Source organism: Haematobia irritans, chromosome 2 (genome assembly GCF_050003625.1).
Source record: "Haematobia irritans isolate KBUSLIRL chromosome 2, ASM5000362v1, whole genome shotgun sequence".
NCBI classification, from domain to species: domain Eukaryota; kingdom Metazoa; phylum Arthropoda; class Insecta; order Diptera; family Muscidae; genus Haematobia; species Haematobia irritans.
Window position 1 is genome coordinate 33,794,990 of NC_134398.1, and position 72,089 is coordinate 33,867,078.

Sequence of the window (72,089 nt, forward strand, 5' to 3'; positions counted from 1 at the left end):
TATTGCAGGGTGAATAACTTAAATTGCTTATGAAATTAAATATAATAATTGAATGTACCTTTTTTATAACAAAATCTTAAAAAATTTAAATTTCCACTGATTATAGCAAAAATAGTATAAATTTTAAATATTTACTTATTTAATGTTTATTTTAATCATACAGTAAATGTATGATAAAAAAAAAGAAAAGTAGCATTGACTGCTAAGGCCATCGGCTATTAAATTTTAAACAATTTCTTATTAAATAAAAAAAAATTAAGAAATTTGTCTTTCCATAATATCATAATAAATTATTAGTACTGATAGGCTAATATATTAGCCATAACATTAGGATTTTTTATTCAAAATTTTGCTCAGTTTTTTAGTCCTTGAAAATTTTTCTATTTAATAAGAAATTTAAAAATAATTATTTCATTTATAGTTTTTAATTACAAAAATTTTCACTGGTTGTAGTATTTTAACAATAAATTATTATTGTTAAATGTTACAAATAATTTTAATACATTTTATTTTAACTTTGGTACGAGCATAATCAGTGAGTGTGTTAATCAGTAAAATTCTTAAATGAATTGAAAGAGTTAAATATTCTTTGAATGTATTTTATTTTTGTTTTTCATTTTTTTTTTAATCTTGAAATTTTCAAATTCCCTTGATTGTCCTATCTACACAAAAAAAAGTCATTTAATATTTTATATAATATTTTCAATATTTTTTTTATTTTTGGTATTACTACTTTTCATTATATTAAATTAAATAATATTTACAAAGTCTTATATTAAATGGAAAATAAAAAAAATCGAATACTATTCAAGTCTCAGTGACTTTAAAACTATAGAAGACTTCTTCGCTTTGTTGTTTTGGTTTTGTATTTGTAGATATAAAAAAAAAAATACAAATATTTGAATTTTGTTTATTTATTTACTCCAATATGTATTCCAAATTTTTTATATATGTATTGTTTTTATTTTTAACTTATTATATTTAATTTTCAAAATTTACGTATACTTCAATTTCGTACTTTAGTAAGTGATTGAGAATTTTAAAGGATTGCATGAGAAATAACCATGGGACAAGCTAACATATTAAAAGAGCGTAATGGAATCTGCACCTAAGCTGGATCCAATAGGTGATGAATATAACAAAAAAACCTTTTGTTCTTAAAAAAATATATATTTTCTAAGTTGTTTTTTATACGTTATCTACTGTCTGAAGAACCTTTTTCTCCATCGAAAAATCAACAAATATGGAATTCTTTTTTTTCGACCGCATGTCCGGCCCGAAGGAATTCTATATTATCTATGAAAATTTTAACATACTAATGTCACACGAACAAACTCATATCACATTTAAAATTGAGGTAAATAGGATAATTTTTTGCCTCTGTAAATCTCAAAAAGTGAGGTGAAGAGGTTATAGATTAATAAAAAACCGATGTGTATGTCAGCCGGTTATATACGCATTGAGAAATCACAGGGGCCCGGATCTCCGAAATGATTTCACATTCATATAGAAAAAAATTTTCCATTGTCATCATTAAATGATTACCTTTCGCTATTCCAATATATTAGCTTTGATCATAGCATTTCTTTCAGTTTATGTCTCTTTACGGTTGGGAGTGAAGATTTAAAATTTATTTTTGTTTTTTTAATTAATTTTGGTATACATAATATTTCAAATGTTGGCACCTTCATTTTCTTAATTTATTTCAAATGATTTTTTTTTATATATTCATATACACGTTTTTCCATATCAATTTCCATATATCTATAGAAATTGTCTAATTATTCCACTTTTTATGTTACTTAGATTTCAGAGATAAATCCTTTTATATTTAAATATGCTCGAAAGTTAACAGGTGGTTTGATTCCCTTATAACTAAATAGTGCCACAGTTGGTAGAATTCTTCAAAAAATGGTAGATTTTTTACTGTTCGGTAGATTGGTAGAATTCTTGATGTTTTGGTAGATTTTGCAAAACATTCCTGCTCAACAAGAGGCACTTCACAAAATTCCTCTGAAAGAAATATTTTGACAAAATTTTCTATAGAAAGAACAATTTTGACAAAATTTTCTACAGAAATAAAATTTGGACAAAATTTTCTATAGAAATAAAATTTTGACAAAATTGTCTATATAAATAAATAGAAATGAAATTTTGACAAAATTTTCTGTAGAAATTAAATTTTGACAAAATTATCTACAGAAATAAAATTTTAACAAAATTTTCTACAGAAAAAAAAATTGACAAAATTTTCTATAGAAAGAAAAATTTTGATAAAATTTTCTATTGAAATAAAATGTTGACAAAATTTTCTATAGAAATAAAATTAAAAAAAAATGTCTATATAAATAAATAGAAATGAAATTTTGACAAAATTTTCTATAGAAATGAAATTTTGACAAAATTTTCTACAGTAATAAAATTTTGACAAAATCTTCTACAGAAATAAAATTTTGACAAAACTTTCTATAGAAAGAAAAATTTTGACAAAATTTTCTACAGAAAGAAAATTTTTCACAAATTTTTCTCTAGAAATAAAATCTTGACAAAACTTTCTATAGAAAGAAATATTTTAATAAAATTTTCTATTGAAATAAAATTTTGACAAAATTTTCTATAGAAATAAAGTATTAATAAAACTTTCTATATAAATAAAATTTTGACAAAATTTTCTATAGAAAGAAAAATTTCAACAACATTTTCTATAGAAATAAAATTCGAAAAATTTTTCCCTAGCATTACAATTTTGACAGAATTTTCTTTAGAAATGAAATGTTGACAAAATTTTTTTCTAGAAATAAAATTCTAACAAATTTTTTTTTCTGGAAATAAAATTTTGACAAAATTGTTTTCTAGAAATAAAATTTTGACGAAATTTTTTCTGGAAATAAAATATTGACAAAAAAAGAAATAAAATTTCGACAAAATTTTCTATAGAAACAAAATTTTTACAAAATTTTCTATAGAAATAAAATTTAACAAAATTTTCTATAGAAATAAAATTTTGGCAAAATTTTCTATAGAAATAAAATTTTGACAAAATATTCTATAGAAATAAAATTTTGACAAAATATTCTATAGAAATAAAATTTTGAAAAATTTTCTGTAGAAAAAAAATGTTTACAAAATTTTCTATAGAAATAAAATTTCGACAAAATTTTCTATAGAAATAAAATTTCGACAAATTTTCTATAGAAATAAAATTTTGACAAAATTTCTTTAGAAACAAAATTTTGACAAAATTTTCTATAGAAATAAAATTTAACAAAATTTTCTATAGAAATAAAATTTTGGCAAAGTTTTCTATAGAAATAAAATTTTGAACAAATATTCTATAGAAATAAAATTTTGAAAAATTTTCTGTAGAAAAAAAATGTTTACAAAATTTTCTATAGAAATAAAATTCAACAAATTTTTCCCTGGAAATAAAATGTTGACAAAATTTTCTATAGAAATAAAATTTTGCTAAAAGTTCCTATAAAAAGAAAAAAGAATGACAAAATTTTCTATAGAAATAAAATTTTGGCAAAATTTTCTATAGGAAGAAAAATTTGACAATCAATAAAATTTTGATATTTTCTATTGAAAGCAAAACTTAGACAAAATTTTCTATAGAAATATAGTTTTGACAAAATTTTCTATAGAAATAAAATTTTGACAAAATTCTCTCTAGAAATAAAATTTTCACAAAATTTTCTATAGAAATAAAGTTTCGACAAATATTTGATTGAAAGAAAAATGTTGGCAAAATTTTCTCTAGAAATAAAATTTTGACAAAAATTTTCTATAGAAAGAAAAATGTTGACAAAAATTTTCTAAAGAAATAAAATTTTGACAAAATTCGCTCTAGAAATAAAATTTTCATAAAATTTTCTATAAAATAAAATGTTGAAAATTTTTTTTCTATAGAAATAAAATGTTGACAAAATTTTCTCTAGAAAGAAAACTTTGACAAAATTTTTTATAAAAAGAAAAATTTTTACAAAATTTTCTATAGAAAGAAAAATGTGGACAAAATTTTTTCTAGAAATAAAATTTTTACAAAAGTTTCTACGGAAATAAAATTTTGACAAATATTCTTTAGAAAGAAAAATTTTGACAAAATTTTCTCTAGAAATAAAATTTTGACAAAAATTTTTATAGAAAGAAAATTTTGACAAAATTCACTCTAGAAATAAAATTTTGACAAAAATTTTTATAGAAATAAACTTTTCACAAAATTTTCTATAGAAATAAAATGTTTGCAAAGTCTTTTACAGAAATAAAATTTTGACAAATATTCTATAGAAAAAATTTTCTCTAGAAATAAAATTTGACAAAATTTCTCTAGAAATAAAATTTTGACAAAAGTTTCTATAGAAATAAAATTTTGACAAAATTTTCTATTGAAATAAAATGTTGACAAAATTTTTTACAGAAATAAAATTTTGACAAAATTTTCTATTGAAATAAAATGTTGACAAAAATTTTTACAGATATAAAATTTTGACAAAATTTTCTATAGAAACACAATTTGTATAGAATTTTCCATAGAAATAAAATTCGAGAAATTTTTCCCTAGAAATAAAATGTTGACTAAATTTTCTAAAATAAAATTTAATAAAAATTTCTATAGAAATAAAATTTTGGCAAAATTTTCTATAGAAATAAAAATTTGACAAACTATTCTATAGAAATAAAATGTTGACAAAAGTTTCTATCGACATAAAATTTTGACAAAATTTTATATGGAAATAGAACTTTGACAAAATTTTCTATTGAAATAAAATGTTGACAAAAATTTTTACAGAAATAAAATTTTGACAAAATTTTCTATAGAAACAAAATTTGTATAAAATTTTCCATAGAAATAAAATTCGAGAAATTTTTCCCTAGAAATAAAATGTTGACTAAATTTTCTAAAGAAATAAAATTCAATAAAAATTTCTATAGAAATAAAATTTTGGCAAAAATTTCTATAGAAATAAAATTTTGACAAAGTATTCTATAGAAATAAAATTTTGAAAAAATTTCTGTAGAAATAAAATTTTTACAAAATTTTCTATAGAAATGAAATTGGACAAATTTTTCCCTAGAAATAAAATTTTGACAAAATTTTCTATAGAAATAAAATTTTGACCAAATTTTCTATATAAACAATTTTGTTAAAAATTTCCTATAGAAAGAAAAACTTTGACAAAAATTTTCTAAAGAAATAAAATTTTGACAAATTTCGCTCTAGAAATAAAATTTTCACAAAATTTTCTATAAAATAAAATGTTGACAAAATTTTTTCTAGAAAGAAAAATTTTGACAAAATTTTCTATAGAAAGAAAAATGTGGAGAAAATTTTGTCTAGAAATAAAATTTTTACAAAAGTTTTAAAAAATTTTGACAAATATTCTATAGAAAGAAAAACTTTGACACAATTTTCTCAAGAAATAAAATTTTGACAAAATTGTAAAGAAAGAAATAAACTTTTCACAAAATTTTCTAAAGAAATAAAATGTTGACAAAATTTCGTCCAAAAATAAAATTTTGACAAATATTCTATAGAAAAAAATAAAATGTTGACAAAATTTTCTACAGAAATAAAATTTGACAAAATTTTTGATAGAAATAAAATTTTGACAAAATTTTCTCAAGAAATAAAATTTTGACAAAATTCTCTCTAGAAATAAAATTTTCTCAAAATTTTTTTATAGAAATAAAGTTTTGACAAATATTCGATAGAAAGAAATAAACTTTTCACTAAATTTTCTAAAGAAATAAAATGTTGACAAAATTTCGTCCAGAAATAAAATTTTGACAAATATTCTATAGACAAAAAATAAAATGTTGACAAAATTTTCGATAGGAATAAAATTTTGACAAAATTTTCTATAGAAATAAAATTTGACAAAATTTTTGATAGAAATAAAATTTTGACAAAATTTTTGATAGAAATAAAATTTTGACAAACTTGTCTATAGAAATAAAATTTTGACAAAATTGTCTATAGAAATAAAATTTTGACAAAATTTTCTATAGAAATAATATTTTAACAATATTTTCTATAGAAATAAAATGTTGACAAAATTTGGAACGAAATACTGCTACATGTTTGCAAAATTTTGGTCTATTTATAGCAAATCACAAAATTATCGAATTACTCGAACAATAGTAACAAACATTTTGTTTCTAATTATTTCTCTACCTTTTAAGAATAAATAAATCGTTTTAACAAGAAAGAATTTTCGATTTATTGTTCGCTTTTTAATATTATCTAAATGTGCTTAGTCACTGTTCCTTTTTAATTTGGCCATAACTGTATAATTTTTAAGAAATCGATTTTTTATTGCACCAAATGACATTTTTGTACACAAAATTAAATTGGCAATCAATAAATCTATCATTGGAATTTATATGCGGGAAAAATGAATATTTAAAAGTCGAGATTCTATTTTTATTATAAGTCTCTATATTTTGGTATGTTCGCATGGTGCTTAATTTCGATATAAACTCTTAGTTTGAATATAAGTAATTAAAAATTTAAATTTATTTATTTATTTATATATATATTTTTTTTAAGGGAAAAAACTTCTAATTTCCACAATTAAAAAAAAAAACCTTGGCAACAATGCTTAATAGCACCGCAGTCTTTAACTAATTACTTTCGATAACATTGTGAGAACGTTCTTTCTCTTTTGCTGATACCATGGTTTATTGTTTATCTAGTGATAATTAATATATCACTCAACCAACGATGTTACACATGTCGCTCATAAATTATCACACCAATGGCGAGAAAAAAAAATCAACATGAAAAAATCCTACACATACTCCTCAACAACACACTATTCCAAATACATGATGAGTTGTGCAAAAAGCCAATAAGAAAAAAAACAACAACAAAAAAAGAATTTTATTCCTTGCAGACACCAAAGAAAAGCGACAACAAAACATTAGCAATAAAACATTACCCATAGTCCTCCCAGAAACCCCTTCCCCCACCAAGAAAAAAACCAACCACTCCAAACTCTGTTATTCCTTTCAAAATTACTTGGCCACCATACCTATTGCTGCTAATATTCAATTGCCGTCGCTTAAACAAATCGTCCAGAAAATACTGGTTTTACTATATAAAAAAAAATATATAAAAATGCACTTGTTGTTCTTGTTAGTGTGTGTGTTTGGGTGGTGGTGGTGGTTGTTGTTGTTATTGTGGCCATGAGCATTATTTAACCCACACCCCTTTTTTGTGGCTGAGGAGACCAACAGTTTATTTGATTTGCACATGTCGCTCTTACTGTTGTTTTATTCCATTTGTTGATGTATGTAGTTGTTGGCTTTGCTCAATTTTCCTGTTACTCTTGTTGTTGTTGGTGTTGTGTATAACGGGTTGAAACTACTGGCTTTGATGTTGCCCTGTATTTGCTATATGTATTTGTTTCATCTCATTTTATGATTTGGCATTTCATCACTCTCTATCTCTCTTCGGGTAAGCAAAACAACAAACACACACACACACACACACCTCATATAAAGGGTGATTTGTTAAGAGCTTGATAACTTTTTTTTTTAAAAAAACGCATAAAATTTGCAAAATCTCATCGGTTCTTTATTTGAAACGTTAGATTGGTCCATGACATTTACTTTTTGAAGATAATTTCATTTAAATGTTGACCGCGGCTGCGTCTTAGGTGGTCCATTCGGAAAGTCCAATTTTGGGCAACTTTTTCGAGCATTTCGGCCGGAATAGCCCGAATTTCTTCGGAAATGTTGTCTTCCAAAGCTGGAATAGTTGCTGGCTTATTTCTGTAGACTTTAGACTTGACGTAGCCCCACAAAAAATAGTCTAAAGGCGTCAAATCGCATGATCTTGGTGGCCAACTTACCGGTCCATTTCTTGAGATGAATTGTTCTCCGAAGTTTTCCCTCAAAATGGCCATAGAATCGCGAGCTGTGTGGCATGTAGCGCCATCTTGTTGAAACCACATGTCAACCAAGTTCAGTTCTTCCATTTTTGGCAACAAAAAGTTTGTTAGCATCGAACGATAGCGATCGCCATTCACCGTAACGTTGCGTCCAACAGCATCTTTGAAAAAATACGGTCCAATGATTCCACCAGCGTACAAACCACACCAAACAGTGCATTTTTCGGGATGCATGGGCAGTTCTTGAACGGCTTCTGGTTGCTCTTCACTCCAAATGCGGCAATTTTGCTTATTTACGTAGCCATTCAACCAGAAATGAGCCTCATCGCTGAACAAAATTTGTCGATAAAAAAGCGGATTTTCTGCCAACTTTTCTAGGGCCCATTCACTGAAAATTCGACGTTGTGGCAGATCGTTCGTCTATTCATGATGAAATGTCAAAGCATACTGAGCATCTTTCTCTTTGACACCATGTCTGAAATCCCACGTGATCTGTCAAATACTAATGCATGAAAATCCTAACCTCAAAAGAATCACCCTTTATAAAGCCAAACAACCATACCATAACCAAATCAAGAACAAGTATTCTAGTTTCAATTGTTTTTTTTTTTCCTCTCATAGCCCCACTATAGAATAGCCTTTGTATTGTCCTATACAAGTGTCTCTTTCTTATGCATGCATTCTAAAGGCAGATGATGCTTCTCTGTTAATTTTCCATATTATTTTTCTGGGGGGTCGTCCATCGTTTCTGATATACAGACAATAACAACGTATGGCGTATCGTGGCGGATGATAGACAGCAGTTCATCAAAAAAAAAAAAAAAAACACCAACAAACAATAGAAGCAACAGCAAACACAAACACACCTCTGTAAATGCTCGTTTTTTTTCAACATGGTGGAGCCACCATAGAGTAAGTGAGTAATTGTTGATGAGTATACAAAAGAGAGCGCATGTTTGAGAGATAGGTTGTAGTAAAAAGCCTTGAGATATGGGATAACCAGTGGCTGCGGGAGTATTGATGTGCGCATACTATTTGTTTTTGGTTTTTTTGCTCTTTGAGGATGAGTAAAATTGAGAACTGGTTGCACTTTGTGGGGACTTTGAACATTAACATTTTGATGAATGGCTGTCATGGTTGGTTGTATCTATATAGTTTTGTAGCAGTAAGGGAAAAAGTGATGGTGATGGCTTTGTATTGGTGTTGGATAAACCAGTGTTGTTAAGTGCTGTTGAATAAAAAGCTTTTGCACAAAGGAACACTATGGTATTGAAATATTGTGTTGACGATGGAATACGATTGCAAAGAGATTAGGTCTTAAGAGTTTCAACGAAAGGAGAATTTCGTGGGAGCTTTTTTTACTACAAATTTAGAAAATCTCCTCTTTAAAACAAAATAAGGGGAAATATTTCTCCTTGTTGAAGAGATTTTTGTAGCAAACGAAAGAGGACTTATAATATATATTTTAAGAGAATAAGCTCTTTATATATTAAAGAACTCTTTTAGAATAAAACAGCCGTTAATTCTCTTATTCTCATAAATATTCTCATAATTATTCTCATAATTTATGTATAGCGAACAGATGGAACTTGTCTGAAACTTGTTGGCATAAAACATATTCGATGGCAATTTTGCTGTTATACAGTCCGCTTATTTGAACGAACAACAAAGAAATATTCCAAACCTTTAAGGATATTTTCGAAATGGCCGTTAAGAAGAGGTCAATATTAAACAAAAATTATTTTTCGATGCTGTCCAAATGCATTGGCAGGCAAGAAGACTATGATGGATCTACCTTCAGATCAGACAACTGACTTAGGGTTACCAGCTAAAATCATGTTGTCTAAGAGTAACGTGGGGATATAGGTTGTAAAAAAGTCCAGTGGTACTGGAAGATATAATTTGTCAACGAAGATGGTAAATCGAATGGGGTAGAAAATCAAATTTCTGACCTATAGCTTTAATATTTGCCAGGCCAACTTCAATGCAGAGAAACGAGGAACGCTATAAAATACCTAAGAATACGACTGGACACAAAGCTGAAGTTCGGGACACAAATAGACTATGCTGCTAAGGAAGCAACGCAGATAATGCAACAACTCAGCAGACTAATGACGAACTTAGGCGGCTTATTACCAAAAAAAAAGCGAAAGCTCCTGATTGTAGCCTGTTAAAGTGTTCTATTTTACGGAAGGGAAGTATGGACAAGCGCGCTGAGACATGCAAATAAGGCACGAACCCTTGGGGCCGTACAGCACACGGCCGCTTTACATGTAACCTCCGCATACCGCACTGTATCTGCTGCGGCGGTACTGATCACAGCCGGCATGACCCCAATAGACCTTCAAGCTGAAGACAGGACGAACATTTTTGATCTAAAGATGGAGAATAGACTTCACACAAACACATTACAGGAGATAAAACGAGAGTGGCAAGATCTGCGATGGAACTGCGGTCTATATACGGCAGATGAACAGCAAAATTTATTGCCGATATAGAGAAGTGGGCGAACTGACGTCACGAAGACAAGAACTATTACATAACACAGATGCTATCTGGACACGAATACTGTATGTGAATAAAATGGGCAAATGTTGTAGCGCACCGATGATGCGCATCACACGTTTTTCAAGTGCATGCGAGGGGCACCGTAAGATTGGAATTAGAAGGACAAGTAGGCGAAATAGATGAGCGGAACCTGACAGAACGAATTACGGCAGACAAACTACATTGGAACATCATCGCGAAGTCACATAGAGGATAAAGAAGATCGAACTTGACAGAATGACCACGGAAAGAAATGGATACATAGAAAAGCTAGCACGCTGACACGGTAGACGAAAAGATCAAGCACCTACATGGGGGTCCACCTAGAAGTCATGTGGAAACGATACCGAGATTCGTGTTTTTTTAGCCGGTATTATCGATATATATCGATCGATCATTGGAACATCATTGCGAAGTCACATAGAGGATAAAGAAGATCGAACTTGACAGAATGACCAGGGAAAGAGATGGATACATAGAAAAGCTAGCGCGCAGACACGGTAGACGAAAAGATCAAGCACCTACATGGGCGTCCACCTAGAAGTCATGTGGAAACGATACCGAGATGGAGCAACATTCCAGGAGCGATAAGATTCGTGTTTTTTAGCCGGTATTATCGATATATATATCGATCGAGTCCGACATACGACGGGAGCCGTTCTTGTCGGATGCGTACATTTTTACCCATCATCTCACCACAAAAAATAGAGAAACAAGAAAAAGTGTAAGCAAGAAATGGATGTTACATTAAGAGAATTCCCATCCAGTCCACGGTAGTGACCTGCTTCGATTGGATGTCTATAGGAAATCCCCGCTGCTTGTCTTTGGCAGGGTATGCCATTAGATGTTCCGTGATGTGGAGCGAGTGAGGACATTTCGGATACTCACCCTACATTACTTGATTCGGGGGACAGAAATAGTTTTTCAGGTAACAGGCAAACTTTCAGTCGTCTTCCACAAAGTACAACATTGAACCTTAACCGCTTCTGTGAGAGCCATGTTCGTCATGGCCTGGGGCCAGTGTTACACATTCTGGCCGGTAATTGCTTACGGCTCCGATGAAACTTAGAGTTTGACAGGATAAAGCCCCGCGATCGATATGCATTTTTTTAACCAGCGACAAATATTCACCAGACTACGACTAAAATATAGCTGTGACATCATTCGCCGAAGATCATGGTCAGATGAAAACTAGAGTTTCAGAGGATGAAGCCGTATTGTTCCCCGGACCACAACCAAACTATAGCAGTCGCATGACAATAATGTAACATAGAATTTGAGGAAATATGACGACAACCCTTGGTCATTTGCCATCGGACCAAAATTGGTCCAAAAAATTATTAATTTTTAAATTTGGTCCAATGGTCGGGCCACATGGAATTTGGTTGATTTTGGTCCATTTTTGTCCAATCTGTAAATTTTCAAAATTTTCTATGGACATAAAATTTTAACAAAATTTTCTATAAAAATAAATTTATGACAAAATTTTCTACAGAAACAAAAATTTTGACAAAATTTTCTTAGAATTAAATTTTGACAAAATTTTCTTAGAATTAAATTTTGACAAAATTTTTTATAGAACTAAAATTTTGACAAAATTTTCTATAGAACTAAAATTTTTACAAAATCTTCTATAGAAATAAAATTTTGACAAAATTTTCTATAGAAATAAAATTTTTACGACATTTTCTATAGAAATAAAATTTTTACGACATTTTCTATAGAACTAAATTATTGACAAAATTTTCATAGAAATAAAATTTTTACAAAATTTTCTATGGACATAAAATTTTAACAAAATTTTCTATAAAAATAAATTTATGACAAACTTTTCTACAGAAACAAAAATTTTGACAAAATTTTCTTAGAATTAAATTTTGACAAAATTTTCTTAGAATTAAATTTTGACAAAATTTTTTATAGAAAAAATTTTGACAAAATTTTCTATAGAACTAAAATTTTGACAAAATTTTCTATAGAACTAAAATTTTTACAAAATTTTCTATAGAAATAAAATTTTTACGACATTTTCTATAGAACTAAATTATTGACAAAATTTTCATAGAAATAAAATTTTTACAAAATTTTCTATAGACATAAAATTTTGACGATATTTGCTATAGAAATAAAATTTTGACAAAATTTTCTATAGAAATAAAATTTTGATAAAATTTTCTTTAGGACTAAAATTTTGACGACATTTTCTATAGAAATAAAATTTTGAAAAAATTTTCTATAGAAATAAAATTTTGAAAACATTTGCTATGGAAATATAATTTTGACAAAATTTTCTATAGAAATAAATTTTTTACAAAATTGTCGGTAGAAATAAAATGTTGACGACATTTTCTTTAGGAATAAAATTTTGACAAAATTTTCGATAGAAATAAATTTTTTACAAAATTTTCTATAGAAATAAAATTTCGACGATAGTTGCTATAGAAATAAAATTTTGACAAAATTTTCTATGGAAATAAAATTTTGACAAAATTTTCTATAGAAATAAAATTTTGACAAAATTTTCTTAGAAATAAAATTTTGACAAAATTTTCTTTAGAAATAAAATTTTGACAAAATTTTCTATGGAAATAAAATTTTGACAAAATTTTCTTAGAAATAAAATTTTGACAAAATTTTCTGTAGAAATAAAGTTTTGACAAAATATTCTTTAGGAATAAAATTTTGACAAAATGTTCATTTTGACAAAATTTTCTATGGAAATAAAATTTTGACAAAATTTTCTATAGAAATAAAATTTTGACAAAATTTTCTTAGAAATAAAATTTTGACAAAATTTTCTTTAGAAATAAAATTTTGACAAAATTTTCTATGGAAATAAAATTTTGACAAAATTTTCTATAGAAATAAAATTTTGACAAAATTTTCTTAGAAATAAAATTTTGACAAAATTTTCTGTAGAAATAAAGTTTTGACAAAATATTCTTTAGGAATAAAATTTTGACAAAATGTTCATTTTGACTAAATTTTCTATGGAAATAAAATTTTGACAAAATTTTCTATAGAAATAAAATTTCGACGATAGTTGCTATAGAAATAAAATTTTGACAAAATTTTCTATGGAAATAAAATTTTTACAAAATTTTCTTAGAAATAAAATTTTGACAAAATTTTCTTTAGAAATAAAATTTTGACAAAATTTTCTATAAAAATAAAATTTTGACAAAATTTTCTATAGAAATAAAATTTTGACAAAATTTTCTATAGAAATAAAGTTTTGACAAAATTTTTATAGCAATAAAATGTTGAAAAAAAAATGTCTATAGAAATAAATTTTTTACAAAATTTTCTGTAGAAATAAAATTATGACAAAACTTTCTTTATGAATAAAATTTTGACAAAATTTTCTGTAGAAATAAAGTTTTGACAAAATATTCTTCAGGAATAAAATTTTGACAAAATTTTCTATGGAAATAAAATTTTGACAAAATTTTTTATAGAAATAAAATTTTGACAAAATTTTTATAGAAATAAAGTTTTGACAAAATTTTTATAGAAATAAAATGATGAAAAAAAGTCTATAGAAATACATTTTTTACAAAATTTTCTGTAGAAATAAAATTATGACAAAACTTTCTTTAGGATTAAAATTTTGACAATATTTTCTTTAGAAATAAAATTTTGACAAAATTTTCTTTAGAAATAAAATTTTGACAAAATTTTCTATAGAAATAAAATGTTGACAAAATTTTCAATAGAAATAAAATTTTGACAACATTTTCTATAGAACTAAAATTTTGACAAAATTTGCTATAGAAATAAAACTTTGACGACTTTTTCTATTGAAGTAAAGTTGTGACAATAGAAAATGAAAATGTTTTCTGTAGAAATAAAAGTTTGATGATCTATAGGTTCTATAGGAAATAGAAATAAAATGTTGACAACATTTTCTATTGAAATAAAATCTTGACGACATTTTCTATAGAAATAAAATTTTGACGACATTTTCTATAGACATAAAATTTTTTCTATAGAAATTAAATTTTGACGAAATTGTCTATAGAAATAAAATTTTTTAAAAAAAATTTCTATAGAAATGAAATTTTGACAAAATTGTCTATAGAAATAAAGTTTTGACAAAATTTTTTATAGAAATAAAATGTTGAAAAAAAAAATTCTATAGAAAACATATGTTGAAAAATTTTTTCTATAGAAAAAAATTTGACAACATTTTCTATAGAAATAAAATTTTGACTACTTTTTCTATAGAAGTAAAGTTGTGACAATATAAAATGAAAATGCTGACAAAATTTTCTATAGAAATAAAATTTTGACGACATTTTCTATAGAAAAAAAATTTTGACAAAATTTTCTATAGAAATAAAATTTTGACAAAATTTTCTATAGAAATAAAATGTTGACAAAATTTTCTATAGAAAAAAATATTGACAAAATTTTCTATAGAAATAAAATTTTGACAAAATTTTCTATAGAAATAAAATTTTTTAAAAAATTTTCTATAGAAATAAAATTTTGACAAAATTTTCAATAGAAATAAAAATTTTGAGAAGAATTAAATATTTGAATATTGAAGTAAAATTTTGGAAAATTTTTAACTTTTAAATGATATTAATTTAATTTGGAAAAATGGTCCGCTGGTACGAAATTTGGAAAAATATTGATTCAAAATAAAAATTCATTGTGGCAACGCTGTTTGCCATCAAGAACATAGACAAATAAGAAGAAGACGCAGTCGTGTCATTGCAAAACTGAAGCACCAGAGGACTCTGCCAACAAAATATTATGAAGTTTGCGTCGACGTGTCTCTCAAACGTACTGCCGTTTGCGTCGGAAAATACCATGTGTTTTTCATAAATTTCTGAATTAAAAACCACAAAAACTATAAAAAATTAAAATAAAACATATGTGTATGTTAAAGGGAATATTTTTTATGGTTTCATGTGAATATTGCTGTTTTAATTTATTCCTGGGCAGAGCTGCCTTGGAAAAATTGACAAATAAAACATTTTTTTCTCATAGCCCTCTACACCTTGACATTTGTTTTCTCTTTATAAGAGCACAAGGCTTAATCTTGTTATTCTCAATTATCTTTGTCAAGAAATTGTCGGTGCCCTTGCCCACAGTCGGCGCTCACTACAGTCGGGAATTTTAGGCTCCCCTTAACAAAATAAACTATTAACAGGGCACTGGCGATTATCTGCACGTTTATTGTGTCCATAGCAACATTGGATTGTCATTTTACTTAACCACGTCTAATCTAAAGATATTTCAAAACAGTTTCAGCTGTACTAGATTTCTCTCCGTTGCGAATTGGCCACTAAAAATTTATCTAAAACAGTAACTAAAATTGTCTTAATTAAAAAAAAAAACATAATTTCCATATTTTCATCCACTCGAATTTTCTACGATAAAATATCTATCAAAAATCCAGAATACTCTCAAAACTCATGAAATGATAATCATTGATCTCTTCTCACTCTCTGTAGCATGTTCAGATGGTCGTTGTCAATAAACCAATTCATATACGAGGCTATCTGACTCAATGGTGTTTGTTTTTTCGTGGGCTTTCTTATTATGTCTGCTTTCATTTTTGTTGTTGTTGTTATTGTTTAAGCGAATGTGAATCGATGTTACGAGTAAGTGAGGAGGAGCTTGCTTCAAATTTTTTTGCTTTCGCGTTTTGTTGTTGTTGTTTTGTTTTTGCTAGTGGGTCTGGTTCAGGTACCTGTTTGTTGTTTATTGTGTTGTGTGGTTTGTTTTGGCTGTTCATACACAACATACCGGTGTTTGAGTATCAATGTGTGTGTGTGTGTGTGTGTGTCTACTGTTTGAATAAACAGTGTTGAAGTTTTTAGTGGGAGTAGTAGAACAATGGGGGCTATTTCATTTGAGTTTGTGTGTTGCTATGGTGGAATGGAATGGTGGGGGTGCGTAATGTTCCACGCGATTTTTCAAAGGTTAGTGAACAAAACATACTTAAGTGTATCAAATAATTGTAAAATGTTTATAATAATTTAATTTGTTATATTTTTGGCACAAAAAAAAAACAACAAAATACTATAACGCTTTGTGAGAATATACGTTGTACTTTTATTTGATGCCCTTAAATTTAGAACCATGATTGGTTTCGTATCTTTTCATACGATGTGGAGGTATGTAAGTGAACAAAAAATTCGGTTAATTAAAAAATATCTGAAATCTGAACTAGAAAACAGTAACAGGGCGAATATTACAAAAAAAAAACATTCACGCTAGGGTGGACTGAAGTAAACTACGTATGATATTTGGACAACATTGACTGCAGCTGTGCAATGTTTATTGTGATTTGCTGGATACGTAATTCACAATAACAGTGTTATTGCATATTGAGGAAGTAATCATTTCTGAAAGTTTAACTGTCAATAGCGGAGCGAATAGTTCACTGAAGTGGAATATAGTGACAGTCCGCTTTTTACGGCTCACTTCACCACTGTGGTATCACAATGGACTGAATAGTCTAAGTGAGCCTGATACATCGGGCTGCCACATAACCTAACCTAACCTAACCTAAGGCTCACTTAGACTATTCCGTCCATTGTGTTGTTACAATAGTGATCGACTTTTCTTATAACACTGAGTGCATGTGTAGCATAATGACAAGGGGGGACTCCCTTTTTATAGCACATTGCGATGAAACCACGTGGAAAAGCTTTGAAACACTTAGAAATCAATAATCACCAGCATTACTGAGAGGGGATAATCCACCTTTAAGAAATGTTTAGGTGTCCGGTCGCAACTGGTATTGAACCGACGATCCTTATGCAAAGCGGGAATGCTACCCACACAGAAACAATTTTTTTCTGATTCAATGACGAAATTAATTGATCCAATATTTTTTTTAATTCAAATGTCTTCAATCACAGAAATGATAGTATCAATTAAAAAATTAATTGAAAGTCAATTAAAAATTAAGTGAACCAATTTAAAAATTAATTGATACTATTAATTTGGTGATTGATTTTTGTTTCAATTAAAAAAATTTTTTGAATCAATTAAATTTTTAATTGAATATTTTTTAATACTCAATTAAGATTTTAATTGGAAAAAATTTCGTGAATTTTTTTTCTGTGTATTGAGCCATGGTGGCTCAATAGGTAGCACACCCACTTCTTGAGAATTTTAGAAATCGTTAAATTCGATGATTTTTTGTAACTTTCCTATAATTGAAAAAAAGAAAACGAAAAGTGAAGGTCGAAATTCACGCCGCAGCGATAGAAAACTTGTTAGTGAGCTAAACATATCGCAAGGACGTACGGAACACATATTGAAAAATGAGCTTATTCACAAAACAAATTAGATCGAAAAGAGCCAAGGAATTGCTTCGCTTGCAGTTACCAAAGTTGGTTTTCCCGGATGAGATTCCAGTTTATGAACAAACAAAATTGTAGGGCTTACTTGCCGAAGAGATCAGCTGCATATATACTCCTTCGATTGACCAACAGATGATACTAATGGTGTTGTCCGCCGTAACTCCTCGCTCACAATAAATGCCGAATATATCCTAAGGACAGAAGCCCTACGCAGGGCTTTCGACCATAACGCAGACCAAGATGCCACCGTAGTGCAATGGTTACCATGCCCGCTTTGCATACTCAAGGTCGTGGGTTCGATTCCTGCTTCGACCAAACACCAAAATTTTTCCAGCGGTGCATTATCCCACCTCAGTAATGCTGGTGACATTTCTGAGGGTTTCAAAGCTTCTCTAAGTGGTTTCACTGCAATGTGGAACGCCGTTCGGACTCGGCTATAAAAAGGAGGTCCCTCCTTTCGACCATAGCACAGACCAAGGGTGCCATCGTAGTGCAATGGTTAGCATGCCCGCTTTGCATACACAAGGTCGTGGGTTCGATTCCTGCTTCGACCGAACACCAACAAATTATCTGCGGTGGATTATCCCACCTCAGTAATGCCTGTGACATTTCTGAGGGTTTTAAAACTTCTCTAAGTGGTTTCACTGCAATGTGGAACGCCGTTCGGACTCGGCTATAAAAAGGAGGTGCCTTGTCATTGAGCTTAAGATGGAATCGGGCAGCACTCAATGATAAGAGAGAAGTTCACCACTGTGGTATCACAATGGACTGAATAGTCTAAGTGAGTCTGATGCATCGGGCTGCCAACTAACCTAACCTAACCTAAGGACATTCAAACAGTACTCAGCACCATCTTACACTCAACACGCGTTAACCAAGAATGGCTTAAAAATGACGTTACCAGCTTCATTTCTCCATTACAATGCCCACCAAATTCTACCATTGGACTTTTGAGCTTGGGTAGTTTGGGGAAGTAAGGTTGGCGCTAAAAAATGCCTAAGTGTAGATAATCTCAAAACGCCGCAGAGCCACACTTGTGTAGCGTTTGATACAACGGCCATGGGGTCAAAATAAATGCCGAATATCATCGGGAGAATGTCCTAAGAACATAAGCCCAGGGCAGGGTATTCCATCATAACGCAGACCCAAGACATTCAAACAGTACTCTACGCCATCGCACTCAGTATGCGTTAACCAAAAATGGCCTAAAAAGGAGTTTACTCGCTTCATTCCTACATTACAATGTCCACCAAATTCTCCGGATCTCATACCATTGGACATTTTGGAGAATAATGTTGGCGCTGAAAAATGCCTAAGTGTCGATAATCTCAAAACGACGCTCCGCCGGAAATGAGCCACAATACCGCAGAGCCACACTCGTGCAGCGATTGATGGCTTTGTTAGCTGTGTGACGGCCGTAATTCGCCACAAAGGTATCCCATTCGTCCACATAACTAAACAGGATCTAAAATTTTATGTTATTTAAGAAAAATAAATAAATATATAGAACATTCCATATTAGCCACCCTGTACATAGACTTAAAATCTTTGTCATGTAGAATGAACTTGGCAAAGTATATCAATGAATTAGATATTGTAATTTCTTGTACAGCACAATTCATCTGCATTGCAGTGCTCTGTCTGTCGCTGATACGTGTACACTAAACTGCTTAGCCATTTCAACGAGATATGTTATTTAGATACGACGGTCATTCTCGAGTTACCCATATAATGGTTTGCCTTCAGCTTATTTATATGAATATTCATTTCTGTCAAGAATTATGGCAATACCATATTTCAGTACATCTGTCAACTATGAGGTCAATGGTTCTGAAACAAAATACTCTCAAGTTATCATAGTTAGGATCCATCTTTTTCGGCATTTCGGCTGCCTGACCTCATTTATATCATTCTAATTTATATATGTCAATTTGAAGAGGAGGTATAGGCCCAACGAAAAGGGCCAGATAGATCAGGGACATGGCTCGATTATTGGATTATGCGAGGTTTGATTGCAACAAGAATTTTAGGGCCCGTTTTATTCTTGATGTACGTTTTAATAGGTTACCTAATTCCGCCACATAATTCCATAAAAAAATTAAAGTAGTAAGGCTCTGGAACATTCCAACTCATGGAGATACTCGTATATGAAATAATCGGAGAAAATGTCAAAAGGTGATCTAATAATTCGGACTATGTACCGATTTGTTATATGCATCCTCTTCTCTCTTCAATTTCCATACGAAAGTTATCTGACTTCCATACGGAAAACTTCTGCAATCAGCTCACTGAGAGAAGACACTACTTAGATCTGATTATTAAGAAACTAAAGTACTCAAACTCTATTTAAACGTTTCAGGAGTTTTAACGCAAAACCGATATCTCCTTGTAAATTTAGGTCATATTCCATGGAAACCCCTTAACCAACACATTGAACTTTCGAACAACTTCATATTTAGAATATCTCTGAGTTTCACTCTCGTTTCGTTTAAAACATTACACTTATTTGCTACTTAACACTATTCACCTATTGTGATATTCGTATGCTCACCAATTTAGGCATTCTTACTTGATAACTGCTTAGCCAACTCTGTGTATTTCAAAAATTTCGATTGAGCACTCTCATCGCAGGGATTGATTGCTGGTGTTGTTGTCGTAGCTATTGACATATTGGACGGTGGTGTGGCATCATTTCGTTGCTGTAGAACTGGACTCTTTGCCGATGATATGCTACGGGGTGATGTTGTCCGAGATTTGGGTGAAGTGGCTGCAGCACCAGGCGATTTAAGACTTATAACATCCGGTTCATCTTTGATGAAATGCACCTTAGAGAGATGATGGCGATAGGCGCCCTTTGAGCTAAATGGTGTATCACAGAAGGAACATTTAATCACGGAATCAGCTGTCATCATGGCATCATTGCAAGCCCAGCTGAAGGCTAACATGCCAGAGCTGCCATTACCACTTGCTGAAGACGATTGTGCTGTGCCTCCATTGCTGCCGGGGAGACCAGCAACTGTTGCATTGGTACCATTCGATGATGATGAGTTTGGTGAGATTGAATGTGCTAGCATATTTACAGAGGAGCTACGTGTATTTGCTGCAGGCTTTTCATTGGTATCACAAAGCTTTTGCAATGCAGCCAAAGGATTGGCATTGACTTTCTTCGATGGTGTTGCCGATGTTGGTGTGGATGCAGTGCTGCTGGAGTTGTTATTGTTATTCATCTCTGGGTTTGTAGTCGCCACATTGGAATGCATATTGCCAAGATTATTAAACATCGATGATAGAGCACTGAGACTACTACTTTCGGGTAGACCAACGGGAGGCTTTCGTTCGCCCACTGAAGCTACTGATTTGGGGGTTATAGATCTTTCACTGATTTCACTTGGACTATGGGAACCTGGTGTGGCTCTCATTCTGATTTCCGAATCTTTTGCTTTGGCATAATCTTCTGGTTCTTCTGATGTCATGGAAAATTCTTTTTTAACAGAAATTTTTCTAGGCATCTCTGGTATGGGCATGTTTTCGCCCTCACCAGTTCCCGTAGTCTCTCCGGTCTCCAACGGTTCTGACTTAATTCTTAAAGGATATGATGATTCTTTGGTATTATGGGCATATTTATCGGGGGTTAAGCGCGGAGTAGGTTGCCTTGTTTGATCGAAATTACGCTCTGGCGTAAATGACTCAAGACGGCTACTGCATCGTTCTGATATGGAACTGGATTCACTGGCACTACGATCTCGACTTGAGGGTGTATAACCGGAATAGGAACGTAAGAATTGCATTGTTTGGGGATCCATAAGGGGTTTAGTGTAGTCCACATTATCGTCTATGCCCAAGCGCTTGAGAATGCTGGAACCCAAGGGAGTAGCACCATCACCATATGCTGAGGCATGACGTGGTCTGGCATCGAAACTCTTCTCGATTAGTTGTTCCAAAGCATTGAGCACTGATGTTCCACTTGAGGACTTATCTGAGTCCGAAGGTAAGGGACATATGATATCTGTCCTTCCAGTTGCCGATAAAGGGGATGCATTATCTTCCATTGTTTTGCGACTTTCACTACGACTTTGAGGAGTTTTAGGACTCGCAGAAAATTCCGCTGGAATGACGGGAGGTTGAAGATATGGTGATTTCATTTGTTCCTCATTGCCGGGGGTGGGGGTGTTGGCAGTAGCCATATCCATTTGCATGGATCGTGCAATGCACTGCCGGATATGTTCAACGAATATGTCCAAGCCGAATTTCTCTCCACAAGTCTCACACTGTAGCTTTGTGGTGGCCTTAAATTCTCTTAGCGGGGTCAAGGCCTGATCCATATTCGAAGCCTTGAAGTCCTGTTGAGCTCTCTCTAATTCCAACAGCTTGCGTACCGGCAACGATTTCTTTCGTTTCTCTTTGCCCTGCCTACTACGGCTGCGTATCATGGTGGGAGCAGTTTCAACCGGAGAAGGTGGTGGCGCATTGGCTCTCATTATATGCTCTGTGTAATGATTGTTCTTTAGCATGTGAGCACTCAACTCCTTCAGTGTGGGGAAGGCCTGTTCGCATACCTTGCATGTCAATACCGCTGCCACCGTGGGATTTGCATTTGGAGTCATAGGCTGTGGTGAAGGTGCCGCATTGCTACCGGGATTCGTGTTGACTGAGTTGGTACTTGGACATCCTCTATTGCTGCTGCTGCCACAGCTACTGTTATCACGTGATCCCTTATCATCGGTGGACTTCCAAGAGATGATTTGTTCCTGGGATATTATATTGGTGTAATGCTGTGTCTCTTGCATGTGACTTGTCATCTCGGCCAGGGAACGGAAACTTTGTCCGCACCACATACACTTCAATATCTGTCGCGTTTGTTCGGCTCCTTTTCCCAGCCATACATCTTGGCCACGCACCAGTTTGCGTGGAAGTGGCATCGTTTCCTTGATTAGCATGTTTAGATCTGATTTGCTGCCACTCGATGCTGGACTATGGGCTGAATTTTGTTGCGTGGTCGAATGACGAGCATGATGGGAAGATGGTGGCATTTGATTGCCGCCTGGATGTGCGGCTGCATTGGCAGCTGCTGCAGCCACAGTAGGAGGCACATTGACACCACAATGCTGAGTTTCCTTCATGTGCGTTGTCAAAGAGGCCAATGTCGCAAAACTTTGCTTACACCACACACACTTGAAGACATCTTTGACAGCATCTGCTCCCTTGTTAAGCCAATGCGATTGCCAGGCACTGTGTCGTCCATTCGAGGGGGTACACCCCGAACTACTATTGGAACTAACAGAGTTGGCCGAGTGTCTGGTGGGTGTCTCTGCATCGGCAGATCCGGCTCCCAGTCTTGTCATTTCAGTCATTTTCTCTAGAGCTTTGGTTGCTTCATTTGGTGATATTTTCGTTTTTGCATTCCAGTCCAAGGAGAGCGGTGTCTTTGGTGACATGCTAGCTGCTGCCACAGCAGCCAAGTAGGGATTAATTGGTGGCACCCAGGTGCTGGAAGCCGGCAATGATTTGTAATCATTGGATCGTGCTAATTTTCTGTTTGGCCTCATGACAGGTTCCTCTTCTTCGTTCTCATCGCATTGACGTTTACGTCCATTATTCAGCGATAAATCTAATGGACTATTCACGTCATCCGTTTCATTATCGTTGGTATTATCGGCATCGTTATCATTTCTTGCACCACCACCATCAGCACTACCACCACCACTACCGCCAACAGCATCATCGTCATCCCCATCACAAGGCCCAACGGCAACAGTCTCATCATCGCTGGCATTTCCATAATCATTGGAATTCCGTCGGCTACGTTTTGTGCTGAAATCCAAGGCTGATGTATCAACCACATCACCTGTTGGAGCTGCTTCGGGTGGTGTTGGCGTGGAAGCTTGATGTGAGTTGGGTGATTGTGAGGATTGCTGTTGTTGATGCTGTGTTGCCTGCTGAACGAGTGAGGCTGCTGCAGCCAAAGGATTTGTCAGTAACAAGTGGTTTTGTTGTGCTGCTGCCGCAGCAGCTGCATTAAAATATGCTGCCATTGCCGCAGACTGTGGTGGCAATAGAGCTGCCGCTGCAGCGGGTGGCAATGTGGCTGGTAGTGGTAAACCCACTGGTGGAGTTGTCGGTGTTGGTGTTTGACCCGATGTATGAGTCTCATTGACAGAGTAATGCGATTCATTTGAGGGGCAACGTGCATCATTATTACCAGATATGGATGTGTTGGATTCTCGTGATTGACAGCGAGGACTGGCGAGTTCACTGAAATGAAAGAATAACAAATTTTGAATTTTATTAAAGATGCAGATGATATTCATAAAAAACTGTGAACTGTGTGATTGAAAATTTGACCTCTCCTTAGATTTTTTTTTTGTCGGTAGTGCATATGTTTGTAACAATCAGAAGAAGTTGAATTGGACCCAAGATATTTGGTAATTAATGACTCGAAATAATAATGTCCGTCCATCCATACTTTTCTGATGTAAAAGTCAGGATCCCAGGTTTGTGTTCAATTCTATTCTACTCTATCAGATTCTACATTATTACTTTGATTTGCATATTTCTGTCTTTTTCTATTTCACCAAGATGTACGGATCTTGGTAAAATTTTCAATATTCATGCCCTACTAATAAACTTAAAGAACACCTTAAAGTTACAAGGAACTTTCATGTTTATGACCCATCCCACCAGAAAATAATAGTCGGTAGAAAAGAAGTGTTGGATCTTGGTCGTCAAAATTCTCTGAATTTCTCCTTCTTTGTTTCACTAGTTTACTGACACTGGTCGCATTCTGTTCCGTTCGCAGTTTTCTTATCGTGTTTTGAACCACGTTGCTGTTACGTGCACATATATCCAGTGCCCAGGCATCTAAATAAGACCAGTCGGATGCAATCGAGCTTGCTTTCTGTAATATTCTGGCTGAACTTTTCCTCTTCTTACGGAAAGCTATGGTACCCATTTCATACGTTCAGAATGACCATCGATCGTTCTCTTGCATTTTACCATTGGTCGTGATCGTTCCGTAGCTTGTGCGTTTAGTTTAATAGCTCTTCGTATATGTTCATGATGAACTATTTCACAAATTCCTTCATCAGTCGAAATTAAGCTGTCTAACTATTGTACGCGCCCGATAATTGGAACAGTATTTCGACATTTAGGTCTACCACAAACGTGCTCTCAAGTGTACTCCCATACCTGATTCATTTAGATGAGGTACAGGAGTTCTTTTAGGTCACAACTGCTTCTGCAACTCGGAAAGAGATGCGTAAATATATTAATATAGTAAAAGAAAGCAAATTTGCCTACACTTGGTATCGTTTTTCACTCCTATTCATCTCAAATATGCGAATAGGAATGACCATCGATGTGCCACAAGAGTGGTTCGATGGTCCTTTGGTCTTTATGTCGTTCTGAATTTCCCATAGTATTGGTGTCGTCCTTCCGACTATCTCGTCTTCGAGCTATAAAGGCCTTGAGCCATACAGACATAAGGTCTAAGGTAGTCAGCCGCTGTCGTGGAGAGCTTACGGCTCTCACAGAGACGCATAATGTAATTCTGTGCTAGATATCTGGGCACGGTGGAATAATGGGACATGGAGTAGCAGATGAAATGGCTAAGGAGGACGCTCGTGGAACGAATAATTTCTTTGCGGGCGTTTTTCCTTCGCTGCCTTCATATCTTTACAGGATTCATGTTTGTTGGGGAGGTTGAGTCGCTTCGGAAGGTTGGAAGCAAACCAAATTGATATGGGACGAAAAGAACCATAGGAATTTTAAAATTCTTATGGACAACAATAGACAGGACTTGAGACCGTGAATTGGAATTATAGCTTGCTTAATGAACAAACTTGGAAAACATATGGTAAGAATAGGCCTGACCAGACACCATAAGCTAATGACAACATTAGCTTATGGTGTCTGGTGCCATAAGTCAAGGAGGGAGGTCTCGTACCACTGCCGGTGTCAGTGTCCAGCATTAATCCTTTAAAATAAACAAGATATTGGGCTCCTTGTTTTCTTTCAAGCTCTTACCGATCTGCGGATGTGTATCCTAAAGGTAGGATTACATACCATTCGTTCAATGCGTCCGATGATTGAAGAGTTGAAATTTCTCTTTGAAATCAAAAGCTCGAAAAGTCTGCCGCAAACAGAAAAAAATCAACCCTTCCATTGACGCATGCTGTGTAATTCTACCTTAAGGAACATACTTGCCATCATCAGAGCTTCTGGTTGGATGTTTTCAGCGATTTTAAGGAAGTTGGATAAATGTAAGTTCTTTAAGTTCGACTTTAAAGGCGATCACTTCAGGAAAATGAAATTGAGAAAATTAGCCTTAGAAATCACAATGGACCTATAGTGGTCTAAGTAAACACCAATTCGAACCAAGAATTGTTGCCATACTTGAGAATTTCATTGAAATCGGTTCAGATTTAGACATAGCTCCCATATATATGTATCGCCCGATTTTGACAAATTTGGCCATAAAACCCTTATTTATCATCCGATCTTACTCAAAGTTGGCTTAGTCTAATCTTCTATAGTACTGACTATATGTGCATAAAATCATGGAAAACGGTTCAGATTTAAATATAGCTCCCATATATATGCATTGCCAGATTTTGCAAAATGTGGTCATAATAGCCTTATTTATTAACCGATCTTACTCAAATTTGGCACAACTAAACATTCTGTGGTATCAAAAAAAAACCTGAAATTTTTATGGCTCTCATATATATGTATCGCCCGATTTTCCACATTTGGCTATAAACCCCTTATTTATTAATGGATCTCTCTCAAAGTTGGCAGAATGTAATCTTCAAGAATACTTAATATTCCTGCAAGGAACCATCGAAATCTCTATATATGTATACGTATCACCCGATTTTGAACATTTTGGCCGTAATAGCCTTATTTATTATCCAATATTACTCAAATTTAGCACAAGGTAATATTGTGCAATGTAAACCAAACCTGCAATATATTATCCAAATCGGTTCAGATTTAGAAAAAGCTCCCAATTTTGGCCATAAAACAGATCTTACTCAAATTTAAAATTTAGAGACATAAGTTGAACTTATTTATTTAGACTAACATACATATCTGTTCAGATTGTTCCCATAAACATGTGCCACTTAATTTCATATATATGGATATACGCTTTATCTCCCAAACCTATTTCAATGCTTGTCTTTACTAATTCAGTAGGGGTGGTTTAGGGTACGATATAGTTGGACCCACCCGACTTGCTACTTTTCTTACTTGTTAAAAAATGTTATATATTTTATTACTTAGTTATTTAAAACAAGTATATAAAGCGGTAAGTTCGGCCGGGCCGAATCTTAAATACCCACCACCATGAATCAAATATTATAGTTTCCTGTGAAAATTTCAGGGGGATTTGATGACAAGCAGATCAGTTCTACCAGTACACTTCCCGAAGATGAATTCAAAGATTTTACCTATGAAGACAAGATCAGATTTAAATGATTACCAGAAGCAAAATCTGGAAACTATAATTCAGTTTCAAGCAATTTTCATTATCAGTGCACATAGACCGATATTCACCATTTTCGGCACACCTCTTTATGTTTCTAAAATACTTCTAGATTTCAAATTACATGAAAATTTGATAAAAACTATGGTTTCTAAAAGCCCAAGAAGTAAAATCGGGAGATCGGTCTATTTGGGAGATAAACCAAAACATGGACCAATACACGCCATTTTCGCCTCTCATATCTAAGGTCCTAAAATACCTGTAGATTTCTCATTTCAAGCAAATTGGATAAAAACTACGGATTCTAGAAGCCTATAAAATAAAATCATTTCTTGCACACTTATTTGTATTCCCAAAAACCTCCAGATTTTCGATTTCAGGACAACAATTACGGTTTCTAGAAGCCCAAAAAGTAATATCGGGGAGATCGGTCTATCTGATGGCTATATCAAAACATGGACCTATACTCACCATTTTCGGCATACCTTTTTATGGTCCTAAAATACCTCTAGATTTCCAATTTGAGGCAAGTTGGATAAAAACTACGGTTTCTATAAGCTCAAGAATAAAATCTGGAGATCTGTCTATATGAAGGCTATATAATAACATGGTCCGATACTCATAATTTTCAGCACACCTCTTTAGGGTTTTAAAATACATCTAGATTTCTAATTTCAGGCAAATTGGAGAAAAACTACAAATTTTAGACGTCAAAGAAGTAAAAACTGGAGATCGGTCTATATGGGGGCTATACCAAAACATGGACCGATACTCACCATTTTTGGCACACCTCTTTATTGTTCTAAAATATCTCTAGATTTCCAATTTCAGGCAAATTGGATAAAAACTACGGATTCTATAAGCCCAAGACCCCAAATCGGGGGATCGTTCTATATGGGGGATATACCAAAACCTGGACCGATACTCACCATTTTTAGCACACCTCTTTATGGTCCTAAAATACCTCTAGATTTCAAATTTCAACCAAATTGGATAATAACTACGGATTCTGGAAGCTCAAGAAGTAAAATCGGGAAATCGGTCTATATGGGGGCTATACCTTAACAACAACCGATAGTCACCATTTTTGGCACACCTCTTTATGGTCCTAAAATACCTCTAGATGTCCAATTTCAGGCGAATTGGATAGAAACTATCGATTCCAGCAGCCCTATAAATATAATCGGGAGATCGATCTATATGGGGGCTATACCAAAACATGGACCGATACTCAGTATTTTTGGCACACCTCTTTGTGGTCATAAAATACCTCTTGATTTCCAAGAAACTAAGGTTTTTATAAGCCCAAGACCCCAAATCGGGAGGTCGGTTTATATAGGGACTATATCAAAACTTGGACCGATATAGCCCATCTTCGAACTTAACCTGCCTGCAGACAAAAGACGAGTTTGTGCGAAATTTCAGCACGATTGCTTTATTATTGAAGACTGTAGCGTGATTACAACAGACAGACAGACGAACAGACGGACGGACATGGCTATATCGTCTTAGAATTTATCCCTGATCAAGAATATATATACTTTATATAGTCGCAAATCGATATTTCGATGTGTTACAAACGGAATGACAAACTTATTCTACCCCCGTCACCATTCTATGGTGATGGGTATAAAAATAACAAGTATATACGGCCGTAAGATCGGCCAGGCCGAATCTTATGTACCCTCCATCATGGATTGCATAGAAACTTGTACTAAAGACTGTCATCCACAATCGAATTAATTGGGTTGCGGTAACACTTGCCGATGGCAAGGTATCTTACAACTTCTTAACACCGTCTTCGCAATTGTAAGTTAGTCCATACGGTGTATATATTTAACAAAAAAAGGCCGATTAAATAAGTTTATAATTCAGTTTGACAAAATTTCCTATAGTAATAAAATTTTGACAAAATTTTCTATAGGAATCAAATTTTGGGAGATTATTTTTGGGGATCGGCTATTTATAACTATAGACCGATACGGACCAATTTTGGCATGGTTGTTAGCGGTCATATACTAGCGCAATGTACAAAATTTCACCACATACCAAATTTGAACCGGATCGGGTGAATTTTGCTCTTCCAAGAGGCTCCGGAGGTCAAATCTGGGGATCGATTTATATGGGGGCCACATATAATTATGGACCGATTGGACCAATTCCTGCATGGTTGTTAGAGGCCCTATACTAAACCCACGTACCAAATTTCAACCGAATCGGACGAATCTTGCTCATCCATGAAGCTCCGGAGGTCAAATCTGGGGATCGGTTTACATAGGGTCCATAATTATAAATATAATTATGGACCGATTCAATGACAAGGGACTTCCTTTTTATAGCCGAGTCCGAACGGCGTTCCACATTCCAGGTAAACCACTTAGAGAAGTTTTGAAACCCTCAGAAATGTCACCAGCATTTCTGAGGTGTGATAATCCACAGCTGAAAAACGTTTTGGTGTTCGATCGAAGCTGGAATCGAACCCACGACCTTGTGTATGCAAGACGGGCATGCTAACCATTGCACCACGGTGGCTCCACCAAGAGGCTCTGCAAGTCAAATCTGAGCGTCGGTTTATATAGCGGCTATACGTAAAAGTGGTCCGATATGGCCCATTTGCAATACCATCCGACCTACATCAATAACAACTACTTGTACCAAGTTTCAAGTCGATAGCTTGTTTCGTTCGGAAATTAGCGTGATTTCAACAGACGGACGGACGGACATGCTTAGATCGACTCACCACGACCCAGAATATATATACTTTATGGGGTCTTAGAGCAATATTTCGATGTGTTATAAACGGAATGACAAAGTTAATATACCACCATCCTATGGTGGAGGGTATACAAAATTAAACGGGTTTGAATTTAAATTATAAACTTATAATTCTTATAATTCTGATATAAATCTTTTAAACTACACTATTGGTAGTTTTCTTTTTATACGATCTTAAATAAATCATTTCACTAAGATATTTTTCTTAAAACAAGAGTAAATGTTACCTACATGTAAAACATTCAATCAATCAAAATTAATAAACAACTGGCAATTAAGATTTCGTTTATTTTAAAGAAATTTCGTCCTTAATATTGTGTAAATTATTTCGCTTAAAATGATTTTTCATAAATTACATCAAAATTTGTATATGTGTATATTCACCTTGCATTCAATGCTTGACGATAGATTTCCAACATAACAGCCTCGTGCAGCATCATAATGTGATTCGTTGTTGTTGTTGCTCTAATTTTTTTTACACACACAGTTTGGTTTCAATCCGTATTTAAATGTGTCCGTACATTTGTATTGTGGTGGGGAAAAAATGCGTAAACACAGAGTTTTCACCACAAAATATATTGGGTGAGTACAGGGCTCCCTCCCATCAACACATTTGTTTTTTTTTTTTTTTGTTAGAATGTCATTTACAGTGGGGGAGAAACGCACTCTCACTTACAATACAACAGAAGACGGCCAACAAAACGAACTGTTAAAATAAAATCAAAAAAAATAAACAAACATGCTCTGAGATCTTTTACACGCGGAAATCCTTATACACAACAAGTATCAGTAGAAAATAAAATGAAAATTTAGCACAATGAACGTTGTCAGATTTGTTTGCATGGAGGACGATGACATACACACATTTGCCTACATATATATGTTTAGTGGGGAGCTTTGCATGCACGTGTTTACTCTATACGCACAAAAAAAATATGCCCAACCACACTTGTTCTTCTTCTTGGCTCTCTCTCTCTCACTATGGTTAATGATACTGTTTAACGTTGACTTTTAACATACACGACCACCATACACACATGCGAACACATACAATAGCTGGGCAAATACATGTGTTGTGTACGCAACAAGCAAACATTAAAGCATTGTTGGTATGTGGGGGGGTTTGTTAGGGTTCGTTGGCAGGCAGGCAGGTTTGCTTATTTGTTTAATAGAGGGTTCTTCTTCTAGTTATTACGAGTGTGGTGGTTGATGGGGTTATTTTATGCGTTAGCCCACAATCTCTTTGTTTTCTTTTTTTTGCACGTTAGACACTTGTTAATTGTGTTGATGATGAGCACATTTTTAGTTTCTGAACTATTTTCACTTTTTTTGTTAGCTTTTATTATAGGGTTAAACAATGTTTGTTATTTTGTTTTTGTTGTTTTTATTTTGGTTTAATTTTTTGTCTCTAAGCTCTCTTTTTAGTTTTTGTTTTAATACCATCATAGTGAATGATTTGATGTTTGCCTGTCATAGAAACCGCTATACATTAATACACTACTGTTGTATCTGTCAATGTCATTTAATTTTTCTTTCTTTCTATAAATTTTTTTTTTGGTTCATCATGTTGTTATTATTGTTTAATTCCTTTTTGCCTTGTTAGTTCTTTCAGCTTTCAATCAAAAACACTCATAAACATTTGTTGTCTCTCAAAAACAATCATGCATACGACATTGCAATATAATAGTGTGTCGTTGTAAACGTTGGTTATATAGAGAGGGGGTGGGGAGGTATGTGTATGAAATGTATAGAGCATAACTCACACACGCGTCAAATAAATCAAATGTCACATGCCAGAGTGGTCATCTGTTAAGAAATTTGTTTTAGGGTTGACAACTGATGTTTCTTCGGCAAAGTCTTTTTGAATTGAAACGAAATGAGTGCATGTAGAAAACACTATAAGAAAGGTCACAAAAGAGACAGAGAGAGAGGAAAATTATGTGGGAGTGTGTGTGTGCGGATGTGTGCAAATCATAGTTTACTGTAGTTAAGGTCTTTGGTAAAGCTGTCTAATCACTACAATGACAATTGAGTTCCTTATTGAAGGGATTTTGATATTGTATAGATGGGTAAGTAGAGGAATTTAAGATTTCTCCAGGAAATTTCAATTATATTAAACACTCTCTATACCTTTTTTACAGAATCCCAGCCAGATCTATACTAAAGGCGGTGGAAAAGTTCATTCGCCCGAACTGAAACATGTACAGTCTAGGCGTGTATAGATTTGTATCTGGCGTTTTCTTTTAATTTAATCTAATTTGTCCATATAGTCCATATAGCTCGAATAATAATTAATTGTAAATTAAGATATGCAAATGCATTGGACGTTAATCGTCTGTTTCAGTATCAGGCTAACATGAAAAATAAAGAAATAAAGAAGAAATTCTAATATGTGATTACTGTGAAGAAATTTTCGTAATTTTATCTTATATGTTTTTTTTTAAGATTTTTAAAATATTTTCGTAATTTTATCTTATATCTTTTTACTTTAATAGAAATATTTTTAATATTTGATTACTGTTAAATAATTGAAACCTTAGCCAAATGCACTCAAATGGATGATTTGACTTTGACAAAAAATTTTTTAAGGCAAAGTCGACTATCAAAAGCATTTTTTTTCGGGAAGTTTAAATGTAATTCACTTTGGGTTTAGTGAATTTTGCGAATTTATTTAGATAATTGTTTGATAGATTCACTGCAAGTACAGGATGCTGATGAGGAATGTGGCAATTCCGAAATGGTCTTCCATACAACCATCTTGCAGTCTAAAGGGGTTTACTCAAATAAACGCATGTTTTTAAGCTAAAATCAAACCAATAATAATATTTTCGTAATCAATGATTTGCATGTAGCCTATATTATGATAATACCTATGACACCTCGTTTAACACACTTGTGAAGTGTTTAAGAAAATTTGATATAGTTTCGTTTTTGAAGTAGATGGGTAAGTAGAGGAATTTTTAATTTTTTTTAATATATTCGGCATATACCAATTTTTATAACCACTCCTCATAGTATTTTTTTTCTGTTTTAAGAATTTTAAGATTTTTCAAGAATTTGAACTTAGTTTATGTTCAATCTTTTGTGATCGTAGCCATAAGGAAAAACATCTGTGATATTTTAATTAAGTTTTAAATTAAAAATAATAAAAAAAATATTACAAAAAGCCTAAATATTTCAATAAAAATTCATCCCAGAAGAGGTTGGAAAACACCAACGAAACGTCGGTTGTAAATATGAAATAAAGTCTGTTATTTGCATATTGAGAGATCTTGAAGGCCCATTTTAGAACAGATCTAAAAATAAGCAAAAAACAAGTATAAACGGCCGTAAGTTCGGCCAGGCCGAATCTTATGTACCCTCAACCATGGATTGCGTAGAAACTTCTACGAAAGACTGTCATGCACAATCGAATTACTTGGGTTGTGGTATCTTAAATCGTTTTCTAAATTGTGAGTTAGTCCATACGTGGTATATATTAGATAAAAAAGGTATGTGTAGGTAAGTCTACAAATAATTACGAATCGATATGGACTTTTGAACGGTACGTAGGGAGCCAGGGCTATATACAATTATTGATATGGACTAATTTTTGTGTAATTGGGGATCGATTTATCTGAGGGCTATATATAACTATAGACCGATATGGACCTAGTTAGGCATGGTTGTTAACGGCCATATACTAGCACAATGTACCAAATTTCAACTGACTCGGATGAAATTTGCTCTTCCAAGAGGCTCCAAAACCAAATCTCGGGATCGGTTTATATGGGGGCTATATATGATTATGGACTGATATGGACCACTTTTGGCATGGTTTTTAAATATCATATACTACCACCACGTACAAAATTTCAACCAGATCGGATGAATTTTGCTTCTCCAAAAGGCACCGGAGGTCAAATCTGGGGATCGGTTTATATGGGTGCTATATATAATTATGGACTGATATGAACCAATTCCTGCATGGTTGTTGGATACCATATACTAACATCAAGTATAAAATTTCAACCGAATCGGATGAATTTTGCTCTTCGAAGGGACTCCGGAGGTCAAATCTGGGGATCGGTTTATATGGGGGCTATATATAATTATGGACCGATTTCGATTAATTTTTGCATGGCCACTGGGGACCGTATACTTACACCATGTACCAAATTTCAGCCGAATCGGATGAAATTTGCTTCTCTTAGAGGCTCCGCAAGCCCAATCGGGGGATCGGTTTATATAGGGACTATATATAATTATGGACCGATGTGAACCACTTTTTGAATAGTTGTTAGAGACCATATACTAACACCATGTACCAAATTTCAGCCGGATCGGATGAAATTTGCTTCTCTTAGAGGCCTCGCAAGCCAAATCGGGGGATCGGTTTATATGGGGACTGTATATAATTATGGACCGATGCGGACCAATTTTTGCATTGTTGTTAGAGGCCATATACTAACACCATGTACCAAATTTCAGCCGGATCGGATGAAATTTGCTTCTCTTAGAGGCTCCGAAAGCCAAATCGGGCGATCGGTTTATATGGCGGCTTTATATAATTATGGACCGATGCAGACCAATTTTTGCATGGTTATTAGATACCATATACTTATACCATGTACCAAATTTCAGCCGGATTGGATGAATTTAGCTCCTCTAAGAAGCTCCAGAGTCCAAATCTGGGGATCGGTTTATATGGGGGCTTTATATAATTATGGACCGATTTGGACCAATTTTTGCAAGGTTGCTAGAGGCCATATACTAACACCATGTACCAAATTTCAGCTAGATCGGATGAAATTTGCTTCTCTTAGAGGGTCTGCAAGCCAAATTTGGGGGTCCGTTTATATGGGGGCTATTCGTAAAAGTGGACCGATATGGCCCATTTGCAATACCATCCGACCTACATCGTCTTAGGGCAATATTTCTTAGAGAAATATTGCTCTAAGACCCCATAAAGTATATATATTCTGGGTCGTGGTGAAATTCTGAGTCGGTCTAAGCATCTCCGTGAAAATTGGCACAAGTAGTTGTTATTGATGTAAGTCGGATGGTATTGCAAATAGGCAATATTGGACCACTTTTACGTATACCCCCCATATAAACCGATCCCCAGATTTGACCTCTGAACTCTCTTGGAGGAGCAAATTTCATCCAATCCGTTTGAAATTTGGTACGTGGTGTAAGTATTTTTTAATACCTCAATTCTAGGTACATTTCTGAATATTTTAACTATGTCATTCTGAATTTGATATAGTGGCTAATAAACTTTGAGATAGAGGCCCTCATCTATACAACGTTCTATTACATTTTCTCTCAGAAGTGGACACCCATGGTTCCATACATTTTATGCACAACTGGGAGATGTCCACTTTGGAGAGGCTAATTTTAATATGATCATCTAAAGAATATCTCACGAAAAATTTCCACTTTTGAGACGTTGCATTGTGTAGAACATTTTTGTTCAAGAAGATGAAGGAATTGGTATTACTAAGTTAATGAAAAAATGTCAAATATCAATCTACACAATCCTAGCTATAATTTTTTCATCGGCTGTTAGAGGGAATTTATATATTTGTGCAATTTGAATGATACCCTGCTAGTGAAAACTTGTCAATAATATTGACAGTTTGTTCCCGATCTACTTCCTTCTCCATCACATCCTCAGTTAACAGAGTTTTGCCAACAAATTCCAATTCCCCTGATATACGTATAGGGCGTTTTTTAGCTATTATCTTTTTGGCAATTTTCGTGTTTTATCAACAAATTCCAGTTCCCCTGGCATATGGAAGATTTTTGCCAGTGTTTCTAACTCAACTGAAGATCCCTATTTTTACCCTGTTCCTATGACAAACCCGTATTAATTTTAGGTAAACTGATCAGCCATATCGTTGGCAGATTTGCGACAGTCATTGGTAAGTTTCGAGTTAAAACACCGAAAGACCATGACTTAGATTTTAAGCTTTGCTATCGAATTTTGTTTCCTAAAAATCCATTGACAAATGTTGTCTTAGTGAATTTGCTACCTTTAGTTGATCTTACAATCTATGTCGTTTGTGTAGGTATCAAAACCTTCATTGCCCCACGCATCACCACTTGTCCGAATGTCACTCATTTCCACATAAAATAATTCAAATTACATTACGATTTTGGTCCTTGTCCCTGTGACACTAATAAATCCGTTGACGGATTTATGGCATTAAATGATACCTTTCGGGAGTACAAAACATAAATTTCAGCATTACTGTGGGAATTTTTAGCTAAATATAATTTGATTTGGTATTCCATATCTTTTGGGTGGATACCAAAACTATTTTTGTCCCTATGATCCCTTGTATTCCACACTGGGAATCAGTGTTCCAATTTTGCAATTCTTCTAAACTGTCAGCTCTTATGTCCTTTATAGTAACAAACTTCTCATTCTGCTTTATAGAATTATGTTCACTTGTCTACATACAATGGATGCCATATGACATTAAGAGAATCTGAACGTGCATGAATATGATTTAATCCCTTGGGGTATTTGCATTATTACATACTCCTTGAATAACTAGAAAATCTCCAACTGTCTATCTTTTGCTGAGAGGTAGGTTAGGTTAGGTGGCGGCCCGATGCATCAGGCTCACTTAAACTATTCAGTCCATTGCGATATCACAGTGGTGAACTTGTATCTTATCACTGAGTACTGCACGATTCCATGTTAAGCTCAATGGCAAGGCACCTCCTATCTACAGCCGAGTCCAAACGGCGTCCCACATTGCAGTGAAACCACTTAGAGAAGCTTTGAAATACTCAGAAATGTCATCAACATTACTGAGGTGGAATAATCCATCACTGAAAAACTTTTTGGTGTTCGGTCGAAGCAGGAATCGAACCCACGACCTTGTGTATGCACGCTAACCGTTGCACAACGGTAGCTCCGTGGTGAGAGTTAAAAGGCATTAATAAACGGTGATTACTTCATCTTCTGTAAGGGGAAAATTACATCAAATTTTGGTTACTTAACACTTATTGAATTGCACGTAATGTGGTTTCAAGAAGCCTATTGGCCCAATAGCACCCCAATTTGTTGTTGAAGTACCTTCTCGATGTTTTAAAGAACCGATACCTTCATAAACTGAGACACTTCATTTATCTACAGTGAAACCTCTCAGAAGTAGACAGTCACAGTCGCATACATTTTGTCCATATCTGAGGAAGTGTCCACTTAGAAGAGGTTTATTCTTAAAACGTCTCACGAAAGTTGTCCACATTTGAGAAGTGTCCACTTATCAGAGTGTCCTATTTGAGAGGTTTCACTGTAGTACATTTACCGGATTCCGGATATCATATGATTGTGGGTCACTCCACTTAAAAATTTTGATTTCTTTTTACTACAACAAAACAATTTTTTAGTGACTAGAAATAATGCGAAACATCTTTAAGATAAAAATGTCCCTAAATCGAGAAATTGTTCTAAAAATAGATTTTTTTCAATTTAACAATTTTTCTATGTTCCCAAGAATATCAATAATATTCGAAATCAATAAAATCTCTTATTATGATTTTTTTTCTATTTTTCAAAACCAGTTTTAGTTTTCAACAAAAACATTTCCCATAAAAAATTAACTATAAATTGCCAAAAATTAAGTTTTTATTGTGAAACATTTTACAAATTTATATCAATTCTTGTCGTATGTTTACTTTGGGATTTTTTTTATTTTTCAAAGACCACAACACAGAGCAGTTAGAACATAAGAAAATTAATTATTAATATTCAAATTATTTCCTAAAACACCGTCCATAGAAACTTTTGAAAATTTTTAGTTTTACTAGCTTTACTTTAAAGCTTGTAGTTCATATAAAAATTTGTTTGTTTGTATTTGTTTACCACAAAATCTTTAATTTAAAAATTTGCTGTCTATAAAACTGTTGTTCTCTTTGTTTCCCACCACATTTTTATTTATTAACAAGTTCTTTTCTTTCTATTTACTTTTTTTGTGGTTGTACAAGTTTCTTTAGATTTTTTCGCCAAAATTTCGTCTTTTTTTCAATTCTGTTGTTTTATTGCCCTTAACATTAACACTTCGTTTATACAGAGTCGTCACCATTACCACGTCCCATTAGCAACTAAACGCAATATTGTTTTTATTTTTATGTTTTGCCGTTTTTGCCGACGAAACAAAACAATACAACAACAATAATAACAATAAATATGATGTCCATGCAATGCATAAACCCATAAACACACACACACGCAAATAAATATATCAACTCTCCTATGCATAAACTCTCGCACTCTTTTTTTTTTCTTTAATATTCCCTGCCTTCCTCCCAATCGCTCTCTCTCACACACACACACGCTCTTACATACATTCGATTTTGATGACCGTTATGCTCAAATGTTTGTACTCTCAACAAACTCCCTGGCCCAACATTTTGTTGGTTTGGTCGGTTGGTTGTAAGCTTTTCAAAAGTTGCCAGCCACCACATGCTGGCTTAATTGTGCGCAAGTTTTGTTAGTCTGCTTCTTCTTCTTCTTCTTCTTGTTCGCCTTTAGCAGACAAAACAACGACAGACGAGATGAGGACGAAATGAAGACGACGACGATGACAACGAATACGGCGATAAATGCACATTTCTCAATAGCTCTACAGAACTTTAACAAGGCTTCGGTTAAACAACAGCCCAACAAATAAATGGATTCTAGAAAAAGCACTAATGCAAAAATAATGCATGCACAAGGTATGAAGAAAATCCATAACGTTTTCGATTTTAAGGTGACAGACAGATACAACACAATGTAAACAATCATTTTTTTATTAAGTAAACAAAATTATTTTGTAAATTTTCAAAGGATAGTTTGTTTACATTTTTTTTCTTTATTTATTATTCACTTGTTTGTTTTTGTAAATCAATTTTGTTTTTATTAATTTATTTTTTTTTTGTTTTAATTAAACTTTAATAATCACGACGACATGATGATTACGTTGAAACGTTATGTTAACGACTAAAACATCTTTTTGACACTGACAACGTTGAGAGCTGACAACCCACAAAGACGACGACGGGTGAAAAAAAATAACACGGGCAACACACACACGTACTCTTATTCCCATACAACCCATCATCATCATACAACAGAATAGCACAAAACAAAAATAAAATACTAAATAAACACATACACATAAATACTCATACCCATTGCAGCGAAGGAGGCCGCCATCGCCGCCACCAGAGGTTTGGTGCTCTTACTACTCTGCTCTACAACTACTACTACTATTATTCCGATTTCACACTATTATTGTAAGGCTAGCTAGCTGGCGCTCCCTTTACACAACAAAACACGACGTCATTTTGAGAAGAAATCGAGAAATAACACACAACACCGAACAATAACAGCAACAACAACAACAACAGTAAGAAGAAGTGTGAGCATATAGCCTGGATGAAATCTTGTCGTAAAACTATAGCACACACACCAGAGGAGTAGTGAGTACAAAATAACTACAATCCCAACTAGCATCGTCTCGTCGTCATCTCATCATCGTTATCATGGGTAGGAGAATAAAAAGGGATTTCATGTTTTTGTTGTTGTATACAGTGCAGCTATTGCTTGCATGCTTGCTCTTCATCCAACAAATATCACAACAGTTACAGCAGTTAGTGACTGAGTTAGTATTGTGTCTCCTTATGGTAGTTGTGCATCAAATATAAGCCTGGCAATATACGAATGCAACACCAACAACAGCATAACTAACGCCGTTGTGGCCATGGTGGCGACGGCTCGCAACTCAATACAAAACTACACAACAAAATAGTATACAACCCAAACCTCTAAATATAAAATGAAACAACATCCTTGCATCTTCACCCTCTAGTAAAGGAACAATATTTTGTTAACTTTATACTCTCCAAAAAACAATTACTCTCTCTCTCTCTCGCTCACCATATTTTTGGCAAGAGAACGTGAGAGAATAAAATCCAATATAGGTATGCAACCAGTATGAGTATGAGTAGTTTTATTTACCAAAACAATAAATTGATAAATACCATGGTTTGCGGGAGTAGGTGTTTGATTAGGGGGACGGGGGAGACTACGCCAACGACTATGCAGGACAGCAGTATAACACAACAGAGTGACACAACAAAAACATATGCTCAAGTAAGAAGGATACTGGGGTGAGAGATAAGAACCCATTCCCCACAAAGCTATGGGAAATTAGAGTGGGTCGAAAATATAATTAACGGCAAAATTTGGATATAAGACACCACAAACTATTATTTTATTTTTTTAATAATTTAATTTTTATCACTAAGCTATGTCAAACCAACATTTTTTGCCTTCAATAACGAAATTAATTGATCCAATTATTTTATAATTGAAATGTCTTCAATCATAGAAATGATAGCATCAACCACCACAAGCAATTAAAAATTTAATTGATCAAATTTTTTTTTATTACAACTGAGTAAATTGAAAAAAAAAAATTGATCCAATTTAAAAGTTAATTGATACAACTAATTTTTGTGAATGATTTTTGTTTCAGTTAGAAAATTTGTTGTTTTTAAAACGCAATTAAAATTTTAATTGGAACAATTGGTTAGTAGTTGCTATAATTTTGTATTAAATGCAATTTTTGGGAAAAAGATAGTAAAAAAACTAAGTTTATAACGACAAACAAATTAGTATTATGTAAATTTGAATCGAAATTACTGTCATATCTAAAACGGATGCATTTGAAACCAAATTAATTCGAGATCAGGTTCGGTTGGGATATTATAACAATCTGGTAGTTCAGGCTATTTTAAGGGACAGAAAAGAATTAAATAACCACAAAAGAATTCGAAGCCCTTGCAAACTACAGCGTCACTAATATGTCCTGCAACCAACCTCAGATTCTAAAACGCTCGTCTGACAACTTCCAGTGAAATTTTATTGTTTATAAGCTTACAAAAGCATTTTGATCTATTGCATTCAGAAATAAAGTTAATCGTGATGGAATTCAAGCGTGATAGGCAGTCGGCGAAAACAAACCGTGTTCACCGTCCAAAAATAACATTTTGCTCTTGAAACATATTTGGGGTGATCATATTTCTTCTCTGGGTGTATCATGAGTGCGGATGCAACACGTACAAAAAATAGGCTTGGACTAAAGCTATTGAAGTTCCAACAAGTATATACGGCCGTAAGTTCGGCCAGGCCGAATCTTATGTACCCTCCACCATGGATTGCGTAGAAACTTCTACGAAAGACTTTCATCCATCACCATAATTATGGACTGATATGGACCAATTCCTACATGGTTGTTAGAGACCATATACTAAAACCACGTACTAAATTTCAATCAGATTGCATGAATTTTGCTTCTCCAAAAGGCACCGGAGGTCAAATCTAGGGATCGGTTTATATGGGGACTATATATAGTTATGGACAGATATGGACCAATTCCTGCATGGTTGTTAGCGACCATATACTAATATCACATACCGAATTTCAACCTAATCGGATGAATTTTGCTTTCCAAGGGGCTCCGGAGGTCAAATCTGGGGACCGGTTTATATGGGGGCTATATATAATTATGGACCGATATGAACCAATTTTTGCATGATTCTTAGCGACCATATATTAATATCACGTACCAAATTCAACATAATCGGATGAATTTTTCTCTTCCAAGGGGCTCCGGAGGTCAAATCTGGGGATCGGTTTATATGGGGGCTACATATAATTATGGACCGATATGGATCAATTTCTGCATGGTTGTTAGAGACCATATGCTAACACCACATACCAAATTTCAACTGAATCACATGAATTTTGGTCTTCTAAGAGGATCCGGAGATCAAATCTGGGGATAGGTTTATATGGGCCGATATGGACCAATTTTTGCATGGTTGTTAGAGACCACATACTTACACCATACTTACACAATTTCAACCTAATCGGATGAATTTTGCTCTTCCAAAGCGCTCCGGAGGTCAAATCTTGGTACCGGTTTATATGGGGGCTATATATAATTATGGACCGATTTCGACCAATTTTTGCATGGGTGTTTGGCACTATATATTAACACCACATACCAAATTTCAACTGAATCAGATGAATTTTGGTCTTCTAAGAGGATCCGGAGTTGAAATCTGGGGATCAGTTTATATGGGGGCTAAATATAATTATGGACCCATATGGATCAATTTTTGCATGGTTGTTAGAGACCACATACTTACACCACATACCAAATTTCAACTGAATCAGATGAATTTTGGTCTTCTAAGAGGATCCGGAGGTCAAATCTGGGGATCGGTTTATATGGGACCGATATGGACCAATTTTTGCACGGTTGTTAGAGACCGTATACTTACACCAAGTACCAAATTTCAGCCGGATCGGATGAAAACTGTTTGTTTGTTTTTTCCCACAAAATAGTTCAGAATTTAAAAAAAATGTCGGAATTTGGTTCGCCTTACCGTTTATTATTTACCGTTCTCGAGTTATGGCTCAATACGTAAACTTTTTGGCCAATACATTCGTTTTTTTTTCAAATTTTGAGCGTCGAGCGACACGTGTTAACGTCTTTTAATCGGGCTCGTATTTTGGCTATCCCAATATCTGGAAAGGGGATTCGTTTTGTGGGGTTAAGGCGAACAAGATTCCTACATTTTTTTGCCCCATATGAGTTGCGGTCAGGGCTGCCAATTTTGCCGATTTATCGGCATTTTGACGATTTTTTACTCACAAAATGGACAACTCCGATTTTTTTCCGATTTTAACGATATTAGACACATAGTTTATGGAGTTTAAGTTTTTTACATTTTTAAGAAATTTTTGAAAATATTAAAATAAATTTGAAAAATGTTGGGAAAAAATTCGGAAACAGAACGTGGAGTACTTTGGCTTTTCGAGTTTTGTCAAAATTCGTAATCATGATTCTTCCAAACTCCACAGCAAACGTAGACATTTTTAAGCAAAAAACTAAAATTAGATGATAGCTGGAGAATAATTCATTGGATGGAATATTCTGTTTAAAAAACAACCTAAAATGAAATAACTCAAATTGTTTTAATACAAAAATTGATAATGATTTACACAGAATGTGCAATAGAAACTTTTACTTATTATTATTATTATGATAAAATTCTAGTACGGTATAAAAAATAACCACCATAAAAATCACCTATTTTGGAAAACATGGGACTTTTTCTTTAGTTTCAAAATATATAATTAAAAATGTTACTCAATTAATAACAATATTTTAGAAAAATAGATTTTTTATACAAAAATTACGAAATATTTTTGTTTAACAAAAAATGATTTTTATGGTAATGTTATTTGTATACAAAACTGATTTCTTTATTTACTTTGTTTTTAGTTTACCCAAAAAATACGTTTAATTATTTTAATATAATTTATATTGCCGATTTTTTGACGATTTTTAAAATGCAAGTGCCGTTTATGACGATTTTTATCGAAAAAAGTGACGATTTTTCTTGAAATTTTATTGGCAGCCGTGGTTGCGGTCACTCTAGTGTTTAAATAAAACATCGTAAGTAATAATAAACAGATTCCCCCTGTATTAATATATCAAAATACATTTCTTTAATGTCAATCGTAATTCGACCCACCCTATTTCTCTATTTCTTACAGTGCTTTCTCAATATAGAAGAAGCAACGAAATTCAGACACTCATACAGGCTAAGTTAGAAATACAAATTTGGCATAAAGGAAGTCATTGCTCTCTCTCTCGCTAAGCGAAAATAGACAAACATTTTAATAAACCAATACCATAAAAATAAATATAAATAAAATTTAAAATATTTCTGAATGTTGCGTTTTAAGAAAGGCCTTGTAAAATATCTTAATATTTTAAGAAATTTTAATAAGGGAGAGCTTAAGCTCTCATAAAATTCTTATTTTCTCTCAATTGTTTTCTCAATGCATTTACATGCGCCCCAAATGGCATTGGAGCTGTCACAAACACAAGCTCTCTGTTTTGATTTATTGTTTTGGTTGTGTTTTCCTTTTTTCCACAAATCTGCATAAGAAAACAAACACAATAAAAATACAATTTCTTACATACAAATCACATAGTGGGGATAAAATCAAAAATCGACTCTCCAACCAAGAAAGAGAATTTTAGTTAAAACCTTCATCGTTATGTTTAAATGAAAACAACAACATATTTTATAGCCCTTAAAAAAATCGGGATGGTTCTCTTACTCCTTTTATAAACAATAATTTGTACTCTTATTATAAGTCCTCCTCAAATCCCCAATAAAATTTTCACCATAGTAAAAATAAATAAACTATATTCTGTTTATTTTCTGTGGGGGTTTGCAACGAAAGAGTTAGTTGTTGTTACGATTCTCTTTACGTAAGGTATGGCTGCATAAACAAACAATACGGCATCATATTGTTTTAGTACTCTCTCATACCCACCCACTCACTCACAAACACCAACAACAACCAAGCAATGCAATAAAAAGACCTGAAACTGTAAATTTAGACAGGTGTCTCTAGAGGAGAAGGAACTCTAAATAAACATTCGCTAACATTCAGAGCGCAATAGTTTTGCATCTCTCTGTGCACCGTTATATAAAGGTATGGGCAATGAGAATTTTAGTTATGTTGTATGAGTAAAGGGGAGTTTGTTTTGTTTTTATTTGTGCAACATAAATAAATGTAAACAGCTCTGTTAACATAACATAAATACCAATGCTTAAAATGTAACATTAAAATGTTAATTGGTTTACTTCATTGGAAAAAAAATGTGTAAGTTCGTGTGTGTATGTGTGTGTGTGGGCAGTGTAGGAATATTTGAACCTTCATAGTAAGAAATTCCTTTAATAGTCAATGAATGTTAAAGATTTACATTAAATGTTATTCTTTCTTTTGATATTCATGTTTTCACTTTATTTCCTTTTTGTTGTGTTTGTGTGCAAAGTAGCTTCCTTCACCCGTTACATTGTCTTCCGGGTGTCATGGTTTAAATCAAGGTTATTTATGATACACTTTAAAGAGCTATGTACGCTTTAAAGAGTATTGCAAGTAAATGTAGAACTTTAATTTTAAGCTTCTTTATGTTTGAAATGATTTTTAGGTAATTTTTAAAGTTATGTTGATTTATGGAAAGGTCAATACAGTTCGTTTCGATGACTTGTGACTTATGGCCCTTTTCATTTATTTTAACTTTGCAATAAAAACAAGTAAGGAAAGTCTAAAGTCGGGCGGGGCCGACTATATTATACCCTGCACCACTTTGTAGATCTACATTTTCGATACCATATCACTTCCGTCAAATGTGTTGGGTGCTATATATAAAGGTTTGTCCCAACTACATATATTTAAATATCACTCGATCTGGACAGAATTTGATAGACTTCTGCAAAATCTATAGACTCAAAATTTAAGTCGGCTAATACACTAGGGTGGAACACAATGTTAGTAAAAAAAATATGGGAAACATTTAAATCTGAAGCAATTTTAAGGAAACTTCGCAAAAGGTTTTTTATGATTTATCGCTCGATATATATGTATTAGAAGTTTAGGAAAATTAGAGTCATTTTTACAACTTTTCGACTAAGCAGTGGTGATTTTACAAGGAAAATGTTGGTATTTTGACCATTTTTGTCGAAATCAGAAAAACATATATATGGGAGCTATATCTAAATCTGAACCGATTTCAACCAAATTTGGCACGCATAGCTACAATGCTAAATATACTCCCTGTGCAAAATTTCAACTAAATCGAGGTTAAAAATTGGCCTCTGTGGTCATATGAGTGTAAATCGGGCGAAAGCTATATATGGGAGCTATATAAAAATCTGAACCGATTTCAATCAAATTTGGCATGCATAGCAACAATGCTAAATCTACTCCCTGTGCAAAATTTCAACCAAATTGGGCCAAATCTCTGGCTATTAGAACCACATTAGTCCAAATCGGGCGAAAGATATATATGGGAGCTATATCTAAATCTGAACCGATTTCAATCAAATTTTGCACACTTAACTGCACTACTAATTGTACTTCTAGTGCAAAATTTCAAACAAATTGGGTCAAAACTCTGGCTTCTACGACCGTATTAGTCCATATCGGGCGAAAGATATATATGGGAGCTATATCTAAATCTGAACCGATTTCAATCAAATTTTGCACACTTGACTATACGACTAAGTGTTATGTTTGTACAAAATTTCAAGCAAATCGGTATAAAACTCTGGCTGCTGGGTCCATATTAGTACATATCGGGCGAAAGATATATGGGAGCTATATCTAAATCTGAACCGATTTCTTCCAAAATCAATAGGGTTCTATTCTGACCCAAATTAGGAACATGTGCAAAATTTGAAGGCGATTGGACTTAAATTGCGACCTAGACTTTGATCACAAAAATGTGTTCACAGACAGACGGACGGACGGACGGACAGACGGACATGGTTATATCGACTCAGGGACCCACCCTGAGCATTATTGCCAAAGACACCATGTGTCTATCTCGTCTCCTTCTGGGTGTTACAAACATATGCACTAACTTATAATACCCACAGTGTGGCGCAGGGTATAAAAATATATAAATTTAGGAAATTGGTAATATACACTGAAAGAAAAAAATGTACGCAGCATGGTGTACGCTCTAAATATCAATGCTATTTCTTGTGAAAAAAAACTGGCCACATTTCTGAGTGTTTGAAATCTTCACACAAAGCGACTTCGAATCGCACAGAACTCGTTGATAAGAGAAATGTTCACTAGCTGTGGTACACAGAAAAAATAGTTTTCTTTTTTGAGGAACGAATATTTAGACAAGCGAAGTTTTCTTTTGACGCTAAACATTTTTCTTTAAAAGCTAATTTTACTTATAGTTTTTGAGTGTAGGGCAAACCTACACACAAACAAGTGAGTAAAGTAGAAAGTCGGGCGAGTAAAGTAGAAATTCCACCCTACTAAATAAGTTAACAGAAGCATTTGTCGTATATCATTGAAATAGGTTAGGGATAAACCCGTATTTCCTTATTTGAGAAAATTAAGGGGTACATTTTTATAGGAGTTTTATCACAATCTGAACAGAACCGCCTGATATTAAGAGCTATACTTGATTTTACTCCTACAAAGGTAGTATGCCACTAATAATGAGTCCATTATTAAAAACAAGGAAATCGCTTAATTAGTAATGTTGCCAAATTTGTGAAATTTTTTTTTCAAATTTTATTTCTATAGAAAATTTTGTCAAAATTTTATTTCTATTGAACATTTTGTCAAAATTTTATTTCTATAGAAACATATGCCAAAATTTTATTTCTATAGAAAATATTGTCAAAATTTTATTTCTTAGGAAATGTTGAAGAGGAATAAATTTCAAAATCTACCAAAATATCAAGAATTCTACCAATCTACCAAACAGTATAAAATCTACCATTTTTGGTAGAATTCCATCAACTGTGGCAACCGTGAAAATTTTATTTCTATAGAAAATTTCCTTAAAATTTTATTTCAATTGAAAATGTTGTCCATGTTTTATTTCTATAGAAAACTAGCGTAGCCCGGCCCGCATCGCTGCGCTGAGCCTTCCGAAGCGTATTTTTAGGAACATTTTTAATTTAGTCAACTATATCCTTCTTGCTGAAAACAAAAAAATGTCGTGGATAGAGTGTTCCCTTTCCACTAATTATACCCTGCTCCACACTGTGGAACAGGGTATTATAAGCTAGTGCATATGTTTGCAACACCCAGAAGGAGACGAGATAGACACATGGTGTCTTTGGCAAAAATGCTCAGGATGGGCTCCTGAGTCGATATAGCCATATCCGTCTGTCCGTAAACACATTTTTGTAATCAAAGTCTAGGTCGCAGTTTTAGTCCAATCGACTTAAAATTTGGCACAAGTATGTGTTTTGGCTCAGAATAGAACCCTATTGATTTTGGAAGAAATCAGTTCAGATTTAGATATAGCTCCCATATATATATTTCGCCCGATATGGACTTAGATGGCCCCAGAAGCAAGAGTTTTACACCAATTTGGTTGAAATTTAGCACTTGGAGTACAATTAGGAGTGTAGTCAAGTGCGCCAAATTTTATTGAAATCGGTTCAGATTTAAATATAGCTCCCATATATATCTTTCGCCCGATATGGACTAAACGGTCCCAGAAGCCAGAGTTTTACCCCAATTTGGTTGAAGTTTAGCACTAGGAGTACATTTAGTAGTGTAGTCAAGTGTGCCAAATTTTATTGAAATCGGTTCAGATTTAGATCGTTCGCCCGATTTACACTTATATGACCACAGTGGCCAATATTTTAGCCTGATTTAATTGAAATTTTGCACAGGGCGTAGAACTAGCATTGTAGCTATGTGTGCCAAAGTTGGTTGTAATCGGTTCAGATTTAGATATAGCTCCCATATATATCGTTCACCCGATTTACACTCATGTGACCACAGTGGCCAATCTTTTACTCCGATTTGATTGAAATTTTGCACAGGGAGTAGAATTAGCATTGTAGCTATGCGTGCCAAATTTGGTTGAAATCGGTTCAGATTTAAATATAGCTCCCATATATATATGTTTTTCTGATATCGACAAAAATGGTCAAAATACCAACATTTTCCTTGTAAAATCGCCACTGCTTAGTGGAAAAGTTGTATAAATGACTCTAATTTTCCTAAACTTCTAATACACATATATATATATCGAGCGATAAATCATAAATAAACTTTTGCGAAGTTTCCTTAAAATTGCTTCAGATTTAAATGTTTCCCATATTTTTTAATAACATTGTGTTCCACCCTAGTGCATTAGCCGAATTAAGTTTTAAGTCTTTAGATTTTGTAGAAGTCTATCAAATTTTGCCCAGATCGAGTGATATTTAAATGTATGTATTTGGGACAAACTTTATATATAGCCCCCAACACATTTAACGGATGTGATATGGTATCGAAAATTTAGATCTACAGGGTATAATATAGTCGGTACCGCCCGACTTTAGACTTCTTTACTTGTTTTTATAGAAAATTTTGTCAACATTTTATTTCGATAGAAAATGTTATCATAATTTTATTTCTATAGAAAATGTGTGAAATACCTCTTTGCTGGAGGGGAATAATTTGCAAAACCTACCAAAACATCAAGAATTCTACCAATCTACCAAACAGCAAACCATCTACCATTTTTGGTAGAATTCCATCAACTGTGGCAACCGTGAAAATTTTGTCAAAATTTTATTTCTATAGAAAATTTCCTACAAATTTTATTTTCAATGAAAATTTTGTTCACATTTTATTTCTATAGAAGATTTTGTCAAAATTTTATTTCTAAAGAAAATTTTGTCCATTTTTTTTTCTATAGAAAATTTTATCAAAATTTTATTTCTATAGAAAATTTTGTCGAAATTTCATTTATATAGAAAATATTGTCACAATTTTATTTCTATCGAAAATGTTATCATAATTTTATTTCTATAAAAACTTTTGTAAAAATTTAATTTCTATAAAAAATTTTGTCAACATATTATTCTAATAGAAAATTTTATCAAAATTGTATTTTATAGAAAATTTTGTCAAAATGTTATTTGTATAGAAAATTTTGTCCAACGTTTATTTCTATAGAAAGTGTTGTCCGCCTTTTATTTCTGTAGAAAAATGTGTCCAAATTTTAATTCTATAGAAAATTTTCTCAAAATTTTATTCCTATAGAATATTTTGTCAAAATTTTTGCCAAAAATTATATTTCCATATAAAATTTTTTCAAAATGTTATTCCTATTTTTTGTCAAAATTTTATATCTGTAGAAAATTTCGCCAAAATTTTATTTCTATAGAAAATTTTATCAAAATTGTATTTCTATAGAAAATTTTGTCAAAATTTTATTTGTCAACATTTTTGTCAAAATTTTATTTATATAGAAAATATTGTTCAAATTTTATTTCTATGGAAAATTTTGTCCCAATTTTATTTCTATAGACATTTTGGTCCAAATTTTGTTTCTATATAAACTTTTGTTCACATTTTATTTCTATAGAAATTTTTGTCAAAATTTGATTTCTATAGAAAATTTTGTCAAAATTTTATTTCTATAGAAAATTTTGTCCAAATTTTATTTGTATAGAAAATATTGTCCGCTTTTTATTTCTGTAGAAAAATTTGGCCAAATTTTAATTCTATAGAAAATTTTGTCAAAATTTTATTCCAATAGAATATTTTGTCACAATTTTATTTCTATAGAAAATTTCCCCAAAAATTATATTTCTATATAAAATTTTGTCAAAATTTTATTCCTATAGAAAATTTTGTCAAAATTTTATATTTATAGAAAATTTCGTCAAAATTTTATTTCTATAGAAAATTTTGTCAAAATTGTATTTCTATAGAAAATTTTGTCAAAATTGTATTTCTATAGAAAATTTTGTCAAAATTTTATTTGTCAATATTTTTGTCAAAATTTTATTTATATAGAAAATATTGTTCAAATTTTATTTCTATGGAAAATTTTGTCCCAATTTTATTTATATAGACATTTTGGTCCAAATTTTGTTTCTATATAAACTTTTGTTCACATTTTATTTCTATAGAAATTTTTGTCAAAATTTGATTTCTATAGAAAATTTTGTCAAAATTTTATTTCTATAGAAAATTTTGTCCAAATTTTATTTCTATAGAAAATTTTGTCAATATCTTATTTCTATAGAAAATTTTGTAAAAATTTTATTTCTATAGAAAATGTTGAAGAGGAATAATTTGCAAAATCTACCAAAATATCAATAATTCTACCAATCTACCAAACAGTAAAAAATCTACCATTTTTGATAGAATTCCACCAACTGTGGCAGCCGTGCTCAGGGGCCCTCCCTGAGCATTATTGCCATAGACACTATGTGTCTATCCCGTCTTCTTCTGGGTGTTGCAAACTTAGGCACTTACTTACAATACCCTGTTCCACAGTGTGGCGCTTTACTTAGAGGCATTACACATTAGCCACCCTGTATATCTCGCAGAAGTTAATATTTTCATAAATCTTCTAATTAAATAAAAAAATATTTATTGTTCATTTAAAAAACGAAAATGAATTCTCTTGTGTTATGGAATGAAATTCCTCCATAAACAATTGCAATACAACAGGGTTTTCAAAAATTGCCATAACACTACATTATAGCCGTATTTTTTCCTACTTTGACCTGCCTTGCATGGTTAAAATAAATTTTAAATATATGCGATAATATAAAAAAGTTAACATAAAACATAAACAATAGCCCGACTTGGTGGAAGCAAGTAAGGGGGCCAGAAATAAAATTCATTTCCTTCCATCAATTGCAACAGTGTGGTGTAGTGTGCTCCAGCAAACAGCAATAGCAACAGCAATGTGTAAAATGTGAGTGATACGTTGTGTCAAGGGAGCGATAAGGGTTGATTTAGATTTTCTTTATGTCGGTTAATTTTTCTCGCATGAGAGTTTAACGCCAACAATGACGACTCAAGCCGGCTAAACAACACAAGGAATACAAACAACAACTCACACTCTGTGTGTGGGGAATATCAGTCTATATATGGGAGAGTGTGAGTGTGTGTTTATGTTGAAGCGAATACTGAGAAAGGACTGACGACTATCAGCTGGAGTAGCAAAAGAAATATTAAAAGTTATGTTTGTCGCATAGGGTGTATTTCAAATTTAGCACTTGTGAGATTACGATTCACCATAAGCATGAATACGTAAATTTAGCGCTGGAGTTATCGTTCTTTCATTTTGTTTATTTTGCCTTGCCTTTTGCTTACTGAATGTTTTAGTTTTTTGTATATTTTGTTATGATTCTCTTTTGTTTTATTCCTTTATTTTTTTTGAGAATTTTGTGAACACTGATTTTAGTTAAGGTACAAAAGAAATTGGAAAAATTCTTTAGGAAATAATAAATAAATAATATCATTTTTTTCTTGTTATGATTAATAAAAAATACAATTTAATTTGAATTTAAATTTTAACTTTAATTGAAAATTTGATTAAATTAATAACAATTTAAATATTAAATTTTAATCTAAATTAAATTAAATGTTTTAAATTAATAAAATTTAATAAAAAAATGTTTTCAATTGTAAAATTGATTTTAATTTTTAGTTTTTAATTTTTAAATAATTTAAAATTTTAATTTCATTTACAATTAAATTTAAATTTTAACTTTGATTGAAAATTAATATTAATTTTAATTTCGACATAAATTAAAAAAATTTGTTTTAAATTGTAAAATTTATTTTAATTAAATTTTAACTGACTTAATTACAATTTTATAATGCATTTAAATTGTAACTTTGATTGAAATTATTACTACATTAATAACATTTTAAATATTAACTTTACGTTAGGTTAGGTGTAGTGGCAGCCCCATATTTCAGGATTAGACTACTAGTCCATTGTGATACCACAGCGATGAACTTCTCTCTTATCACTGAGTGCTGCCCGATTCTATGTTAAGCTCAATGACAAAGTACCTCCTTTTTATAGCCGAGTCCGAACGGCGTGCCACATTGCAGAAATGTCACAAGCACTACTGAGATGGAATAAGCCAACGCTGAAAAACTTGTTGGTGTTTGGTCGAAATTTTAACAAAATTTTCTGAAGAACTAAAATTTTGACAAAATTTTCTATAAAAATAAAATTTTGACAATGTTTTCTATAGACATAAAATTTGTGCAACTTTTTCTATACAAATAAAAAGTTTGACAATTTTTTTTTTAAATAAAACTTTGCAAAAATTTTCTATAGAAATAAAAGTTTGCAAAAATTTTCTATAGAAATTAAATTTTGAAAAAATTTTCTATAGAAATAAAATATTGCAAAACTTTTCTATAGAAATAAAATTTTGCAAAAATTTTCTAAAGAACTAAAATTTTGCAAAAATTTTCTATAGAAATAAAATTTTGCAAAAATTTTCTATAGAAATAAAATGTTGCAAAATTTTTTATAGAAATAAGATTGTGAGAAAATTTTCTAATGAAAACAAAATTTTGCAAAAATTTCTATAGAAATAAAATTGTGACAAAATTTTCTATGGAAATAAAATTTTTACAAAATTTTCTATAGAAATAAACTTTTGCAAAACTTTTCTATAGAAATAAAATTTTGCAAAAATTTTCTATACAAATAAAATTTGTGCAACATTTTCTATACAAATAAAAAGTTTGACAACATTTTTTATGAAAATAAAACTTTGCAAAAATTTTCTATAGAAATAAAAGTTTGCAAAAATTTTCTATAGAAATTAAATTTTGAAAAAATTTTCTATAGCAATAAAGTGTTGCAAAAATTTTCTATAGAAATAAAATTTTGGCAAAATTTGATATAGAAATAAAATTTTGACAAAATTTTGTAATGAAATAAAATTTTGCAAAATAAAATTTTTTGTTTAGTAGTTTTTTGGTAATTTTCTCCAAATTTTGGTAGATTATTTTTGGCTCGAGAAAAAGTCATTGTAATTAAGGATTTTGTAAATTATTTTTTTTTTCATTTTAATGTTAATTTTTATTATTTTATATTATTTTAATTTCAAATTTGATTTTTATTACATTAAACGTCCGTTTATTTGTAGTTAAATTTTACACCACAATGATCACTGTGCCTTATTCTTAATAATCCACATGGACTTTAACACACACATATATCCCCCCACCCCACCCCCCATCGGAGCATATGAATGTGTAAAGAACAGAAAAACGCATAAAAATAAATATGAATGAAATGCTAAACTACTGCAAAGACTTGATGGTTGTTTACATCGACGACCCAAAACATTCTAGCTTCTCTCACCACTTCTATTACTAAAGCCATTATGCGTTGTGTGGGGGAGGGGGAGGTGTGTGAGAATATTGTGGGTGTATGGTGCAGTGTCGTTATGACCAATACTATTACCACTTTTACCCAACTCAACGAAATCAGCCAACAAGCTAGCCAGCCCATCATAATCCATTCATTTCGAGTTATACCTCCATTCATTCGGATCAGCACAACACCAACAGGGGTGTTGTGTTGTACAACCGAAATGTGTTGACGACTATTTTACAAAAAAATAAAAAATAAAAGTTTTCATTCCATGTCTTTTGCTGTTGATGTTTTAGTTGTTGTTGATGTAGTGCTGGTAATGCAGTGTGAAATGTTATTCCTTTCCTTAATGGTCTACGCAAATTTATTCAAAAGTATGTGAGGTTTTTTTTTTATAAAAATTGGGGATTAATTGAAAGGGCCTTGAAAAGAGGCAATTACCAAGTTAGTTTAATCGAAAGTCGGGCGGGACCGACTATATTATACTCTTCACCACTATGTGGACCAAAATTTTTGATGCCATCTCAACTCCTTCAAATTTGTTGGGAGCCATATAAAGGTTTAGAGTCCCATATACAAAGCCTAACCCGGCCCGCTTCTCTGTGCCTCCCGAAGCATATTTTCGTTAACGTTGCCAACCTTATCCTTCGATCTGAAAACAAATGGCACAAAAACTGAAGTATTGATTAATCACTTCATGGTTTCCACACACGTTGTCGTTTATATACAGAAATATGGTTATGCAGATGTAAAACGGATCGGCGTAACAAATGTCGGGTAGGGGTGTTCCCATTCAATCAATTTTTTTGTTTTTTATTTAATTGTTCTGTATTCAAATCGTTGGAAAATCTTATACATTTCCTGTGAATTTCAAGCGTGGTTTGTCAAGGGGAGGTATACTTCTCCTCAACATACCACCCAATAATTCGGAAAAAGTAAGAGTACTTAAAAATTTACCATATTAACATTTCTTAAAGTATTGGACACAGAGAACATGCATTTCCCTTTCCCGTTGCCTGTCAACTTCATGTAAATTTAAGTTTTTATACCCTACTCCATAGGATGGGGGTTTGTAACACATCGAAATATTACTCTAAGACCCCATAAAGTATATATATTCTGGGTCGTGGTGAAATTCTGAGTCGATCTAAGCATGCCAGTCCGTCCGTCTGTTGATATCACGCTAACTTCCGAACGAAACAAGCAATCGACTTGAAACTTGACACAAGTAGTTGTTATTGATGTAGGATGGTATTGAAAATGGGCCATATCGGTCCACTTTTACGTATAGCCCCCATATGAACGGACCCCCAGATTTGATTTGCGGCACCTCTAAGAGTAGCACATTTCATCCAATCTGGCTGAAATTTGGTACATGGTGTAAGTATATGGTGTCTAGCAAACATGCAAAAATTGGTCCATATCGGTCCATAATTATATATAGTCCCCATATAAACCGATCCCCAGATTTGGTTTGCGGATCTTCTAAGAGAAGCAAATTTCATCCGATCCGGCTGAAATTTGGTACATGGTATTAGTATATGGTCTCTAATAACCATGCAAAAATTGGTCCATATCGGTCCATAATTATATATAGCCCCCATATAAACCGATCGCCAGATTTGACCTCCGGAGCCTCTTGCAGGAACAAAATTCATCCGATCCGATTGAAATTTTGTACGTGGGGTTAGTATATGGCCGCTAACAACCATGCCAGAATTGGTCCATAATTATATATAGCCTCCATATAAACTGATCCCCAGATTTGTCATCCGGAACCTCTTGGAGGAGCAAAATTCATCCGATCCGGTTGAAATTTGGAACGTGGTGTTAGTATATGGCCGCTAATAACCATGCCAAAATTGGTCCATATCGGTCTATGGTTAGGTTAGGTTAGGTTATGTGGCAGCCCGATGTATCAGGCTCACTTAGACTATTCAGTCCATTGTGATACCACAATGGTGAACTTCTCTCTTATCACTGAGTGCTGCCCGATTCCATGTTAAGCTCAATGACAAGGGACCTCCTTTTTATAGCCGAGTACGAACGGCGTTCCACCTTGCAGTGAAACCACTTAGAGAAGTTTTGAAACCCTCAGAAATGTCACCAGCATTACTGAGGTGGGATAATCCACCGCTGAAAAATTTTTGGTGTTCGGTCGTAGCAGGAATCGAACCCACGATCCCCAATCACACAAAAATTGGTCCATATCGGTTCATAATCATGGTTGCCACTCGAGCCAAAAATAATCTACCAAAATTTTATTTCTATAGAAAATTTTGTCAAAATTTTATTCCTATAGAAAATTTTGTCAAATTTTATTTCTATAGAAAATTTTTACAAAATTTTATTTCTATAGAAAATGTTGTCAAAATTTTATTTTTATAGAAAATTTTGTCAAAACTTTATTTCTATAGAAAATTTTGTCAAAATTTTATTTCTATGGAAAATTTTGTTAAAATTTTATTTGTATAGAAAATTTTGTCAAAACTTTATTTCTATAGAAAATTTTAGTTCTATAGAGAATGTTGTAAAAATTTTAATTTTATTGAAAATTTTGTCAAAATTTTATTTCTATAGAAAATTTTGTCAAATTTTTTTTTCTATAGAAAATTTTGTCAAAATTTTATTTATATAGAAAATTTTGTCAAAATCTTATTCCTATAGAAAATTTTGTCAAATTTTATTTCTATAGAAAATTTTGACAAAATTTTATTTAAATAGAAAATTTTGTCAAAACTTTATTTCTATAGAAAATTTTGTCAAAATTTTATTTCTATGGAAAATTTTGTTAAAATTTTATTTGTATAGAAAATTTTGTCAAAACTTTATTTCTATAGAAAATTTTGTCAAAATTTTATTTCTATACAAAATTTTGACAAAATTTTATTTCTATACAAAATTTTGACAAAATTTTATTTCTATAAAAAATTATGTAAAAATTTTATTTGTATAGAAAATTTTGTTAAAATTTTATTTGTATAGAAAATTTTGTCAGAACTTTATTTCTATAGAAAATTTTGTCAAAATTTTATTTCTATAGAAAATTTTGTAAAAATTTTATTTCTATAGAAAATTTTGTTAAAATTTTATTTGTATAGAAAATTTTGTCAAAATTTTATTTCTATAGAAAATTTTGTCAAAATTTTATTTCTATAGAAAATTTTGTCCAAATTTTATTTCTATAAAAAATTTTGTCAAAATTTTATTTCTATAGAAAATTTTGTTAAAATTTTATTTCTATAGAAAATTTTGTCAAAACTTTATTTCTGTAGAAAAAAAAATTTATTTCTAAAGAAAATTTTGTCAAATTTTATTTCTATAGAAAATTTTGGCAAAATTTTATTTCTATAGAAAATTTTGTCCAAATTTTATTTCTATAAAAAATTTTGTCAAAATTTTATTTCTATAGAAAATTTTGTTAAAATTTTATTTCTATAGAAAATTTTGTCAAAACTTTATTTCTGTAGAAAAAAAAACTTTATTTCTAAAGAAAATTTTGACAAAATTTTATTTCTATAGAAAATGTTGTCAAAACTTTATTTCTATAGAAAATTTTGTCAAAATTTTATTTCTATGGAAAATTTTGTTAAAATTTTATTTGTATAGAAAATTTTGTAAAAAATTTATTTCTATACAAAATTTTGACAAAATTTTATTTCTATAGAAAATTTTGTCAAAATTTTATTTCTATAGAAAATTTTGGTTAAATTTTATTTGTATAGAAAATTTTGTCAAAATTTTATTTCTATAGAAAATTTTGTCAAAATTTTATTTCTATAGAAAATTTTGTCCAAATTTTATTTCTATAAAAAATTTTGTCAAAATTTTATTTCTATAGAAAATTTTGTTAAAATTTTGTTTGTATAGAAAATTTTGTCAAAACTTTATTTCTATAGAAAATTTTGTAAAAATTTTATTTCTATACAAAATTTTGACAAAATTTTATTTCTATAGAAAATTTTGTAAAAATATTATTTCTATAGAAAATTTTGTTAAAATTTTATTTGTATAGAAAATTTTGTCAGAACTTTATTTCTATAGAAAATTTTGTCAAAATTTTATTTCTATAAAAAATTTTGTCAAAATTTTATTTCTATAGAAAATTTTGTTAAAATTTTATTTCTATAGAAAATTTTGTCAAAACTTTATTTCTGCAGAAAAAAAACTTTATTTCTAAAGAAAATTTTGTCAAATTTTATTTCTATAGAAAATTTTGGCAAAATTTTATTTCTATAGAAAATTTTGTCAAAATTTTATTTCTTTAGAACATATTGTCAAAATTTTATTTCTATAGAAAATTTTGTCAAAATTTTAATTCTATTGAAAATTTTGTCAAAATTTTATTTCTATAGAAAACTTTGTCAAAATTTTATTTCTAAAAAAAATTTTGTCAGAATTTTATTTCTATAGAAAATTTTGTCAAGATTTTATTTCTATAGAAAATTTTGTCAAAATTTTATTTCTATAGAAAATTTTGTCAAAATTTTACTTCTATAGAAACTGTTGTCAAAATTTTATTTTGTCAAAATTTTATTTCTATTTCTATAAAAAATTTTGCAAAAATATTTATATACGTATTTAATCGTTTTTTTTTTGTTTAATATATACCCCGTAAGGATAAACTTACAATTGAGAAGACGGTGTTAAGAAGTTTTAAGATACGTTGCCATCGGCAAGTGTTACCGCAACCCAAGTAATTCGATTGTGGATGACAGTCTTCAGTACAAGTTTCTACGCAGTCCATGGTGGAGGGTACATAAGCTTCGGCCTGGCCTAACTTATGGCCGTATATACTTGTTTACTTTGAAGTATCCGTTATAATGTACCGTGAGTACCTTTATTAATAAACCGCGAAAAGAGAATGAAAATTTTATAAATGAGATCTGTATCCTAATTTTAATGTTATTGGTCCTAGATTTAAAGCCAGATAGTTCGCTAGAAAATTTCTTTATTTTAACGAAATCGCATCTTTGGCTCGGAATCAATACCAAAATCCTTAAGGGAAGGTCAAAATCTTTGGATCCAAGTAAACTTTTTTTTTTTGAGTGTAAGAAGTTTTAAGATGCCTTGCCATCGGCCGCAAGCCAAATAATTCAATTGTGGACGACAGTTTTCAGTAGAAGTTTCTAAGCAATCCATGGTGGAGGGTACATAAGATTCAGCCTGGCCGAACTTAGGGCCGTATATTCTTATTTTACTCTAATAAGTCTGGCAGAAGCCTGTGGAAAAATCATAAAATTATGTACCGAGTTCCCATTTATCGACAATCCTCTACTTTCTATTTTCATAAAATCGGGCAAAAGGGAACCCGCCCTCCTTCGCTCCTCCCCAACCAGATATCGTAAATCCAGGTATCCTATATGCATTTCACAAACTAGCCGACTTCATTATTCCCCTTCCCCAAACCAGACATCGAAAAATCATGTTCCCTATATACATTTAATCATCTTCTCCCAATTTCTCTATTTTTTGTAAACTGACGTCACTTTCCCTGCAAATTCCAAGAAAATCTGTAAACTTTCCTTCAAGTTTCGTAGTGTGGGGCAATGAGAAGGTTCCCGTCCAAATACCCAAAAATTAAGTACACGATATTGATTTCATAACCTTCCCCTACGACCTTTGTAAATGTCAAGTAAAAGTGAGAATTCTGGTTTTTTCTTCGGTTTTAGAGAGGGTCTCTCTCCCCGTCCCAATATCGAAAAATAATATAGCGTATATTGTGTAGATATCCCAGAAAATCTCAAGCAAATTATAAGCCCTATTTTCTAACAGCAGGGCAAGGTGAGGCCCCTCTTCCATTCCGAATATGACAAAATCAGATATCCATTATAATAATATAACCTACCCCACATCCTCTGTAAATTTCAAGTAAATTGGAAAAGTTTAATTGTTTCACGGTATATTCTTGAAGAGAAATGAGATCTCCCTGTGTCCTTTTATTTTTCCCCGACCAACTATTAAAAATTCATATACTTCATATCACTTTCATAATCTCCCCCAAGTTCTACGTAAAATTTGAGTAAGTCGACAAATTTTAGTTTTTTAGTCAGTGTACTATAAAAAAGTCGCACAAAGGGGAGGCCCCCTCCTCGACCAAATATCGAAAAATAATGTAGCTGTTCTTTGCCTAGACGCACCCTCCTTCAACCTTCCCTGAAAATTTCAAGCAAATCATATAAGTTCGTTCCAATTTTCAAAAAGTCGAGCAATGGGGAGGTCCCCCTTCCCGTTCAAATATTAAAAAATCAGGTACCCCGTAATAAATTCATAACTCCACGGCGTGTTCTCTGTAAATCTCAAGTAAATCAGAGAATTTTTGTTGTTTACTGTACTTTAAACAAAATTCGTATAAGGGGTTGGTCCACCACCGCGACCAAATATCGAAAAATAAAGTAGCGGGTCTTCGTCTAGACATCACCCCTAACCTTCCTTGGAAATTCCACCCAAGTCGGAGAACTTTGGCCCAATTTTGAAAAGGTCGGGCAAGGGAGATGTCTCTCTCCTCCACGAGATATCAAAAAATGAGGTACCCTATTTTCACCTCTATGAGGTACCCTATTTTCACCTCTACGCTTCCCGAACATTTTTCATGTAAAAAAAAAAAAAAATAATAAAATTATATTATAACAAAAGCAACTGCGTTTAATTCAAATTGTAAATTTTTGTAATGTGCCGTATTAAAAAAAATTCCCGGTTTTCCGTTGAAACTTTTCTTGAATTTCCTTTGCTGTAAACATTACGGAGACCTTTCCAACGTTTGCAAAACCGTGGATATAGATTCGTGTGTTCTGGAGTTATTGCGTCAGGAAAGAAAACCCGACTTATTTTTATATATTGGATTTAAATCAGAACCGATTTCGAGAAACATTTTTAAACTTCTACAAAATCTCTAGACTTTAAATTTAAATATAGAACAATTTGAGGATTTTTTTTTGCTCCTTAGCAGTGGTGAGTTCACAAGGATATTGGCTAAATTTCACCAAGATAGATGGTGATTGGTGGGGTTGTGACAATATTTGGCTACATCGAGCGACACAGCCGGAACCTTATCTAAATCTTCTATAGAAAGTATGGGGACATCTTCTTTGACGTTGTGACATTTTTGCCTAAGTCGGAAGAATACATGGAGCTTTATCTAAATTTGAACCGTTTTGGATAAAATTCGACAAAGTTAGATAGAATGTTAAATCTTTTTTGTGTAAAAAATAAAATCCAATGCAGAAATTTTCTAACCTATTTTTCCAAATCAGGCGTATATATATGGGAGCTATGTCCAAATCTCTACCCATTTGAACTAAATTTGGTACACAAAGCTAAAATCATAATTCTACTCTCAATTAAATCGAAATGAGAATTTGGTCTCCGGTTCCCAGCAAAAAAAATTGGAAGTGCTTCTAAAGGCACAACTTTAAAAGCACTTCAAAAAAAGTACTCCCAAAGAAGTTCTTTATGTTAGCTGCACAGGAAGTTCATTGAAGTCATTTTTTTTTTGTAACTTGCTTTCTCCATATTTTTATTGGAAAATTTAAAATTTTTTATTTCAAATAAATTAAGAATTAATAAAATGGTAAAAATTATTTAAATTTTTCCGAAAAAAAATGCTAAATCCATTCTAGAAAAATTGCGAATTTTTGACAATATTTGATGTCAAATGTTCCACACAAGCGTAAGAATGCATTAAAACTCATAAAACAATTTTTAAAATTATTTATTTGTTAAATTATCACTAAAATTCTTAATTCACACTCAATACACTGAATTCACATGACACCTTAAGAAGTGATGCAAATTCAGTGCAATGGCTGCTAAAATGGTGGACTTCCGTCTTATGACTAGTCCATGTCAAATTCATCGCTTCTGCGCCAATTTTGCAGCACTTTCGTATCAAAAAAAAAACACATTTTCACTACTTTTTTGGCGACGCTTTTTTGCTGGGTTGTTAATGAATCTAAATCGGGCAAAAGATATATATGGGAGCTATATCTAAATCTGAACCGATATCAATGAAATTAAGCATACTTGACCATACATTGTACTCTTTGTGCAAAATTTGAAGGAAATAAAGACAAAATTCTTAATGGCCTTTAGGGCCAATTAAATCCATATCGGGCGATAGCTATATATTGGAGCTATATCTAAATCTGAATCGATTTTTACCAAATTTGGCAATAGATAGTTATAATATTAATTCTACTCCCTGTGCATAGCCTCACATATATCGGAGTAAAACTATGGCCTCTATGGTCATATGAGCCTAAATCGGGCGAATGGTATATTTGGGACCTATATCTAAATCTGCAGCTATTTCAACCAAATTTAGCAAGGATTGGTAGAATATCAATTTGACTCTCTGTGCAAAATTTCACGTAAATCGGTGTTAAACTTTGGCCTCTGTGGTCATATCAGTCTAAATCGGGAGAAAGATATATATGGGAGCTATATCTAACTCTAAACCGATTTCAACCAAATCTAGCAAGGATTGGTAGAATATGAAATTGACTCTCTGTGCAAAATTTCACGTAAATCGGTGTTAAACTTTGGCCTCTGTGGTCATATGGGTCTAAATCTGACGAAAGATATATGTTATATGGGAGCTATATCTAAATCTGAACCGATTTGGCTGATATTTTACCAGGTTTTCGAGACGTATAAAATATTCCGAAGAAGATCGGTTGATAAACACGATAATTATGTTGAGATCGGTGATAGATATATATGACAGCTATATCTAAACCTGAACCGATTTTTTTTTCCAAAATCAACGCGGTTGTCTTTGTCCCGAAAAAAGACCTTATTCCAAATTTGAAGACAATCGGACTTTAACTGCGACCTGTAAAACTTTGGCCTCTGTGGTCATATAAGTCTAAATCGGGCGAAAGATATATGTATATGGGAGCTATATCCAAATCTGAACCGATTTGGCTGATATTATGTCAGGTTTTCGAGACGTATAAAATATTCGGAAGAAGATCGGTTGATAAACACGATAATTATGTCGAGATCGGTGATAGATATATATGGCAGCTATATCTAAATCTGAACCGATTTTTTTCCAAAATCAATAGCGATTGTCTTTGTCCCGAAAAAAGACCTTAGTCCAAATTTGAAGACAATCGGACTTTAACTGCGACCTGTACTTTGCACACAAAAACACATGAACAGACAGACAGACGGACGGACAGACAGACAGACAGACGGACATAGCTAAATTGACTCAGAATTCAATTCTAGGACGATCGGTATACTAAACGATGGGTCTCTGACTTTCCCTTCTTGGCGTTACATACAAATGCACAAACTTATTATACCCTGTACCACAGTAGTGGTGAAGGGTTTAAATATTAAAATCTATGGAAAAATATTAAAATATAGGTTTGGAATTTTTTTAGTATACTCTCAGCAACAGTTTTAATTTTACATGATCCCAAATAAAAACACTAGCGCTTTTTAATAAATAATCATAATTTTACTTTTCCCTGGAAATATTGCGCACATTATGGCTAAAAAATGTTTATTTTGTCACAAGGCCCCTTCTACAAAGGCCTAGCAAAAATTCTCCTCCATCCTCTACCTAAACGAATAATGAAAAAAATTATTTGCACTCGTTGAAATATACAAACATATATTTTCAGTGTTTATTTAAAGAATTTTTTTTCACTCCATTATTATTGTTGTATTTTATTAGAGTAGATTTGTAGGTGAATATACATAAATATACGAGACATACATACATACCCATGGACATGTAAACTTGTAGATGTATTTGTTTGATTTCACCTTTTTTTTTCTTTGGCGTAAATGTTCATTTCTTGGTGCTTATAATTTTTAACGGTAATTGCAGTTCATGCATATTTCTTTTGTGTTTGTAGTCGATTTTCATGCTTTGTTTTATATGCATGGTGCGTTTGTAATCAGTCTCTTAAGTTCTCACTCTTCTTTACACCATAGATGTATGTGTGTGTGAGAGTGTTTTGTTTCCGCAAAATGTACGAATGGGTGTTGCAGTTCATGAGCTAATGTCAGTGTGCAAAAGTCTGACATCTTAATGGTTGATTATAACAATTTGTTGTTATGTTTGTTAATAAAATAAATTTTTATATCTTTTTTTACTTTTATTTTGCAAGAAAGGAAGGAATAATGAAAAAACAACGAAACATTTGGAAAATGCGGTGAATATTTTGTTGGTGTGTCTTTTTTACAATTCTCTCTTCTACTCTCCTTTACTTAGGGGGACATTTATGGAATAGTATTGCATACTTTTTGGCGACATTTTTTTTTTATAACCCCTAAATAATAAACTCCCAGAAAAATGTGAATCCTTCATGAAAGGAAATGTCGGTTTATTTTAGAAAATTTTAACAAAAAAAATATTTTACTAATTACAACATGATGCAAATCAGATAATAATTATTGTCAAATTAAAGAAACTTTATTAAAAATAATAAATTTTTGTCTGTTATTTAAGAAATTTTCATATCTTGAAGGAATAAATTGGAGTTAAAAATTGTTAAAATGTCTTTAGCGCTATAAGAAATTCAAAATCGTAATAATTTAAGGAAAATGAACTCTTTTGAGATTCTTATGAAAGCAATTTAAGTAAACTTCATCCATTTTAGTAAATTTTCAAATATTTTTCAATTTGGTAAAATTGTGTACTTCATTTGTATAAACCTTTTTTTCTCATTTTTGGTTCACTTCATTAAAGTACGCAAAATATATTTCAAATAAGAAAGAAAAAATTGGCAAAAGTTATCTAAAATGACGTAATGAACTAAAATAAAGTTAAATCGGCTATGAAAAGATTCCGGGTGAATGGTAAGGACATTGTTAATTTGCATGAAGGTGTGCCTATCAGAATTGCTTGTCCTAGATCCCTCTTTATATCAATTGATGAATTTACGATTAACTCCAAACACGGTTGACACTAGGACCAAAAATAATCTACCAAAAATATCACAACATTTTAAAAATTTAAAAAACAAAATTTCATTTCTTAAGAAAATTTTGTCAAATTTTTTATTTCTATAGAAAATTTTGAAACAATTTTATTTCTATAGAAAATTTTGTGAATTTTTTTTTTCTATAGAACAATTTGTCTAAATTTTATTTCTATAGAAAATTTTGTCAAAAAGTTTACTTCTATAGAAAACTTTGTAAAAAATTTTCTTCTATAAAAAATTTTGTCAAAAATTTATTTCTAAAGGGTGATTCTTTTGAGGTTAGGATTTTCATGCATTAGTATTTGACAGATCACGTGGGATTTCAGACATGGTGTCAAAGAGAAAGATGCTCAGTATGCTTTGACATTTCATCATGAATAGACTTACTAACGAGCCACAACGTCGAATTTTCAGTGAATGGGCCCTAGAAAAGTTGGCAGAAAATCCGCTTTTTTATCGACAAATTTTGTTCAGCGATGAGGCTCATTTCTGGTTGAATGGCTACGTAAATAAGCAAAATTGCCGCATTTGGAGTGAAGAGCAACCAGAAGCCGTTCAAGAACTGCCCATGCATCCCGAAAAATGCACTGTTTGGTGTGGTTTGTACGCTGGTGGAATCATTGGACCGTATTTTTTCAAAGATGCTGTTGGACGCAACGTTACGGTGAATGGCGATCGCTATCGTTCGATGCTAACAAACTTTTTGTTGCCAAAAATGGAAGAACTGAACTTGGTTGACATGTGGTTTCAACAAGATGGCGCTACATGCCACACAGCTCGCGATTCTATGGCCATTTTGAGGGAAAACTTCGGAGAACAATTCATCTCAAGAAATGGACCGGTAAGTTGGCCACCAAGATCATGCGATTTGACGCCTTTAGACTATTTTTTGTGGGGCTACGTCAAGTCTAAAGTCTACAGAAATAAGCCAGCAACTATTCCAGCTTTGGAAGACAACATTTCCGAAGAAATTCGGGCTATTCCGGCCGAAATGCTCGAAAAAGTTGCCCAAAATTGGACTTTCCGAATGGACCACCTAAGACGCAGCCGCGGTCAACATTTAAATGAAATTATCTTCAAAAAGTAAATGTCATGGACCAATCTAACGTTTCAAATAAAGAACCGATGAGATTTTGCAAATTTTATGCGTTTTTTTTTTTAAAAAAAATTTTGTCAAATTTTTATTTCTATAGAATATTTTCTATTTCTATAGAAAATTTTTCAAAATTTTATTTCCATAGAAAATTTTGTCAACATTTTATATCTGTAGAACATTTTGTCAACATTTTATTTCTGTAGAAATTTTGTCGAAATTTTATTTCTATAGCAAATTTTGTCAAAAAGTTTACTTCTATAGAAAACCTTGTCAACAAGTTTACTTCTATAGAAAATTTTGTGAAAAATTTTCTTCTATAAAAAAATTTTTGTCAAAATTTTATTTCTATAGAAAATTTTGTGACAATTTTATTTCTATAGAAAATTTTGTCAAAATTTTATTTTTATAGAAAATTTTGTCAAAATTTTATTTCTATAGAAAATTTTGTCAAAATTTTATTTCCATAGAAAATTTTGTCAAAATTTTATTTCTATAGAATATTTTGTCAAAATTTTATTTCTATAGAATATTTTTTATTCTTATAGAAAATTGTGTCAAAATTATATTTTTATAAGAAATTTTGTCAAGATTTTATTTCTATATGACATTTTGTCAAAATTTTATTTCTGTAGAAAATTTTTTCAAAATTTTATTTCTATAGAAAATTTTGTCAAAATTTTATTTCTGTAGAACATTTTGTCAAATTTTTTTTTCTATAGAACATTTTGTCAACATTTTATTTCTGTAGAAAATTTTGTCAAAAAGTTTATTTCTATAGAAAATTTTGTCAAAAATTTGCTTCTAAAAAAATTTTGTCAAAATTTTATTTCTATAGAAAATTTTGTCAAAATTTTATTTCTATACACTATTTTCTATTTCTATAGAAAATTTTGTCAAAATTTTATTTCTATAGAACATTTTGTCAACATTTTATTTCTGTAGAAATTTTGTCGAAATTTTATTTCTATAGCAAATTGTGTCAAAAGTTTACTTCTATAGAAAATTTTTCAAAATTTTATTTTATAGAAAATTTTGTTAAAATTTTATTTCTATAGACATTTTTGTCAAAATTTTATTTCTATAGAAAATTTTGCCAAAATTTTATTTCTATAGAATATTTTCTATTCCTATAGAAAATTTTGTCAAAATTTTATTTCTATAGAAAATTTTGTCAAAATTATATTTTTATAAGAAATTTTGTCAAAATGTTATTTCTATGTGACATTTTGTTAAGATTTTATTTCTATACAAAATTTTGTCAAAATCGTATTTCTATAGAACATTTGTCAACATTTTATTTTTGTAGAAATTTGGTCGAAATTTTATTTCTATAGCAATTTTGTCAACAATTTACTTCTGTAGAAATTTTTGTCAAAAAGTTTACTTCTATAGAAAATTTTGTCAGAAGTTTATTTCTATAGAAAATTTTGTTACAATTTTATTTCTATAAAACATTTTATAAAAATTTTAGTTCTATATAAAGTTTTGTTAAAATTTTATTTTTGTAGAAAATTTTGTCAAAATTTTATTTCTATAGAACATTATGTCAAAATTTTATTTCTATAAAAAAGTTTTGTTAAAATATTATTTCTATAGAAAATTTTGTCAAATTTTCATTTCTGTAGAAAATTTTGTCGAAATTTTAGTTTTATAGAAAATTTTGTCAAAATTTTATTTCCATAGAAAATGTTGTCAAATTTTTTTTCTATAGAAAATTTTGTCAACATTTTTTTTCTATAGAAAATTTTTTCATTTTTTTTTTTATAGAAAATTTTGTGAAAATTTTATTTCTTTAGAAAATTGTGTCAAAATTTTATTTCTATAGAAAATTTTTCAGAAATTTATTTCTATAGAAAATTGTGACAAAATTTTATTTCTATAGAAATTTTTTACAAAATTTTATTTCTATAGAAATTTTATACAAAATTTTATTTCTATAGGAAATTTGGTCAAAATTTTATTTCTATAGAAATTTTTGTCAAAATTAGATTTCTAGAAAAAAATTTGTCAAAATTGTATTTCTATAGAAAATTTTGTCAACATTTTGTTTGTATTGAAAATTTTTTCAAAATTATATTTCTATAGGAAATTTTGTCAAAATTGTATTTCTATAAAAAATTGTGCCAATTTTTTTTTTTCTATAGAAAATTTTGTGAAAATTTTATTTCTTTAGAAAATTGTGTCAAAATTTTATTGTGACAAAATTTTATTTCTATAGAATTTTTTTACAAAATTTTATTTCTATAAAAATTTTTTACAAAATTTTATTTCTATTAATATTTTATACAAAATTTTATTTTTATAGGAAATTTTGTCAAAATTTTATTCCTATAGAAAATTTTGTCAAAATTTGATTTCTAGAGAAAATTTTGTCAAAATTTTATTTCTATAGAAAATTTTGCCAACATTTTGTTTGTATTGAAAATTTTTTCAAAATTATATTTCTATAGGAAATTTTGTCAAAATTGTATTTCTATAAAAAATTGTGACAAAATTTTATTTCTATAGAAAATTTTGTCAAAATTTTAATTCTATAGAAAATTTTGTCAAAATTTTATTCCTATAGAAAATTTCGTTTGTATAGAAAAATTCTATAGAAAATTTTGTCAAAATTTGATTTCTATAGAAAATTTATTTTATTTCTATAGGAAATTTTGTCAAAATTTTATTTCTATAGAAAATTTTTTCAATTTTTTTATAGAAAATTGTGACAAAATTTTATTTCTATAGAAAATGTTGTCAAAACTTTATTTGTATGGAAAATTTTGTCAAAATTTTATTTCTATAGAAAATGTTGTCAAAATTTTATTTCTATAGAACATTTTGTCAAAATTTTATTTCTATAGAACATTTTGTCAAAATTTTATTTCTGTATAAAGTTTTGTTAAAATTGTATTTCTTTAGAAAATTTTGTCAAATTTTTATTTCTGTAGAACATTTTGTCAAAATTTTATTTCTATAGAAAATTTTGTCAAACATTTATTTCTATAGAATATTTGCTATTTCTACAGAAAATTTTATCAACGTTTTATTTATATAGACAATTTTGTTAAAATTTTATTTCTATAGAAAATTTTGTCAAAATTTTATTTCTATAGAACATTTTGTCAAAATTTTATTTCTGTAGAAAATTTTGTCAAAATTTTATTTCTATATAAAGTTTTGTTAAAATTTTATTTCTATAGAAAATTTTGTCAAATTTTTATTTCTGTAGAAAATTTTTTCGAAATTTTATTTTTATAGAAAATTTTGTCAACATTTTATTTCCATAGAAAATGTTGTCATTTTTTTTCTATAAAAAATTTTGTCAAAATTTTTTTTCTATAGAAAATTTTGTGAAAATTTTATTTCTTTAGAAAAGGGCGTCAAATTTTTATTTCTATAGAAAATTTTTCACAAATTTATTTCTATAGAAAATTGTGACAAAATTTTATTTCTATAGAAATTTTTTACAAAATTTTATTTCTATAGAAATTTTTTACAAAATTTTATTTTTATAGAAATTTTATACAAAATTATATTTCTATAGGAAATTTTGTCAAAATTTTATTTCTATAGAAAATTTTGTCAAAATTTGATTTCTAGAAAAAATTTTGTCAAAATTTTATTTCTATAGAAAATTTTGTCAAAATTTTATTTCTTTACAAAATTTTGTCAACATTTTATTTCTGTAGAACATTTTGTCAACATTTGATTTCTGTAGAAAAATTTGTCGAATTTTTATTTCTGTAGAAAATTTTGTCGAAATTTTATTTCTATAACATATTTTGTCAAAAAGTTTACTTCTATAAAAAATTTCGTCAAAATTTCATTTCTATATGAAATTGTGTCAAATTTTTATTTCTATATGAAATTTTGTCAACATTTTACTTCTATAGAAAATTTTATAAAAATTTTATTTCTATAGAAAATTTTCTCAAAATTTTATTTCTTTAGAACATTTTGTCAACGTTTAATTTCTATAGAAAATTTTGTTGAAATTTTATTTCTATAGCAAATTTGGTCAAAAATTTACTTCTGTAGAAAACGTTGTCAAAAATTTTCTTCTATAAAAAGTTTTGTCAAAATTTTATTTCTATAGAAAATTGTTTCAAAAATTTATTTCTATAGAAAATTTTGTCAAAATTTTGTTTGTATTGAAAATTTTTTAAAAATATATTTCTATAGGAAATTTTGTCAACATTGTATTTCTATAAAAAATTGTGACAAAATTTTATTTCTATAGAAAATTTTATCAAAATTTTAATTCTATAGAAAATTTTTTAAAAATTATATTGTATTCATTTGTATAGAAAACTTCTATAGAAAATTTTGTCAAAATTTGATTTCTATAGAAAATTTTGTCAAAATCTATAGAAAATTTGACCAAAACGAAAAATTTTTCAATTTTTTTATAGAAAATTTTGACAAAATTTCCTATAGAAATAAAATTTTGACTACATTTTTTAAAGAAATAAAATTATGACATTATTTCTATAGAAAATTTTGTCAAAATTTTATTTCTATCGAAAATTTTTTCAATTTTTTTATAGAAAATTGTGACAAAATTTTATTTCTATAGAAAATTGTGACAAAATTTTATTTCTATAGAAATTTTTTACAAAATTTTATTTCTATAGAAATTTTTTATAAAATTTTATTTCTATAGAAATTTTTTACAAAATTTTATTTCTATAGAAAGTTTTATCAAAAATGTATATACATAGAAAATTTTGTCAAAATTTTATTTTTATAGAAATATGAATTATATCTTAGTTGGGGAGGAATATTTTGCAAAATCTACCAAAGCTTCAAGAACTTCTACAAACATTAGCAAATCTATCACTCTTGGTAGAATTCTATCAACTGTGACAACCGTGGTGATATTGCGCTTCTTTACTAACCGCTCGTCGCAAAATTGGGCACAAATTAAATAAATTTACCACCGTTGAATTGTGCAAAATTTCATTGAAATAGCTACAGATTTAGATAAATCTCCCATATATATGTATCGCCCGATTTTTCCAAATTTGGCCATAAAACGCCTATTTATTAACCGATCTTACTCGAAGTTGACAAAATCTTTTCTTCTATAGGACTAACTATACCTGCAAATACTCATCCAAATCAGTTCAGATTTAGATATGATATGATTTTCCCAAATTTCGCCGTAATAACCTTATTATTGACCATGGTTTGGTTAGGGTAGGTGGCAGCCTTATGTACCAGGCTCACTTAGACTATTCAGTCCATTGTGAGACCACGGTGGTGAACTTCTCTCTTATCACTGAGTGCTGCCCGATTTCATGTTAAGCTCAATGACAAGGGACCTCCTTTTTTTTGCCGAGTCCGAACGGCGTTCCACATTCCAGGTAAACCACTTAGAGAAGCTTTGAAACCCTCAGAAATGTCACCAGCATTACTGAGGTGGGGTAATTCACCACTGAAAAACATTTTAGTGTTCGGTCAAAGCAGGAATCGAACCCACGACATTGTGTATGCAAGGCGGGCATGCTAACCATTGCACCACGGTGGCTCCCATTATTATTGACCATAATGCCCTTATTTATTAACCGATATTAGACTTGGAAGGATTGGATACTTTAAGAATGGTGGTAGCACATTTCAGGCTTAAAAAATGAGTCTGAGTTGCAATTTCTAAAATGTCGCCCTTTCAGATGCAAAACTCTTCATAAGGTCGGTGAAACCTTTTGGTATTTAATTCGTGCTAAGGCAAAGCTGCAGTTAATTTCAGTTTTTCTATATGTCAAAAATATCACCTCCATCTATTAGTCGATGTCTATAAAAGCGAAAATATATCGATAAACAACCAGGAAAAGAAAAACCTGACGTGATTTTGTTTGTTTACCTATGCATCTATTTTCCACCACACGTTAGTCGGTTCGATGCATGTCATTCATGTAATCAAAAAAACTCAGTCAAAAATTTGTTTGAAGTCTATTGCGATAATAACGTCATTTCTAAATGTCCGAATGCAGCAAATTTTTTGACAGGCCAAGAAGACAAACGGCATACGCAAAATATATCAAAAGCTTAGCGAATAAAAAACAACAAACACTTCACCCAATTGCTCCACATCATGTCTGATCAGAGAAAAGGGGCAAGAAATAGAGAGAGAGAGAGAGAGAGTGAGAATGTGGTGCACTATGTTGCAACAATGAATGGACATGACAGTTATGGCGCGTTAGGCAATGTGATGCATAAAAAAACACATCATAACAAATAACAGAAATAACAGGAAACCATAAGGGGATAT

The 72,089-nt window shown here is 31.4% G+C and overlaps 1 protein-coding gene across 1 annotated transcript; it reads right to left on the reverse strand.

The window, feature by feature from the left end:
• Positions 1–20,325: 20,325 nt before the first annotated feature.
• On the reverse strand, positions 20,326–30,588 carry tio (zinc finger domain-containing protein tiptop). Its single transcript, XM_075294298.1, has 3 exons — positions 30,414–30,588; positions 20,862–24,022; positions 20,326–20,759 (listed from the first exon to the last, which is right to left on the reverse strand). The coding sequence occupies exons 1-3, from the start codon at positions 30,467–30,469 to the stop codon at positions 20,326–20,328; spliced, it is 3,651 nt and encodes a 1,216-aa protein (XP_075150413.1). The 5' UTR covers positions 30,470–30,588.
• Between the last annotated feature and the right edge of the window lie 41,501 nt (positions 30,589–72,089).

Excerpts from the sequence above, each read along its gene's own strand:
- tio (XM_075294298.1), bottom strand. The coding sequence starts at position 30,469 with ATGATGCTGCACGAGGCTGTTATGTTGGAAATCTATCGTCAAGCATTG. Across the intron at positions 24,023-30,413 it reads CGTCAAGCATTGAATGCAAG|TGAACTCGCCAGTCCTCGCT; the intron begins GTGAATATACAC and ends CTTTCATTTCAG. Across the intron at positions 20,760-20,861 it reads AAAGCCTGCAGCAAATACAC|GCACAGCACAATCGTCTTCA; the intron begins GTAGCTCCTCTG and ends GCAGCAATGGAG.